The 66,112-nt window shown below is 38.1% G+C and overlaps 4 protein-coding genes and 1 long non-coding RNA gene across 7 annotated transcripts in view; 1 reads left to right on the top strand and 4 right to left on the bottom strand.

Annotated features, from left to right (window-relative positions):
* Positions 1-5,588: 5,588 nt before the first annotated feature.
* Positions 5,589-24,814, bottom strand: vstm4b (V-set and transmembrane domain containing 4b). The gene is made up of 8 exons (XM_065253475.1): positions 24,685-24,814; positions 22,707-23,105; positions 8,911-8,964; positions 8,164-8,271; positions 7,630-7,663; positions 7,310-7,431; positions 7,073-7,137; positions 5,589-6,898 (listed from the first exon to the last, which is right to left on the bottom strand). The coding sequence occupies exons 1-8, from the start codon at positions 24,734-24,736 to the stop codon at positions 6,773-6,775; spliced, it is 960 nt and encodes a 319-aa protein (XP_065109547.1). The 5' UTR covers positions 24,737-24,814; the 3' UTR covers positions 5,589-6,772.
* On the bottom strand, positions 14,264-18,252 carry LOC135734618 (uncharacterized). Its single transcript, XM_065253474.1, has 2 exons — positions 14,651-18,252; positions 14,264-14,382 (listed from the first exon to the last, which is right to left on the bottom strand). The coding sequence occupies exon 1, from the start codon at positions 18,199-18,201 to the stop codon at positions 14,899-14,901; it is 3,303 nt and encodes a 1,100-aa protein (XP_065109546.1). The 5' UTR covers positions 18,202-18,252; the 3' UTR covers positions 14,264-14,382; positions 14,651-14,898.
* A 2,614-nt stretch (positions 24,815-27,428) lies between the features above and the next one.
* LOC135734490 (uncharacterized) lies at positions 27,429-34,836 on the bottom strand. 2 transcript variants are annotated; one of them, XR_010527362.1, is made up of 5 exons: positions 34,471-34,836; positions 33,463-33,516; positions 29,926-30,036; positions 27,671-27,707; positions 27,429-27,567 (listed from the first exon to the last, which is right to left on the bottom strand). It is a non-coding gene; the product is annotated as an uncharacterized lncRNA (long non-coding RNA). The 2 variants fall into 2 exon arrangements; XR_010527363.1 differs by having other exon boundaries at positions 27,671-27,704.
* A 16,371-nt stretch (positions 34,837-51,207) lies between these two features.
* LOC135734621 (uncharacterized) lies at positions 51,208-59,381 on the top strand. 2 transcript variants are annotated; one of them, XM_065253477.2, is made up of 3 exons: positions 51,208-51,868; positions 53,050-53,127; positions 53,240-59,381. In XM_065253477.2, the coding sequence occupies exon 3, from the start codon at positions 53,341-53,343 to the stop codon at positions 58,882-58,884; it is 5,544 nt and encodes a 1,847-aa protein (XP_065109549.1). In that variant the 5' UTR covers positions 51,208-51,868; positions 53,050-53,127; positions 53,240-53,340; the 3' UTR covers positions 58,885-59,381. The 2 variants fall into 2 exon arrangements, with proteins under 2 accessions (XP_065109549.1, XP_065109548.1); XM_065253476.2 differs by lacking the exon at positions 53,050-53,127.
* A 1,550-nt stretch (positions 59,382-60,931) lies between these two features.
* The window catches only part of LOC135739239 (bone morphogenetic protein 2-B-like), a 9,236-nt gene continuing 4,055 nt past the window's right edge, over positions 60,932-66,112 (bottom strand). The window contains exons 2-6 of the mRNA XM_073814764.1: positions 62,306-62,412; positions 62,097-62,224; positions 61,713-61,829; positions 61,441-61,627; positions 60,932-61,335 (exon numbers count right to left, since the gene is read on the bottom strand). Of these exons, the coding sequence (XP_073670865.1) occupies positions 60,932-61,335; positions 61,441-61,627; positions 61,713-61,829; positions 62,097-62,224; positions 62,306-62,412 (943 nt within the window). The remainder of the gene's footprint in view (positions 61,336-61,440; positions 61,628-61,712; positions 61,830-62,096; positions 62,225-62,305; positions 62,413-66,112) is intronic.

Genomic DNA, 66,112 nt, shown 5'->3' with positions numbered 1-66,112 from the left:
TATCAATTTAAACTCTCAGCCATTTTTGTAATGATAGAGGTTAGCTTTGATTTCTAGTTGAATTATAACTCTGTGTAAAAACCAGACATAACAATTCCTCCACTCATTAAAGTATAGGCAGTGTTTTGGCAAAGCATGTTATCTAAAGTCACTTTTAAGCAGAGCTGGAAATTGGAATGAGTCCATGGAGTGAATATCAAGGAGGCTGAATTCCAGTACTACATTTAGATGGCTTCAGGCCTGGATTGGCCATCAGGAGGACCAGGAAAATTGGTTGGCAGGTCAGTTTTTTTTGCCACAAAGGCCGGTGTTGTCATGCCACTTGAGGGTTGCTGTCCCTACTGCTGTCAGCACTCACAGCAGCCCCACTCGCGTAATTTGCAGGTAGGAGATTTTCAGCTGTAGTTGTGTGCTATATAAACAAACAAACAAACAAACAAACAAACAAACAAACAATTTGATTGCATCCCGAGTTCCGACCACTTATTAGAAGAATTATTCCATTAGGGTCTATTAACATCTAAAACGCATGGAAAACGCAGAACGCACCTGGTGGTACCCGTTAACAGCAGTCTACATTTAACACTGGTGATTTTGCTGTGTAGAATAGTCACCCTGGCATTATTTAATAGGTTGTGCTTATCATTTGCTCCATTTTAGTCTGTAGTTGAATAGGGACTTATTTCTTAAATGATTTAAGGTTATCATATTTCTTTTTTTTATGATTACCAATCTGGAATTTCTTTAGATAATGTCTCTTTGTTTATTCATTTTTGTTCATTAACATACTTTCTTTAATGCCCAGCTTTTTCCAGAATTTGAAGCAACAGCTGTGTTTCTATAATTGCTTAAAAGTTTTTGGTAACGCTTTACAATAAGGTTAATTAGTTAACTACATTAGTTAACATGAACTAATGATGAACTGCACTTATACAGCATTTATTAATCTTTGTTAATTTTAATTTGAACAATTACTAATCCTTTATTAAAATCTTGTTAACGTTAGTTAATGCACTGTGACCTAACATGAACAAACAATTAAACGCTGTATTTCTATTAACTAGCATTAAAAAAGATTCATAAATGCGGTAACAAATGTATTGTTCATGGTTTGTTCAGTTTAGTTAATACATTAACTAATCTAAACTAATGTACCTTATTGTAAAGTGTTACCAATTTTTCTATTGTCTCCAAGACATTATCAAATGTCTTAAGTAGGCAAAGTGATCCCAAAGCCCCCTGGAGAGGACTTCAGGGGCCTGCAGCATGAAGATACTGTATGTTTAACATGTTTAACTCAGGGTTACACGATTAGCTTTAAGTTGAAAAACACAATAGTATTTTCATTGCAAACATGTGGTAACATAAATAGTAATCAATCCATCAAAACATGCTTACTACACCTTCACCTATTGTTTATTATCCTGAGGTTTGGTGCATAAATGTACACCGAATTAGAAAGAATAAAGCATTGCAACACAAACTGTGGATTAGTTGCGTAACTCACGTGTCACTTTGCTCACAGCTGACTGGTCACATTTCAGTGTGATCTCTGATCCAGAACTTGCCCCGGAACTAGCTCTGTAGCATAAGTTACTATGGTGACAAACACTGCTTAAAGTGGAGCTAGGTTCATGGTACTTACTGTAAAGCCCAGGGTTGGCATAAACTAATCCTACTTACCTGGCTAGCCAACTTAACTGGCTTTACGGTACAGGAATTTCAGAATTTCGTCACTAAGTCACAGACTTATGCAAGGATCTAATTTCTGGTTTTGAGAAGCACAACCAAAAAAAACCATGTTCCATTTTAAGAGAACATACCACTGCGTCAAAAGCTGTGTCCCAATTCAGAGGCTAGATTGGTAAATGGTAAATGGACTGCATTTATATAGCGCTTTTAACAGACCTATGGCCATCCAAAGCGCTTTACAATTAGCCTCACATTCACCCATTCACTCCCACATTCATACACCGACGGCGGTGTCAGCCATGCAAGGCGCCAGCCAGCTCGTCGGGAGCAGCTGGGGTTATGTGTCTTGCTCAAGGACACCTCGACACTTGGTCCGGTGGAGCCGGGGATTGAACCACCAACCTTCCGGTTTGTAGACAACCTACATGAACCACTAGGCCACTGCCGCCCAGATTCTATGAAGGCAGGTGTGGTGGGCGTTCTGGCGCAATATGGCTGCCGTCGCATCATCCAGGTGGGTGCTGCACATTGGTGGTGGTTGAGGAGAATCCCCCTTCATATGTAAAGCGCTTTGAGTGCTGCAGAAAAGCGCCATATAAATGTACCAAATTATTTTTAATTATTATTATTATTCCAAGACCAAATGCATAACAATGGCATGTGCCCCAGTATAAATCTTAAGTTACATTTTTAACAACTTACTATAATTGTCGGTTGGGATTGTAACCTATTTTCCCTGAGATAGAGAATAAGAAGCTGCACCATAAAAATGACACTTTGATAATGCCACCAGCATTCACACATCTGAATAATTAATAAAAATAGTCTGTCTTATAGGCGATGAGAGATGACATCACGAGTGCGATACATACTGGAAAAAACTGGAGCGAGCGCTACAGGCACAAGTAGTTATGGCAATGAGATGCAGCATCTCATTCTCTATCTCAAGGAACAGCAGAGGTTACAGTACATTTGTAATTCGTAACCAAAACATTCCCTTATGAGGGAACTCAACGCTGTGTCATGAAATTACACTCTGGAAATGAAATGCCCAATATGTCATAGGGATTGTGTTTGTCCTGTTGTGAAGGTGTTATGCACAGATCAGGACATAAGAACCTAGTTTTCAGGATAAGAGGTCCAAACTGTAGTACATCATAAACATATGCAGAGTGGATTACCCAGCAGGATCACAGGATTGCAAGGAGACCCCAAACAGAAGAGCCTGAGAAGATGCCATACTCCTAGTAGAATGTATATTACCAGCAGTAAATCAATTACAACCTAACTATAGTTATTGTATTTACTAGCTTCTGACCTCATATTTTTTTACCTCCCAAAGTTCACGAAACAATTCTATAAATGTTTCTTATGTATAAAAAACTTTTTATTTTATTAACTTTTTGTTAGTGCACTGAAATTGTAAAGGTGTTCCTTCAATTAAAAACAACTAATTTAGTATTTATATTCCCTTGTCCTTTTCTGAACTATACTAGAATCCCCCACCTCAGCTCGCTGTAAAAAAATTACTTTTACTCTGAGTAAAGTTAAAATTACCTACTTTTTTACTTTTACTTAAGTAGATTTTAAGTAACTTTACTTTCACTTACTGTAAGTAAAATATTTTTAAAGTAACTGTACTTGAGTAGAATATTTTATTACTTTCCACCTCTGCACATGTGTTGGCACATGTGTTCAATCTGTCTGTCTGTTATTCTTTTTATTACACGGCTCTCTGGAATGCTTGATTCTGATTGGTCAGTTGAGACATTTGCAGGTTCGTTCTTTTCAAATAATAACCGCTCCAAAGTAATAATGCATAGCCGGTACTACTTGTACGAGTAAAATCGCTCCGCGCCAATAAAGATCAATAAAGATTACTGTTTGGCGCCATCTTGTGACAAACACTGGACAACCACGACAAGACACAGAGAGCTTACTGAGACTGAACTTGACAAAATAGAGCATGACAGCTACGAAGCCAACACACAAAAAATACAGAATGGGCATTAAAACTTCTCAAAGACTGGTTAAAAGAGAAAAAATGGAGACAGACAAGTATGAAGCAGAGGATCTTAATAAGGTATTACGATCATTTTATGCATCTGTGCAAAGTTTCGCGGAAGGATAAAAATGTTAATTTAAAACAAATATGCCAATAAAATGTTTCAAATTCATATTCTTGTCCGTTTTTTTTCTTATGTGACAAGTAGCCGTGTAATAAGCGGGATAATGTAGAGGCAGCCGGTAGTTATCGGGAAATAAGCCCCTTCAGTGTGATACAAGACCCTCCGCTTCGCATCGGGTCCTGATCACACTGTCGGGGCTTATTTCCCGATAACTACCGGCTGCCTCTACATTATCCCTTACTTATTACACAACATTCTAAAGTGCTTGTTATTCCGAGTTATACCATGGGCCTGTTGAATGCTGTATTCTGATTGGCTGAGAAATGTTCCATGGGTGTTGATTATTTTTCAGTAAATGCACACCTAACCTAACCTTCGCATTGAAAGGTCCTAAAATGTATCATTTAGTGACAGATTTGTAGCAGTGTGGTGCAGTACCAATATGCACTCTACGTGTACTTTTTTAAAGGGCACTGCCGCAGTCACCGCCTTTGCATCTTTTTCTAAAAGTGTACAGCTAGTAAATAGCATTAGATGTTTTATTATGTTATGGATTTGATGCTGTTTTGTTTTCTTTTAATCCCAAAAATAGGAAAGTGTGTAAGTATGAGTTAAAGGCTGTTAGACAATCTGGAAAACTGGTGAATGGACAGTTTGTTTAATAAGGCAAGGATGTGGTTTTTGTTCAGTTTATTTAGTACGTCGCAGGCAAGACATGTGAAAGCAAGCCTCAGCTGACCTACTTTATAAATGTTTACCTGGATGTCATTCAAAGAATTTTGTCTGCGACTCAACCGATGGTCAGAAAAAATGAAAACCCTTCTTAAATGTGCACACCCATATGTCTATTTTTAGTACGCTCTTTCCCTGGCCTTGGCGTGTCTTCTCAGAACTTATTTTTAGTCTGATTTAGGGCATTTTAAATGCAATGCAAGTAATTTTCTTCATTTGATGAAATATTTAAGACAGAAGCCATGATAGATCTTTAGTCATTTTTTCCAGATTGAATCAAGCTCTTATTAGTCATGGTTAATTAGTGTTTAGTGTAAATCTAGTTGAGAACAAATTATATGTCATGCTATTGGGGTTTCCATAATACTAGGATGGCTTGGACAGATCCATGAATCTCTTTTGTTAGGTGTGTTACGGTTTAGTATCTGGTGAAAACATTTTCTCAGTCATAACTTGCCTGTACCTTTAGCTACTTATTAGCTACCCTGTTATCTAGCCAGCTGTGTGCCCAGCCTACGCGGGAACCCCTTCAGTACAGTTTAAAACACATCCCTGCATGCACATCATGATGACTGTTTCAGAGAATGTGAAAAAAAGGTGGAACCTTGGCAAAGGATAAAAAAATAACATACAGGTATTCAATAGTTTTAGTCCATTTCTGGTCACATACATAATTCCTATACTTCTATATGAGCAGTGGAATCACTTTGATCCTTTTAGCAATTCAAAATAGCAGAAAATTGTAATAACAAATGGCTGGTAGTGTACATAACATATGATAATTACAGCAATTTAAGCTTTTAGTGACTTATAAATGTTTCCATAAACCCTCTCTTTAGCTTTTACTAGTACAAGGTAGATAACAAGGTAGATATCATCCTACTGTACCTTTCAGCATGGTAATTTCCCATGCACTGAGCATTTAAAACACAAACACATGTGAAACTTTGCTTTGTACCATCCCACAATCTGCAGCTCAAATAACCACAGACAAAATCCTTTAAGATTAAGAATTTGAGTTACTGATGCAAACAGTGAAATATTCAGTACTTTATTAAGAAATGTTTAATTTACAGTACATTTACAAAATAAAATGACAGAGAAAAGAAAAACCTTGCAGTGATTTTGCTTGTGTTGAGCATGGGGTCTCTGTACTAAATTCACAGATGGTTCTTGTTAGTGGTAAAGGCAGCGGCCCTGGTTGTGCTCGATGTGGTTTAAGGGGCCTTTTTCATTTCACAGTAAGATAACTTTCTTGCACGTTGGAAGTTTGTGATAAAGTCACAGCAGCTCTATGAATTCAATGATTTTGGTGGAAATGTATAGGGTTTTTCTGGGTTAAATGCAAGATAAACTGCAGCTTATTTGGGAAAACTTTACATCTCAAATAATGCAGAATTTTATAAAACATGTAGGCACTTTAGCAAAGCTATGTTTCACCCACTTTTAAAAAATTGTTGCATTATTTAAAGCACAATTTTTGTTTGTTATTGAAAGCTAAGTTAAAATGAATTTGTGGTTATTGACAGCATGCTTCAGATGCCGTCAATGCGGAACTTGTACTAATCCCAAAACCATAGGGAATGCAAAAGTTGGTTGCTATGTTTTAAAGCCACAATATGTACGACTTTAGTTCAAAAACCACTTTCACAGTGTAATATATCTCATGTAGTTGTGTACTTACATTATCCCAAGGATTTTTAAATGCAAAGAACATTTACAAGCTTGTGCATTGGCAGCTGTTGTGTCTTGCAGCTAATCCAATACAATTGCATACTTTAACTTTAACGAATAAGTTAAACAATTTCAATTTGTTTTTATAAAGTGAAAACCTAAAATAGTAAGTAAAATTGACTTGCATAACCAAGTTGTTTTAACTTCATGGTGCATTTCTTTTACAGTGTATAGTTTTTATACATTTTGGGTAGGGAGCTGATTCTTGTATACAAATCAGAAGTGTTTTCCTCAATTATAAGCCCTTAGTCTGTTGTGGAGGTGCTCAGAGTGCTGTTTTGCATGTGGCCTATATTAAATATTAAACATTTTGTAAAAAACAGATAACAAATAAACATAGATAAAAAGAATGCATATACAATATGTACAATTCCTCTTAGGTAGTGTGTGAAAATAAACAATGTTTAAGCAGAAGAGAAAAACAATGCTATCCTAAATCAGTATTACTATATGTTGTTATAAATAATAAAGTAAATGGTTTTAGTCTACACCGGCTTATCCTCAAAGAGTATCTGAGCATACACAGTTCCTGTCTTGGCAGTTTGGGCATCAGGCAATGGCTTCATTAGTTCAAGTACAGCATATGTCAGACTCTCCTCAGCAATTTTGGGCTGTTGAGTCAGAAACACAGTGGAGGACGGATACATCAGAAGTCGCATAATGTTAATATTATATGGTGAAATATATATTTATATAATGATAAAATAAGATTGAATAGATGTATTGGTAGTTCTATACATAAAACCCAAATGTCTATGTGCTACATTTTATACAAGGTAACTTACCAAAACCACTTTTCTGGTTTGAGGTTTTAAAAGCTTTGGCTTCCGCATTTTGTCTGCAATAGGGGCTGAGATTGAATATTTTCATTATTATGATTTTAAAGCGACAACAAAACAATGATATACTTCTCTGAAACCGTTATTAATCTTTATTGAAGAGTTAATAAATAAATTTTTGAGATTATAATGACCTGGCTTATAGTTTTAGAGGAAGTATAGAAATAATTTTGGAAATGTTACCTTTAGCCGGTATCTCTGGTGGCACATCTGGCTGCTCCACACTTTTCTTTTTCTTGTACTTCCTTTCTTTTTTGGGAAGAGCAGGAGACAGACTGACTACACTGGTGACCGTCTCGCCTGAGCTGCACACACAAAGACAAATAAACAATTTCAAATTTAGGACAGCAGCCCCTCTATTCACTTGTTAAGTTTGATGTCATGCACCGCTTCTGGGTCTAACCAATCTCAAATGCCATAGGGACCTTTATATACTCACATGTGCACACATGCACGCACGCATGAACACACTAATGCACACACATACGTATATGTTTTCTCACCTGTTCTGTGGGCTCTTGACCAAATGATAGTTTTCTGATGAAAAACAGCAAAGCATTGTATTACAATATATCACTTTAGTAAATCAATGTTACAGCGAGGGTTGTAAAACAGTCAAGTTTGGCATCATGTCAAATGTGTGCACATAAGTGATATCACAATATCAGATTTCACTAAACAATTTTGGGGGCAAAGTAATGCACAATAAATATTGCACACAATATATAAATAAATAAAATAAATGCATAAATAAACATTGCTGTGAGTCAAATTCATCAATTTCCCTTAAAAGTGTAGAAAGAGCCTTTGTAACCACAGTGGCTCTTAAGGCAAACATTTGAAAGAGAGCAAAACATTTCATCATTTGTGTAATTTTAACACAATATCAATAATCACTGTTATTATTATCATGGTTGATTTCAGTACTATTGTGACAATATATATTGTAACACCCCAATGTACATATCAATATGCATGCTATCGGTGCTTTATAACTTATAGGAAATTGATTATTTAACTTTATGAAAGGTTCATACCTTTTAAACGTCTCTTCCTCTGCAGATACTGACAACTCACTGCTACAGTAAACATACACATGCACAAAAGTCCAACACAACAAACCAGCACAGCACACAAATATACATCTGAAACACAAACACACGTACAAGAAAAACAACATTAAAGTTGAGCCACATTTTTGTATTGATCCATTAATATCCTTGCAAAAAAGAGCAACTTTCAAAAGAATAAACCAGTTATAGAAATAAATCCCCCTTAAATGCACTAACCCACTGTTATGTCTTTCCCATCCTGTAAGGATTTATCTGTTGATCAGTAAAGGGGAATTTTGAAGGACTCTTCCGGAGACCCTTAACTATAAAATTTAATTGAACAGACACAGATATTGTCAATTTTTAGTTATGTTATTCAGCGTAATTCAAAGAATTTACAGCAAGTGTCTGTTCCTCGTGCAACCAAATCCGAATATAGTGCCAAGGTATAATCCTGAATAATTTTATGATATGTTTTTGCAAATTTTAACTGCCCCAATCCCCATTCACTTTCATTATAAAGGAGCAGCTCAGGATGATCTTTATTTTGACCTTTTAGTTGTGATTCACATGACAAACAGGACAGGCTTTTGACATAAGGAAACAAATTTTGCATTGACTATTCCTTTAAGAAATACGTCCCTCCCATTCTGTAGAGTATTTACTGGTTTTGAAACAACATGTATGTGTTTTGTCCTAGACAAAATGGGTCAACACAGTTTTGTGGTTTACCTTCAAACAGACTCCACAGCTCGTCCTTTGGTCTCTCAGCTGGGAGAACATGGACTATGGAAGGAAGAGAGAATTGCACACTCATCACTTTAGATCAAGACCCTCATAATTACACAGCGCATCAAGTTAATTGCAGTATGTGATGTAGGATGTCAACAGCTAGACTTTTCCTCTTTTGAATATATTCCTTCTCTGTCCATGGCTTGTGGTGGCTACAGCTAACACCCACTATGACGCCCTGAAAAACCCTGAACCACAGGCAGCAGCTGATAGCAGTAAGGCTAGCTGCTTTTACAAACATATTGCCTGGCTGCTGAGGAAGCTTAACCAGCTATTTGGGTGTGCACCAGACCACTAAATAGTAAAAATTTATACTCTACCTTGTATTCGTTGTTTCCCAGGTCAACAAAGCAGAATATTTTTGTTCACATTATCTGGATTGATGTTTGGTAAAAACTTGCAAAGATGTATGGTAGCTGAAGATGTATTTAAAATAATATACAGTATGTCACAAAAGTGATTATATTTCAGCAAATATTTAAATATATCTTCTCAAGGAACAATACTGTAGAAATGAAATTTGGATATATTTTAGAGTAGTCAATATAGCAGTATACATTTACTTTCCTCTGAAAATAACTTAACAAACTGCCATTATTGTCAAAATATCTGGCAACAAAAGTAAGTACACCCTAAGTGACAAATGAAGTATATCGTGCAAAGCCACATGTCCTATTCATCATCTTCATATTACAAATTTGTGTTAAAGCAGTTAAAATTTGGTGCTTTGAGCATGTTGAACATGGCACCTCATGGCTCATGGATTTGAGAAGAATTGTTGCCGACCACAAAGATGAAATGTGAGGGGTGTACTCACGTTTGTGACATACTGTATATTAAAGGAGCTGTGAATCAAATACTAAATTTTAACTTGATAATTTGTTATATAAGAGGTCATCATACTTAAATGAACATCCTGCAAGTTTCAGAACTGAAAACGTCCGTGCTACTGAAATATAACAGTTTTTGGCACCAAGCCAGTATTACGACCGAGTGAGGAATTTAGAGAAATATAACGGCAAAGTAGAATTGAACCCAAATACAAAAAACACTTTTGCAGCCCCGCCCACAGCTTCGCGTGACACACGTGTTTTTCAACAGCAGTAAACATGTCTTTAAAGATTGCCAAATGTAACCAAAATGACTTTTAAATACATTTTATTTAAAATAGACTTTTATTTTGACGCGGTGATCTGTTATGATAGAGTAACCATGGTAATGGAGTTTTCGGTTGTGGAAGAACCGTCTCTGGGTAACGGAGAACACAGACGCTGGATAACGGAGGCTCAGAACATAACATTAGGAATGTGTGGATAAAGTTTGTTTTTTAAGCAGTTCCAGCTCGCGTGGGGAGTGTTTGTTTACTTTGTGTACTGCGGATTTATTTGTAAAGAAGTCGATGCTGGATTTGCAGAGAGACTGTGATTAAAAGCACCACTAATATTGGATATGACAAAAATGACACAGCAGTATACACAGTGAGTAAAATATTTTACTTTATTTAAGTTACTGCGTTTCACTATTGCTTTGTTAGAAGAGATCGCTTGTGTGTATATGTCCTGTTGTAACATCCGTGTCTAAACACGTATGTTTGACTGTTTAACTTACTAAAAACATTAAACGATTAATAAAGGTACAACACTTAACAATACGATTGTAATTAAACGGTAGAAATATACAAAGTTAGTGATAAGGAAGGACTTATACCAGTTGCAATTTAGATTCTGATGCCCGCTTACTGTGTTTAATACGGTAATTTAGGCAAGTTGCGTTTGAACGGTCAAACACTCAACAAAGCTTTTTTATCATATAACTGTGGTATGTAACGTTATGTGTATCTAAGAGCAACCTCACAAGCACAATATAAATATACAAAGTTATTGATAAGAGCTTATCAGCCGCAGTTTAGATTCTGATGCACGCTTACTGTGTTGTATACGGTAATTTAGTCACGTCGAGTTTAAAGTTTTGTTTATACTTTACAATACGTATTGTCATTTATGTGTATAATCTTTAGCACCCAGAATCTTTTGTGGCTCAAACATATATGTGTTCGGCTGCTATTTTTACACATTAATGTTTTTAAAACATTTCCCCACATGTAATGACGGGGAATGTAGCTGTCTAATCATAGCAGTGGGTGTTTACGAACCATTTCTCCAGACTGACACTAATCCATGTTACAAAATAGCGTATTACTTATTGCTTTTGATGTTTTTGAATGTAAAACCCACGCGAACATCATAAGTAGACATCAGACAACAGTATAAAACAATAAAATCGACAAATTCACCCCCCTTTAAATATAGTTTTGCATGTGCAAAGTGTGCGTAATATATAGGGGGAACTTACGAAATATATAACAAATTTCTTGCATAAACACTTTGTTATGTGACACATCAGGAACAGGAACAGGAACCAACCATTTAAAAGTAGGCAGCATGACACTCAAAGGCATGCTTCTCATTTCGTATTTGCTCATCATTGTTTCCTTTACTCATCTTACCTCCACCCCCTTAGGATGTGAGACAGGGATGCAAAATGGGACGTGATGTTGAGGAATTGAAACAAGTTAAATGGCATATACTCACTATATTTCTACTCACTATAAAGTTCATTTTCTATTGTCAATTATCAGGACCATACATGTACATACTTAAGTTAATAGCCCCACTTCATTAAAATAGATAGTCAAATCTATGTTATAATGTACATCAGTGGTTTTCAATCTTGTCCTAGGGGACCCACTGCCCTGCACAAAGTGCACGTCTCCCTTATCTAACACACCTGATTCAGATCATCAGCTCATTAAGGGAGAGATCCATGAACTGAACTGGGTGTGTCAGTTAAGGGAGACATACAAAATATGCAGAGCTGTGGGTCCCATACGACAAGATTGAAAACCACTGATGTACATCAATATGTGACTCTAACGGACACTGAAATGTACTGAATTATTCATTAAAATATTCACTAGAAAGTGTAACAAAACATCTTCCTCGGTTGTACATCTGGTTTCTATGAAAAAGGACAAAAAATGTCTAAATATAAAGCTTTCTATAGACAAAGTGTTTTCAAATGTGTGTCACATTTCAAATGTCAAAGTTAAAAATAACTATATTGTAATGTAAAGGCTTTTCTTGTCCAGGAAATATTTTGCAATATGCCTTTGGTGGCATTGACTTTATCGTTGGTTTTTGCGGCCATTTTTATAATATAATGGTTTCTCAACATGTTAGTATTGGCTAAATTGGGGTGTGTTTCGACAATAGAAAAAAACATAAAAAAAGAAACCAATACAGGAAGAACTGGCGTATCATATGCACGCAAAATTGGAATTTGGCGTATTGCATGACTTTTAACACTGCGTGCTATATTTATATGCAAATCATGAAAACGAGCTGCTATTTCTCTATTTGTGGATCCCACAGTGCTTATGTTCAAAGTCCTTTCTCTTGCATGACAGACGCGGGTAGGGACAGAAGCTCTTTTGAGTCATATTCGGACAACAAGAGCCAGACACAAAATCCTCAGTGGTTACTAAAGGCTTGTGTCGATGTACTTGATGCCATCTGCCAAAAGTCATTCGAAAAACGCCTGAGGAATATGTATGAATGGATTCATCAATAGAGCAGCTGCATAATTTGACATTCAACAGCCACGACACATTCAGCTATGAAAAGAAATGCTAAATATATGAAAGTGTATTGAAAGTAGTGAATATTAAAGTGAATATTTAGTGAATATAACTAAAACCTTTCAGGCCTTTCTTTTATATGACTTGCCATTTTGCAATGGAAATATATGTTTTCATATAGACGTCCTTCATTGAAAGCTTTATTAATGTCTCTCATGGACAAAAAAATCTTCCTACAGTGCAGCAAAATCCACAAACAGGGCCAGTATTCCCTTCTTTTTCTGTGCTACTGTGTATTTAAATCTGTACCACATCCTCTCAAACAGGGCAGAAGCTTTATAGCTCTCAGTGTTCCTCCTTGCAAACATCCTCAGTGGAAACTATGATCATTTTAAGGGGAACAGATAGTTTTGAACTTAGTGCTATATGGTCTAGTTTTAGGACAGCTTTATATATTTACTTGAATGACCTAAAATACCTTTTTCTTTTGTTTTCATTGCAAATTCTGACCTAATGTAGACAAAGTAAAATGGGATGTCTTTCATGTAAATCTAATACATATCAAGACATCTCGCTAGTCTTTTGTACGCCTGAAATAATTACATATCATCACTTTACTGTACCACTGCAAAAACAGCAAATAATGATGGCATGCTGCACCTAAGACTTTTGCACAGCAATGTAAATATGTGCGTGAATAAAACACAGAATGAAATTGGGCTTAGAGAAAATGTAGTTTAGCAGAAAATAATGGAGTTTAAGTAATGAAATTTGCTGCAGTGTTTATTTGTTATTTGCTAAATGCTTATATTGTCAAATTAACTCATTCCCCACCATTGACAAGTTATCACGTCAATTAAAAGAAAACATTTACATGAAAAAAATGTGTTGAGTGAGTTTTTAGGGTAATTTGTAACACCGCGATTATACACTAGATCAGGGGTCACCAAACTTTTTTCTCTGGGGGCCACATTATCGTTCCTGACTGTGATGGGGGGCTGGGTCAGCTATATAGAATTGTATGACCCAGACCAATTGTATGACCACCAGCAGTAGATATTACTGGCCTGGCACAGCCAAAGTCCCCATCAGTAAACGGCTTTCAATGGGTAGCTAGTAGGTGAGCTACCTTATAGCTAGCTCGGACAGCAGCCTGGTTTACCTGAGTTTGGTGAAGGAATACATTCTTTTGTGCGGCCAGTACGCCTTTCATCCTCCAAATCCTTTCTTCTCTTGCTTACCCTCGCTAGCTAGCATCCTCTTTGTGGCGGGTTTCATGATGACGATACAGATTATATTCTTTGAAAACTGCCACACTTTCTTTACATATAATACAAACTGCACGTTCCTTACACTGAACAAAAAAAATAATCGTTGGTCAGCTGTTCTTTGAAAACTCTCTTATCAACTTTTTCGTTTAACGCCAGCTATTTTGCCATCCTGAACACTTCCAGTTCTGTGACAGTTATCTGCACGTGCGTTGTCTGTCACCGCTTGATCACGAGCATATAGTTAATTTTATAACTAAATATCATTTTTCAACTTAAAAAAATCAACAAAATACCAGATGCGAACATGTTAATACTTTCCAAAAAAACAATTACAAAAATAAAATAGCCTCATAGGGCCGGTTCAAGTAGTGGGGGGCAGAGGGTATTCTGCCACCCTAATACGCCTTGCATCAGTTGACAGACAGACAACTCCTCTACCAATCACCACATTGAAGCAGACATCAAATTCACTTTGTTTAATGGCTGACTGGAAGTAGGGTAAAACTAAAAAAAAGAATAACAATAAATTTTAGCTAATGGAAATAGTTTACATCACATGAGAATCAAATATGCATTTATGAATTAAACATGTATCACACAACTAACATTTAAGTCCTTTAAGTTCCAAGGTGTACATTTTAAAGCAATATATATTCAACACATGTTATCTGTACTGTAAATATTTTAGATTTCAATTTTACATGAACTCTTAAAACAAAACTTAAAATGCTGACTAATATAGTTAGATAACATTTAACTTGACTCAACATACCAACAATGCCTTCGAAAGGACATGAAATGTAGCAGATGAATTAAGATTAGCAGAGCTACCATGAGGGCTTGATGGCTTCCTATAAACAACTAACTAGAACTAGTCTGACACTGATGACATCATCATTAAGTGACAGTCTCTTAAAGGAGCCAGCACACATTATTTCTATCACATATCAACACACTCCCCGCCTGGTATCCCTAGATACCACGACTCATTGTAAACAAAACACTGAACCAGTCACTGAACTAATTGAAAGGAATGAGCATTACCACTTCAGTTATAGGTCTGACAAAAACCTTTGGTTCTCCCTTATTGACAATTTTGATTTCGACCTTTCGTACCCTTCCATCTCCACTAGGCAACACTTTAGTGATGCGTCCCAAAGGCCACTGGTTGCGTTTAGACTGACTGTCTTTCATTAGGACAACACTACCCGTTGTGATGTCTTGATTTTTGAATTGCCACTTTTTCCTGGGTTGCAGTGTGGAGAGATACTGCTTCCGCCACCTGTCCCAGAAGGTAGATGCTAGGTTTTGGACTCGTTTCCACTGTCGTCTGTAGAGGTCAGTATGATCAAGCTCGACATTTGGACAAGAACCATACTTCTGAGTAAGTAATGTTGCAGGAGTAAGTATAAGGGGGTCCTCGGGATCCACAGATACAGGAATCAGCGGTCTGGAGTTTATTATCGCTGTCACCTCTGCCAAGAATGTTGTAAGAACTTCATGAGTAATTTTAGACGGACCCAGCTGAAGCATCATGGAGTCTAAGATCTTACGGGTTATACCTATCATGCGCTCCCACGCTCCGCCCATGTGCGAAGCGTGGGGTGGATTGAAGATCCAAGAACACCCTTGTTCGGCAAGAAACCTTGACACCTTTGCCTCATCCAAGTTAGAAGGAATGCCCAGTTCTCTGCATGCCCCTACAAAATTGGTCCCTCGATCAGATCGCATCTGCTTGATGGGACCACGAATGGCAATGAAGCGTCTCATGGCATTTATGAAACAAGATGTGTCCATAGACTCCACTACTTCGATATGGACAGCTCTGATGGCTAAACAGGTGAACAGCACCGCCCATCTTTTGCTGTTCACATGTCCACCTCTTGTGCGGCGGGCTGAGATGGTCCAAGGCCCAAATACATCAGTGCCTACATAGGTAAAGGGGGGCTCGGTACTGACCCTGTCCACTGGTAAATCAGCCATCTTTTGTACTTCACTCTTTCCTCGTAGTCTTCGGCAAACTACACATCCAAAGATAAGAGAAGATATGCTCCTTTTGGCTCCCAAAATCCAAAAACCTGCCATACGTATAGCACCTTCAGTAATGTGCCTACCCTGATGTTGTGATTGTTCATGGTAAAACCTCATTATCAAAGTTGCAATGTGGTGCCGCTTTGGGATTATGATGGGATTGCTTTCATCATAGTCGATGTTAGCTTGTGAGAGCCGTCCTCCAACTCTCATAAGACCATCTTTGTCTATGATGGGGTTCAATGTGAAGAGGGGACTGTCCTTTGAAATGTTCTTACCATCTTTGATGCATCGGAGTTCCTCAACGAATGCTTCCTGCTGTGCAGCATGAATGACAGTGACTTTGGCTTGGTTCAACTCGTTTACACTGTACGACATCCTGCAACAATGCCAACCTTTGCAATTTTCCGCATTCTTGGTTGAATTCCCTTTGAAGGTCTGTACAACATGTATTAGACATGCGACAGCCCGAAGAAGTATCTTCCAACTAGAGAAACGCTCAAAGCGCTTTGTACCAAGCTGGCTGTCTTTGGTATGGGTAGTGAGCACTGTTGCCTCAGGCCGCACTTCAACATCACTGGTTGGCTCCACAAGATCAAATTGATTTGAAGTGTTATATTCTTGATTAGAGCATGACAAGAATAGTGGACCAGTAAGCCATGTTGTATCTTTTAGACGATCTGCAGGCACAGACCTTGTCGCATGGTCAGCTGGATTCTGGTCACTTGGAACGTAATGCCATTGCTGAGGGTGTGAACTGCATCTTATTCTTTGGACTCGATTATTCACAAAGACATAGAATCTTCGTTTTTCATTATAGATGTAACCGAGGACCACTTTGCTGTCTGTGAAAAAGGTTACTCTATCAAATTCAATGTCCATCTCTGACATTATGATGTCAGCCACCTCTACAGCCAACACTGCACTACAGAGCTCGAGGCGAGGGATTGTCAACTCTTGGCGAGGCGCTAGCCTGGCTTTCCCTAAGATGAAACTTGTTTCACTCTTTCCCTCTGTGTCCAGAATTTTGAGATAAGCTACTGCAGCTATAGCCATAACTGAAGCATCTGAGAAGACACAGAGCTCTCTATGTGAAGCTTCTGATGGAGAAATTTTGGTGTAAGGTCTAGGGATTTGGAGCTGTTGAAGCTCTTGAAGGGAGTCCCTCCATTTTTGCCAGGATTCCCTTTTCTCCAGGGGTAAGGGTGAGTCCCAGTCCTGTGAGTCACTTGTGAGGTCTCTAATCAGAACTTTGCCTTGAATAACAACCGGAGCTGCAAACCCAAATGGGTCATATAACCCATTCACAGTAGAGAGAACGCCACGGCGTGTAAATGGTTTCACATCATTGGACAGCTGAAATGTAAATGTGTCGGTTTTGAGATTCCAGCTGACTCCTAAAGTACGCTGGACTGGCGATGTGTCTTTGTCGAGGTCCATATCCTTTGAATCTCGGCAGTCACCTTCAGATGTAAACACATTCATGACTTCCTCATTGTTTGATGCAATTTTATGCAACTTTAGATTGGAGCGAGCAAGTGCTTCTTGTGTCCTTTTAAGGAGATCAATGGCGGCTGTTGCAGAGGGTAGAGATTTTAAGCCATCATCCACATAGAAATCTCTTTCTATGAACTTTAGGACGTCTGTTCCGAACTCTGTCTCAGTTTCCTTCGCTGCCTGTCTAAGGCCATAGATTGCGACGGCTGGTGAAGGACTGTTACCGAAGATATGGACTTTCATCCTGAACTCCATAATGTTTTGCTCTGGATCATTATTTCCATACCAGAAGAACCTGAGAAAGTTTCTATCCTCTGGCCTAACAAGAAAACAATGAAACATTTGTTGTATATCTGTGGTGATGGCTACTGCCTCCTTTCTGAAGCGCAAAAGTACACCAAGCAGTCCATTATTCAGGTCAGGGCCCTTCAGAAGCACGTCGTTAAGCGAGACACCATCATACTGACAGCTTGAATCGAAGACGACTCTGATCTGGTTTGGCTTCTTTGAATGGTACACACCAAAGAGAGGCAAGTACCAACATTCTTCTTGGTGGTTGAGTGGTGGTGCTACTTCTGCATGACCTCTTTCCAGTATCTTCTCCATAAATGTAAAGAAGTGCTCTTTCATGATTGGCTTCTTAGCAAAAGAACGCTGTAGAGATTTGAAACGATCTAGAACTTGTGACCTGTTGTTTGGTAATCGCCGCCTCTGAAGTTTGAACGGAAGGGGAGCTACCCAGCTTTGCTTCTCATCTTTGTATAAGCCCTCCTCCATAATATGAAGGAAAGTCATATCTTCAACCGAAAGAGCCAATCTTTCATCATCCTTTGTTCTCTTGAAGATGTCCTGATCTACTTGATCATCCCTTTTCCATACAGGCTTCTTCAATGGAGTAGCAGTACTAGAACTTGAGGGCTTTACATCACAAACATTTTCCTTGATATGAAAGACGTTAGGACATGGCTTAAACAGTGACTGACGACCACTATCCAAGGTGCAGGTGAAGAGAGTGTTAACACTTTCTGGCTTGTGAACTCTGCCCAGGCACACAACACCAACTATGACCCAGCCAAGGTCCAGCTTCAAAGCATATGGAGCTTCAGGGGGGCCATTAATGTATCTCCTCACCTTATGTACCTCTATGAGATCTCTACCTAACAACATCATAATTGGAACTTCTGAGTCAACCTCTGGAATCTGTGCTGCAATGCTTTTTAGATGGGGATGATGAAGAGCGATTTGTGGTGAGGGTATCTCAGAGCGATTATCTGGGATGTTATCACATTCTATCAAGGTTGGTAGAGTATGAACGACCTGACCATCGATAGATGCCACCTGGAATCCATGTGCTCTTCTACCACTTGTTTGGATCATTCCTGTACACGTTTTGAGATAGTAGGAGGATCTGTTGCCGTCCAAGCCAAAGACACTGAAGAATTTCGATCTCACCAAAGATCGGTTGCTTTGATCGTCGATGATGGCGTACACCTTTATTGATTTCTCCTGCTGACCACTTGGAAAGACTGTCACAAGGCAAATCTTTGAACATGTCTTGCCACTAAGATTACTACCACAGACTCCTGTACACTTAGTCGACACTTCATCTTCTGAGGGTTCCTTCTCCCCGCCATGATCTTTGGTCTGGATGTGGGTTTTAACGGTCTGAGAGATGGATTTTGGGTGTAAAGCAGAATGATGTGTTTCGCTGCCACATTCAGAACACTTGATGAGCTTTCCGCAGTTCCTTGCAAAATGTGTGGTGGATGCTACACACTTAAAACAAATACCTTTCTGCTTCAAAAAGGCCTTCCTATCTTCAAGTGATTTCTCCTTAAACCCACGGCATCTGTTCAAAGGGTGTGGTTTTTTATGTATAGGACAGAATTTAGCCACATCTATATCAACATTTTGGGTTTCACCAGTTACAGTTGTCTCTGGAAAGACATCTGTCTTGTGAACTGAGATTGAAGCTTTGTTGATATTCTTAAAACTTCCTGGCTTTGGATTATCAGCATGAAGAGGAAGGACAAAACTGGGATCATTACGCATTTTTGCTTGTTCTGTGACAAAGTTAACAAGTACATAAAACGGGGGGAAGGGGACTTTGTGCTGTTGTTTAAATGCATAGCCTAGAGCCATCCATCTCTCTTGCAGACTGAAAGGTAGCTTTTGCACTATACCGGCTATGCCCCGTGCAGTGTCCAGACAAGCAAGACCTAATAGCACTCCCTCAGATTTTGCCACTAAGAGTTCCATGAGGAGGTCTCCTAAGTCTCTAAGTTTGTTTGTTTCTTTATTTGAAATCTTTGGGAAATCATCTAGTCTCCTGAGTAATGAACTTTCAATGACCTCAGGTGCTCCAAAACAATCATCCAACCGTTCCCAGATCATCTGAAGACCTCTGTCTAGATTTTTGACATGTACTGCTCTTATACGTTTTGCCTGTTCTCTAGAATCTGCACCTAACCATTTGACCAATAGATCCATCTCTTCTTTAGCTGTGAGGTTAAGATCTCTGATGGCAGTTAAGAATGATGCCTTCCATGCGCTGTAGTTTTCAGGGCAATCATCAAATGCTAGTAGGCTTGTTGAGACAATCTCTCGCCGTGCCATGAATCTGACGAGATCGGAAACACTCTGATTTACATCAGGGGTACTAGCTCGAAATTGGACATGTTGGGATGGAGTTGCAGCATATGATTTAACTTGTGGATAACTGTGGGCATTTGGAACTCTTCCTGATGACTGCATGATAGAATGTGAATAGGTGGGCATGTGGTATGTCTCATCAGACGGCCTTATATTACATAGGTAAGGATCGTGTTCTTCCTTGGTGGCAGGAGAGGATTTTACATATGGAGGTTGAGTAGAGTAATACCCATCAGGATAGAGAGCGTAACCAGCAGAAGTGTTTGAATGAGCACCAGGGGGATGCGACTCAGCTTCAAGAATGACTTTAGAGGTATCATAACATCTGTAGTCTTTGTGTGTGTCCAAACCCTCAATTTCATATGATGGCCGTTCTGTCAAATTCTCTTGAAATAATTCTGCTGGTGGCGGCGGTGGCCATGCATCCTCGAACATCTCAGATTGACCTAACTGGGCGTCGGCTTGCAGTCTAGCTTGTTCTTGAACATACTCTTGCGTTCTTCGAATAGAATCATGAGAGCCAGATCTGTGTTCAATGTCAGATTTATGACTTGATTCTTTATCACAACTTAAAGCTGCAGTTAGTGCTTCAGCCTTAGCTACCGCAGCAGCAGCTTTCCTTTCAACATCTAAGACAAATAATTTTGCCTCTAAACGGGCCTTTTCTGCATCCAAGTGTGCACTTTGCATCTTTATATGCATTTCCTTCTCTGCATATTTTACTTTAACTTTGGCTTCTTCAGCTTCAGCAAGGGCTAAGGCAACAGCAGAGCTGACAGAAGAGCCTTTTGATTGTTTGGATGTCGTGGACCGATTAGACCAAGTCACCAAAGTGCTATGAGCTGGGGTCTTTGAATCTTCCATGATCCAATTTTGTGTCATATAATTGCTTTTCTGTCTTTCGCCACAAGGAGGCACTCTGACCTTTTCTGCTGTAGATCAGTCTGCGTGAAGGTGTTGTTTTACTATTCTGCCACCCTAATACGCCTTGCATCAGTTGACAGACAGACAACTCCTCTACCAATCACCACATTGAAGCAGACATCAAATTCACTTTGTTTAATGGCTGACTGGAAGTAGGGTAAAACTAAAAAAAAGAATAACAATAAATTTTAGCTAATGGAAATAGTTTACATCACATGAGAATCAAATATGCATTTATGAATTAAACATGTATCACACAACTAACATTTAAGTCCTTTAAGTTCCAAGGTGTACATTTTAAAGCAATATATATTCAACACATGTTATCTGTACTGTAAATATTTTAGATTTCAATTTTACATGAACTCTTAAAACAAAACTTAAAATGCTGACTAATATAGTTAGATAACATTTAACTTGACTCAACATACCAACAATGCCTTCGAAAGGACATGAAATGTAGCAGATGAATTAAGATTAGCAGAGCTACCATGAGGGCTTGATGGCTTCCTATAAACAACTAACTAGAACTAGTCTGACACTGATGACATCATCATTAAGTGACAGTCTCTTAAAGGAGCCAGCACACATTATTTCTATCACATATCAACACAGAGGGGCTGGGGGGCCGGTCAAAGGGGGGTGGCGGGCCTGATTCAGCCTGCGGGCCTAAGTTTGGTAACTCATGTACTAGATCCACTTACCCAATTTATAAAATAACTTAAGCAAAACATCATTTATTAATTTTACACTGGGTTTATGTTTACTGAATCTGATAAATTTTACACTGGTTTATTTATTCTGAATCTGATCTCTGAACAAATTTCCTACAGAAAAATGCAATTATTTCAGCTTTTTGCTCAAAATTTTGTTAATTTAAAAGCAAAAAAAAAAAATCAAGATAGGACGAAAGTTTTTTTTCCCCCATTTTGTTTGTTTATTGTTTGTTTGAAAGCAGAGGGTTTCTTCTTCTATTTGATATATTTGTATGTTTATATATTTTCAGAAGAAAACTTTCCTGAAAGGCATTTTTTGAAACTTTTGTGAAAATCATAAAAAATGCTGGCGGGAAACTTAAAAAAAGGCTGGCGGAGAATGAGTTAAGATTCCATTAACAGAAATGAGCAGATGGCCTCAAAATGTAATGTACGTGGACTAAAAGCCACAGAAGTTTAATGTTAATTTCATGCGGTCTTAAAGTATTTCTGCCGACGGCCACCCACCGTGATCTCTGGCACCCATTTTTGGGCCCAGGGCACCCCAGGCTGAGAATCAGTGATTTAATTTGCAGTCAAGTTCTTGTCTTTATCTCTGACTCTCATGCTGTATTCAATATATGCATTCAGTATATGCGCCTGAGCTTATTTTGTCTATGATCCAGGGGCCTCTGTACTGTTCGCGTGTCTGTCTGTCTGTCTGGTGACTTAGTAAAGGAAAACTCCATTCTGTAGCCAGTGTCAATAGTTTTTAGCTGTCACTACGCCAGGGTTGACTTTGTTGTCTCCCTGTGGCACATTCAAACTCAACTCTTGACTGCCAAAAGACAGATATATAGCGCATAAATATTAGCTCACATTTCCACATGTTTTAAATGGAAAATCAAACACATTTAGCGCTGAAGTTCCTGCTGAGATGCCCCAAAACTTGGAAACACTTTAAGAGTTTAGGTGAAGAGAAAAGCATTTTTCGAAACAGCATATGGATAAGTTAGATGAACCTCTCACCTCTAACATGTGTGGACGCTGAGCTGTTGGTTAAAGCTTTCCAACGTTCCTGGTGCCATTTAAACTCTTGGACCCTACAGCTGTAAATACCTCTGTCTTGTTTAGTGATGTTCATGATGAGGAGGTTATATATCTTCCCCTGTTTTACCACTGTCAGTTTCATTTTGGGCCCATGGAAGCTCTTGGTGTAGTTCCCGTAAAACTTTTCTTTCCGCATGTTTACTTTCACCACCAGCAGCTCTTCTATTCCCCATTCGGGCTGGAACATCCAGCGCACCACGGGCATGCTCGCTGACCTGCGCCGCTGGCTCACCTGACAGGACAAGGTGATGTTGGCCCCCTCGGCCACAAGTGTGAATGGAGATGGAGTGACTGTGGCATTGATAGCTGTGCAAACATCTGGAATAAAAGTATGAATTTGCAAAATCATTTTCAACGTACTTAGCTACTGTCTTTTACCAAAAGATTTATTCTGTCCATGAAATACAAATTGTCAAATAAATGTCTTCAAAATGATTTCATTTCAAAAGTTTTAAGAGTCTATTCTGGGTAAAATGTAAAGTAAATGTCATTTGTGGTCTAGAGTTCATCACAGTCCATCAACAAAACAATGACCACGGAAAACTTTTTCATTAAATGGGACATTTCACAAGACTTTTTTAAGATGTGTCCCCAGAGTACATAAATATTTGTCGTTTTTGGGTGTGTCCTTTTAAATGCAAATGAGCTGAACAAATGCAAACACTGATCACCATAATGATGGTTTATTGAAATTGAAACTCAACTATACTGTCAATTATTCTCTCTCTCTCTTTCTCTCTCTGCACGAAATGGCAGTGCCGTGGTTGGAAAGTGCAGATTAAGAGGCAGTATTATTATTATAAGATCCCCTTCTGACATCACAAGGGGACACTCATTTTAATTACCTATTTTTTCACATGCTTGCACAGAATGGTTTACCAAAACTAAGTTACCGGGTTGTTCAATTTCATTTTTCTTGGTTGAAAGAAGCACTTGGGGACCCAATTATAGCACTTATGGAAAAGATTTTTATGATATGTCCCCTTTAAAAAATTGTATTATCTCATGGCTACATACAGAAAGTTAAACCTGATACTCTTCCTAAAGAAGTTCAATTTTCCAAACCCTACAGTCCTTGCCTTGTCAGACCTAAATTTACATTGACATTGCTGTACATGGGCTAGATAAATTCTTTGATAGTTCCAGTTTCTACTAATGGCTAGCTTATAGTTACCTGATCATATTAAGATTGTATATGAATATTTTAACAAGCTTTCAGGAAAAGTGTGAAGCAACCCCTGCTTTTAATGATCCTTAGCCTCTGTTTAATGAGCCCTTTTTGACTGCCCATCTGAGGAGCAGTGGATCTCCACAAAGATACATAGACAGACAGACAGACATATATATATATATATATATATATATATATATATATATATATAGAGAGAGAGAGAGAGAGAGAGAGAGAGAGAGAGAGAGAGAGAGAGAGAGAGAGAGAGAGAGAGAGAGCTAAGCTATTTATGGACTTAAAATGACCACATACATATAAATATACATGCATGTATGACCTGATTTGCAAAAAAAGAGAATGTGTGTGTGTGTGTGTGCGCGTGCATATGAGGAAGCAAAAACCACAAAATGATTTTAGGCTGAGAGAAAAAGGAGCAATGGAGTAAAGCAATGGAGATGAAGTGCTTTTGTCTTTGAAAATTCCTCCATCTTCACTTAAATAATGTGGATATTACTCAGGTCACATCTAGTCTACCTCCTGTGTGGTAAACTACATTTATACTGTATGCAAACTTTACATACTGTTGTCTAAAACTATAAAGACATCAATAGGTGAAAATATAATAGAAAAACATTCATTAGGTATAACAGTCAGTAGTCAGATATGTCACATTCTTAACTATACTGAATAGCATCAAATTTTTGTAGACATAGAAATTGCACTTACTTCCAAAGAAGACATTAGTCAGGAGAACTATGACCACAGCAGAGATCTTCATTCTCCAGTCTGATGGGCTCCATGCAGTTAAATGTTTCCCAAAATCTGCCTGTGGATTCCTCTGCACTTTTTTCCAACCTTTTTCTCTGTGTAACCCGAGACAGGGCACGCTCTGTTTTTACTTAGTGTATACACCCTTTTCTCCACCCCCTTTGTATAGCTCAACACTCAGTTAGGGAGCTGTCATTTTTGGTTAAAATGGCCATAATCCACGTAGTTGTCTTCCAGGGTAACACTTGATTTTGATAGTACACTTTAGACATTTTACTAGTTATAATTTATAAGTAACTCTGCAACTAACCCCAACCCCATTCATAGCAGTCTACTAATACTCTACTGAGAGATAGTTGACATGTACTTGCAATGTTATTTATAGTTAGTATAATGTATCAAATGGACATCAAAATTAAATGTAACCTCATCAGGTATAGTAAGAGTACAGTATTTGTTATTAATGAAATTTAATCCAAATAAAATGGTGCACATAATCTTTATTAAATTATCACCCGATGATTAAATTAATAAAAAATATGTATACAGTTGGGCATTATACAGGAGCCTATTTATCAAATGACTGTCTAGTGCTAAACTAGATTTGTGTTTATTTCACTTGCTGCTTGGCCAAGATTTTATTTAAGATCTTTTACAACTTAATGGTTGTTAATATGTGATATACAATCATGTAGGTCTCAAAAATGAATTTATTTAGTGTGTTTTGTGGAGTTGGATGCTGGTCAGCAGCAGTAAATGCCTGTTTGTTTTTAAAACCATTCTTGATCTACTTACTATTCGGTGACATTTTTCAGCTGATAGTGGAAACATACACCATGTGAGCAGCAAGAAAGAACAGACTGCCCTACTGTGGATAAAGTTTGACACTGCAGCATTCATATAGAGGAAGTTTACCCCAAAATGAAAATTGTGTCAATTCCTAAGAACAAACATTTACTTTAAAATAACCAATATGTCTTGTACACTATTTGTCCATGACTTTTAAACCTATACAGTTTCTTGGTGTGAAGACTGAGCAAAAAAAGATAGATTTTTTTTTGGGGGGGGGGGTTAGTGAGCTACTCATTTAAGTCGATCAACACCTTTTGGGACACTGGTTTAAGATTAGTAACATACATTCTAAAAAAAATACTGGGTTATTTTTAACCCAGCGCTGAGTCCCAAAAGGGACAAAGCCATCCAGCAAGGTTTTAAATGACCCTGGGTTGGTTCAACACAAAATGCTGGGTTAAATATAAAAATGTTCTGTCTTAATTTAACCCAGCTGCTGGGTTTGTCCCTTTTTCACCCAATGTTTGTTACTGCTGAGTCGCATTTTATTTGCATTTGTATATCCACTAGTGAAAATTTTCATACAAATACAAGACTGTAAGTGAAGAGCAAAGTGAATGAGTCAATTTTGACCATTTTATTCAAGCAGCGGGAAGTATTGCTGTATATAAAGTGCATTTAAAAAGTATTTAGATTATAAGAAATATCACATTTACATATGTATCCAGACCCTTTACAACACTAAAAAATGTAGTTCAGGTTGATTGGAGTCCACCTGTGATCAATTAAATTGACTAGACATGATTTTGGTAAGCCACACACCTCTCTATAAAAGGCCTCATGGCTGACAAAGCACACTCTGAGAAATAATTTTTTATGTTATGCTATTACCACATTATGTGTTAATTTGTGTTGATTTTGTGTTAAAAAACACAAAATGTTTTGTTTCAATAAAAACACAGCGATGTGTGTATAACACTGATTGTGTTGTTTTTAACACATCCTTTCTAAGAGTGCATATCACATCAAAAATCAAAACATGAGGTCAAAAGAACTGCCTGCAGGATTGCTGCAAGTCACAGATCAAAGAAAGACAAATTCTGCTGCACAGAAGAGTGCAGTGGCCCCCAAAATTCTTAAATTCTCAGCCAAACTGAGCAATTGGAAGAGAAGGCCCTTAGTGAAAGAAGTGACTAGGAACAAAATGTTCACTCTGACTGAACTCCAGAGATCGCTGGATGGAGATTGGACAAAGTTCCAGAAGGATAACCATCACTCCAGTTCTCCACCGATCTGGACATCTCCTCTCATTAGTTCAAAATGCACGAAAGCCCGCTTGGAATTTGCAAAAAAGCACCTGAAGGACTTTCTGACTGTGAGGGTGCTCTGGTCTAATGAAAACAAGATGGAGCTGCTTGGCTTCAATTCTTAATGTTATCACTAATAAAAACTGAATTATTTTTTTGTAAGACTCCACCATGAAAAAAATCAAAAAAAGAAACAAAAAAACAAATAGAACGAAGGGGTGTGAATACTTTCTGAATGCATTGTATATCTGAAAGCAAAAATTAGTGTTATACATGCTTATTTATTCTAATCAGTAGCACTTGGAAGAAGCATACTGTAGGCCTTACAGTATTTAACAATCTCTTGAAAGAGTTAATTATTTATGATTTATAAATTATTCATTTGTTTTCACAATAAAAGCAAACAGAAACGGAAAGAGTAAAATGGAAACCATTTGATCCAAGGTCCCATTCTGATTTCAAATTTGGATAGTTTTCTAATTAATAAAAATACAGGCTGGCTACATTTCACACAAAATAATTCATTTATTTTACAGAACACTTACAAAAACTATGTCATTTCCAACCATCATGACCTAAAGAGCCACAACAATGGTTTAATTTTCAGGTCTAATTTGACAATTGTTTTTTTTTTGTGGTAAAAAGTCAGTTGTCTGTCAGTTGTTCTCTTCGCTTTTAGGTATATCATCATATTTGTTTGTCCTCCGAAGATAGTCTTCAGTCTTTTCTGCTGTCAACATTCCTAAAAAACAGAAGTTGCACTTTTAGACTAATACTGTTGTTATTGTGTAGATATGATGTAGGAAAATATTGGAATAGATTTGTAAGCGGCATATAAAGACAACCTTTCCGTAGATGCCCTTCATGATGCTGCTGGTGCTGCTTTAAAAATGTAAAAAATATATATTACATAAAATACAAAAATGCAATTGCATAAGGTTTTTTGTTCCCTTTCGAAGAACTTCATGCTGCGTCAGAGAGCTGGCACTATGGGGAACGTCTACAATGTGACGGAGTCGGAGTATACAGTAGTGTCAAAAGTATTCATATTCATTACTCAGGTAGAAGTATAGCTACTAGGGTTTAAAAAACTTTAAGTTGAAGTTCAACTCAAGATTTTTACTCAAGTAAAAGTGTAAAAGTACTGGTTTCAAAACTACTTAAAGTAAAAAAGTAATGAAAGGAAAAAATGCCATTGTGGAAAAAAGCCTAGGCCACGCCACAGTGTGCACTACCCTATCTCCTCAAAAAAAAAAAAAAAAAAATCTATAGGCCATAATAACTATAGTGTTATATTAAAATATTAATGTTAAAAAATTGAGATGCACTAGGCCAAGGTTAGCCAACGTCAGTCCTGGAGTGCTGATGTCCTGCAGATTTCAGCTCCAACCCTTATAAAACCTTAGCTACCTGTAGTTTCAGATGACTTTTTAGACCTTGATTAGCTTGTTCACGTGTGCTTCATTAGAGCTGCAGCAAATCTTACATTAAGGTTAAAAATGAACACATTTTAGTACAATGCAAACAACAGCAACACTGCAACAGAAACACAAACTACAATTATACAAATATGCAATTATATATTATAGTCTATATTTCTGCATCTGAACTTGTGTAATTTAGCTAATGGACTTTAGCCTAATCTAATGTGACAAAGCTAATCCATGTCAGTATAGATCCAAGCAATTTTTGAGAATTACTAAATGTATTTCTTGTAAGTAAATTAAAAGTCAGCTTTAAGAAAACAGCAGATGTCTATTAACAAAAGCAACAGTGGGTATAGTTATGTTGTCAATAATACAGGTGTTTGATTGACTTAACACTCAAGCATTCAGCTAAGCAGGTTTTGTTCATGCAAATAATAAATAAGTGTAGTTATTAGCATATACAAAACAACGAATGTTTTTAGCATAGATATCTTTACCATGCTTCAAAACGCAACGCAACACAATGTCATTTTAACAACTGAAGTTACATGATATAAATTGGAACATTTTCATACTATTTAAATCACGCAGATGAGTTGGTCTGGTCAGCAGCCAGCTATACATTTTCACAAGCTTGTGAAAGTGAACTGACCTGAAGGTGATGCATGAGTTTTATTTCGTACTTTTCTTTTCCATTTGAAGACAGAATGCTGCGTCTTCTCGAGTATACAGTAAGTGTCCATCAATTTTGATGTGTGTAAATGAACAAATGGATGGCGAATGATATCAAAGCATTGCGAGAGCAAACTGCTCCTCATGCTTTCTAATCGCTCTCACTGTACTTTTATGTTTATCTGCGCAGCGCTATTGAACAAACTTTTGATCATGTGCAGTCAGATGGGGGCACGGGGATCGCGTACAAACCAATAGGGTGTCGGAATGGTCTATGTTTATGCTTCTCATCCAACCACAATCGCATTCATCTGGATGACACAATTTATCTAGATAGGTTTTTCTTTTAACAATGACAAGCCGGAATGAAAAAAAGCCAAAATGAAATAGGATTAACAAGGTTATTTTTTAAATGTAAGGAGTAGAGGTAAAAAGTCGTCTGAAAAATAATTACTCCAGTAAAGTATAGATACCCCAAATTTCTACTTAAGTAAATTAACAAAGTATTTGTAGTTCGTTACTTGACATCTCTGCGCTGTAGGCATTCCCCATAGCGTCAGCTCTCTGACGTAGCGTCTCATTCCCTTTAAAGGGAACAAAGGTTACATATACCAGAGACATATTCTTTGTTCTTTTGTTTATTGTTTAAATCATCTTACACCAGAGGTGGGCAAACATGATTGACCCAAGGGCCATAGTTTGTGCATGATGACTAAAGCCTTTTATTTTTTTCAAATCAACACTCAATCTACTATACTGTTTGAATAGACATGTAGCCACTGGACTTGTACCATCTCTACCCTGTTTTTCTGAACAGAATTTGTTATTTTGTATAAAATAGATTATCTATAGTAAAAGTGTAGCAACCATGCTTTTTGCAGATTGATTCCCAAACCTCAGATTTTGATTGTGTTTTTCTCCAACTTGTTATACAATGATAATGAATATATTTTAAAAACTACCTGTACCTCTGGCTTAAAAAATGCCAACACAGTTCTTACCTAATTGGTCATTCTCATGCATTTGTCTTCTGATAATGTATATTTTTACTGCTAGAAAACAGATGGAGAAGAAAATCCCAATCCCCACTCCAATCACAGCATATTTTATTTCTGAGGCTCAGAGAAAAGAAAGAATTAGGACAGCTATATATCAGCCTAGATTTTCAAATGTTGTATGGCATAGCGCATAGTATGTCAAAGTGAGTAGGGGTGAGCGGGGCACAAAGTAACGCAGGGTTTATTGTAACACAGCTACTTATTAATACAGGTCTAAGCAATCTGTGCTTTTGGTCTTTCTCTCTTACTGTCAGAAGATGATCACCTGTGAATTTGTAAGAAGTGTTGATGTATTTTGGTTAAGATATTGAAAAAAGGATTGATTTGGGGGCATGGAAGTAAATTTCTTTATTTTCAGAGTTGGGTATAACGCGTTACTATGTAACGCATTACTGTACTCTAATTACTTTTCCTGATAACGCAGTAACGTAACGCTTTACATTTTAAATGTATGTAATTTGATTACAGTTATCAATGACAACAAAATTACATTACTAGCGTTACAAATTAAGTGTTGAAAAATTATTTAAAATGTATTTTAAAATGACGTTTTGCCGTTGCTCAGCAACGTATGTTAACGAGCATGCTCGCAGAGTCTGTTAACAAGCATGCGCGCAGCGTCATTTAACGAGCATGTGCATAATCACTCATCGGAGACGCAAGCAAATGGATGCTGTGTGAGCAGTGGTTGATCATTCAAGTGGAATACAGACAATACATGTCCAAAAAAGTGGGGTTTGCGCGATGACATCTGGTCTGCCAGAAACGATTGTACAGGTGTGTTTTTAAATTACTAATGTACAATAAGGTTTTCTTTTTTAACATTATTTAACTATGTTATTTAATCATGAGCTCAATGCGTGCACTTGCATTAATTAATCATATGTTTATTTAAACAATTACCAAAACAACTTTTGATTGTTATATTTAACGAACTAACATGAATATTAACATTCTTTAACTTGACCAAAAAGCCCTCGCGAATGCGATACGTGTTAAAACTCTAGTTTCTGTCTCCGCGACCGCGAATGAATGTGCATAGATAGATAGATAGATAGATGTTAATAAATGTAGAATGTTTAATGAGAAATGTTAAACATGTGTAACTTATTATAAAAGCTACAAATATTTCTGCATCATGATGGCCAGCAATTTTAGGAGAGTGCAAAACACACCAAAATAGCTTTACGCATTCAAATATGACCTTCGGTGTCTCGTCTCTTGTCTCCGCCCCCTTTTTCTCCCTGTTAATAAATTAGTTCATTACCCTCACTTGTTTTCAAACTTGTTTTGTACTGTTACTATGTGATTCTGTCTAGTGTTAGAATCATAGTCAAGTCTAGTTTAAGTCATCTGTCAGTATTCCGTGTTTGTTCTGCCCCCACGTGGGCTCTTGTTTTGTCTGTGTTATAATAAAGTGTTTTCTGTTCACCCCCGTCATCGCCTGCGTTTGGGTTCATCCGTCCTTGCTTCTGACAGTTTTACTTTGTAGCTCTTTTACATTTGATGTTGTCAAAGCAGGGCCGGTGTCATGAGCAATTCGGTCCCCCCGAGCAATTCGGACTCCCCTAGGACCCCGCGAGATTCCATTGGCTGGAAAAACTCCTCATGGGTAGTTTTCTTAGCGCCTTATTACAATTCCTACAAAATCGCGTTATGATTTATGTAGTTAGAACGTTGTTAAAATTACAATTGATGTCTTTTAAATGATGTTTCATATAGTAGTATATAAATGAGGCTATAGGTGGGAGATCTACACATTGCTTGTGTCATATTATTTAGATATTATATTCTGTACCATTTCCACTTTTTACTGTCGACTACTTCTACAATTACTTACTCATTAATTACTTATACAAAACATGATTACTACATAATTGAATCACACATTTAAATTATAATTTATAAGCCATGATTACTACACTTTTACTATTGAAAAAATATATTCCGTAAGGTATGTAAATTTTTAATTTGTAAAAATAAAAGTATGGTTTTTGTAAAGCAGATGATGACACAAAAGTACTGATGTGTCTGCAACATGAATATTAGTTTATTATATAATTTTTTGGTTAACTTTTATCTTAAAAAATTTTTATGCTTCTATTTTGTACCACGTAATTAGCTTGCTAGACCGCTTACGCAGACGAGATATCGCAATCACACATTTTTGAGCAGGCATTAGTGCTAGGTACCAATCGGGGTCCAAGGGGAGTCCGAATTGCCCGGGGGGACCGAATTGCTCATGACACCGGCGCTAGCTATAGGCAGAGTAGGCAAATGCCTAGGGCCTCAAGCTTGGAAGGGGGGCCTCTATAACTGCTAAATCCATGTGCGCTGGTTCGAAAATCACTACTGACAGCATTAAATAAAGTTTTAAGGTGAGTTCAACTTTATGCGGCGCCGCCACTGCAAGAATCAAGTTTGTATTTAAAAAAGTTTGTATTTAAAGTCGAACAGCAAACAAAACTGGCGTTACCTAAAGTAAACTGTCTGTATTTCTTGAAAGTCCTCTACACTTTATTTTAGTTTTCAAATCATGAAAGTAGTTTGTCTGTTTAACTTCCAGTGGCAGCTGATTTGTATGGATATTTAAGGTAGTTTATAAAAAGGTATTGCAATAGTCTGATAGATAACTTTATACTGTATATTGGTTATGTAAGAGGGAAATTCTTCTTTATACCAAGTTAAAATAAAAAACAATAAAAGTTTTCTAGGAGGTGTTCACCTATAATTTTTTTAAGGTTAGGGTTTTTGCAATGTATTGTTGTCTTTTTAATTTTACTCTTTGGAGAAAGCAAAACTGTTATCCTGTGTTATCCCAAAAAGGTGGTGTTTTTAATAAATGTGACTGCCTTTAAATTTTTAACACATGTGGTTTTGCATAATTTCTAATTACATTTTAGCATAAAGTTAATCAATTTGTTGATAAAACTTAATAAAAAGTAAAAGTAATGGGGAAAAACATGTTTATTAGTAGTGCTCATCTGATTTCTTACGCAGTAGAAAAACACGTTCTCACATTATTCTGAAAAATAGAGGTGTGTGAGTGGCCTCCAACATAAATTTTGCCTAGGGCCTCCAAATATCTAGAACCTAGAAGTAACTTAAAAGTAAAGTAATTAGAAATTAGATTACTTTTTGCATGTAGAAATCAGTAATGTAATCAAATTACAATTTTAAAGTAGTAATTAGTAATTTGTAGTACTTTTTTTAAGTAACTTACCCAACACTGTTTATTTTATGGTTTTGTTTTTTACAATTAACCCCACCTATGGGGTAACGTGTGCAGTCCTTCACTTTTAGTGTAATTGTATGTAAACGTTAGGTGCCACAAACAAACTTTAAATGTTCATTTGTAGCAGAGATGTGTGTGTTGATTATTAATGCTCAATCCAACTTTTGAATGATAGAGCCAAAGCCAAAAAGCGTTAGTTTGTGCCCTGCTCTTCCATATTGTGGTTGAATATTGTAGACTATTACCTGGTTCATTAGTAGGGGAGTTTTGCCCTTTTACACATGTAAACACCAACCAGTCTGTAAAATTTTAAGTATATTTATTCACTTTATTTTTTATTTATTGTGATACTTTTAGTAATTCAGCACATAATGTCATTTCTATTGAATCATTATATTTGTTTTGATGTATCTCCCTGAAATGAGTTTTAGCAGGATGGGATGTCTCAAATAGAGAAGAACAGAGTGTCTGTTTCTGATAAGATGCTTTCCATTAAGATGTGTTGACTTCTGAAGGGTAATTTGACCTATATGAAATCAACATGAAACTGAGAAGATTAACTTCAGTTCATTTAGAGGACGCTTTTATCTAAATCAACTCAAATGAGAATAATGTAAGCTATTGATCTGCTTGTATTACAATATGTGTCATTTTCAGACTGCTATACAATGACCTATTTCGCTTACAAAGCTTACGTGGGCTTCCAGGAAACACTTACACACAAGACCTGCACAAAGGAAATGAGATTACATCTCCTTATGAATCATTACAAAGACGCACATAAATAATACAATGAAAATTAATAAAACTCATAATAGAATAAGCTCATGAGCAGCAGCACTGTACATGTAACTGTTTTATTTCATGCCATTATCTATTTTCATGTTACAAGGTGGTGACATTATTCAGTATACCCGTTTACATGTTAACTCCACACTCTGGGCCGAATTGTATTTCTGAGGTCAACACACTCATAGATTTGAAATCTTATTAAAACATAGACATTCTGTTCTTCTTTCTTTACAATACAATTCAGCACAATGCGTAAAATAAACAATACTGCAATACAAATGACTTCATGTGCTGAATAACTTCAAGTAAACATTACAATAATAGACAATGTACATATTTACGTCATAGATTTTACATATAAATTAAGATATATCAATGAAACAAATAATCATGTTAAAATTTGAAAATTTGGGAGCATTCCAAGCTTTACTATTAAAAACTGAATGATTTTTATTACTTACCAATGGTGAAGATTAAAATAGCTGAGTAGTACCTTACAGGGTCAAACATTCTTGAGTCTTTTCATGTCTGTCTCTGACATTTAGTCTTTTGTACTAATGTGATGATGTTTTGCTTTGAAGATTCGATTTCCTGCATGCTCACCAAACTGATTAGTAGATTAGATGTACAGATGACTGTTTGCCTGCAGCTCTTTAATGCTTTCCATTAAGTGTACTGTAAATAGTCGCTAAAAGGCAGTTTGTTGTAAAGCGTTATATACACCCGGGAATACAGTATATTTTATCTGAAAACCCCAGTACTGATTTTAAACAGTGTTTACGATGTATAGCTTCATGCTGCAAGTTAGATAATGGATCAGTGTATCAATTGCTACTTAAGTTTTATGTTGTTGTCCCACAATACCAAGCAGTCAAACTGCAAGCATATTGCACACATTTGTTTTGAAACCAACGCTCAAGATACCTGATATATCATTTTTGCTATTGCATGCACTGCGAGACCACTGATTTATCATAGGTCAAAGGTAACAAAGTGTTTTGCTGGAAAGAATGCAGACTGGCCAGCAGTGCCCTTCTGCTCCAGACAAGCGCTAACAGGTTGGCATAATAAACATTGCAGCCAAAGCATGCCACATCACGCCAGTGCCAGCATTTTGTTTCAGTTTGATTTAATAAGCTACATGAAAATAATTAAGGGATAGTCCACCTAAAAATAAAAATGTCTGTCAATATTTACTCACCATCATGTAGTTATAAATCTGTAGGAGTTTCTTTATTCTGCAAAAAATAAGATATTTTGATAAATGATGTTATCAACACAGTTGACGGTACTCACTGACTTTCATAGTAGTAAAAACAAATACTATGGAAGTCAATGGTTACCGTCAGGGGCGGAGTGGCAATCGGGAAAGTCTGGACTTTTCCCGGTGGGCCGGTAGTGTTTTAAGGCCGCGAAGGCCGGTCTGATAATAGCCGTGCTTTCAGTCTTTAGTGGTGCACTCCGGCCACACTAAAAACTATTTATCATATATTTAATATGCTTCAGCGCTCAAAATGTATCTGGCCGCACCGCTCTCTCTATCAAGCCCGTCTCCCCTGGAGTTCTATCAGCCAATCAAAAAATAAAGAAAGAGGCTACACAATAGCCAATCAGAAAATAGGACTGTTGTATCTGGGTAAGATTTAACGCAACAACCAATAAAAAGCATAGCCTCGCACACCACAGAGGAATGGAGCTCCGCGCATCACTTTGAGCAGCACAGAGTAGCCTAAGTCTGATCTCCTGTTTTAATGTTACAACAAATGCACAACTTTGACACAAACAATGACAAATTGACTGCTGTTAGAGAATGTTTCCCAGATAATCAGCATCAGTTTTTCACGAGTGTATGTAACTTAGCCAACAGTTTACAGCCTGTTCACTGACAACACCTGCTCAGAACATGTAAGTTGCGTTATATTTTCGTTATCACACGATGACTGACATTTTGCCACATAAAACATCTCTCTCCAAACAGGCTTAATAATTTTATAAGCAACTGTTTTGCAACCATAGTAAGCTTAATCTTACCTAAAACTAGGGAACTGTTGTTGACTTTAAGATCTTTTAAATAGACTTGGTATTCATGTTGTTGTGCAGTCATTTTATTGTAATTTTAGATTTCAGCATTTGCTTATTTTTTTTTGACCATGGAGGGCTGGTGGTCTTTGAAAATTTCCCGGTAGATTTTTGGGTCCCACTCCGCCCCTGGTTACCGTTAACTGTTGTCTTCATTTACTAAAATATCTTCTTTTGTGTTTAGAATAATGAAACTTATACAGATTTATAACAACATAAGTTTTCACTGATCCTAGAAAATTATTTAGCATGTCCTAACAGTGGGATACAGAGAAAGTGACATCAGTAACACGTTAGGGTTTACAATCAAAGTACTGTAACTTATTTGTGAGCCAAGTTTGTAAATGTAATAAAAAACTGCATACTGCAAGCATTAATCTTGTTTTAAAATGGCTTAGCACTGGTGTTACAGGAGCAATGTGTTTAGCAGATGATTATTACATAACTGCTATTCATATCAGACTCATGAGAACTTTACAGCTTGATGGGTTTTATAAACAGACAGTCCGTGAGTGTCAGAGAAAGTGCATTGCTATGTTTAAAGAGCACCTACAGTATTGTCAGATTCACATTTAAATTTCCTTTGATGTGTAAGTGTGTATAGACTCCTTCACATGCTGCGCGCGCAACCAACCTAGGCGTTTGATGTTTGCAAACATTGAAGGGGTCTATTTGTACATGTTAACAATATGCAAAATGTTCAAACCCCAAGGTAAATGATAACGCAAGTTATTTTTTACTTTAGGGTATGTACCTTTTACCTCCAACATAAATCTGTTTTCTTGGACTACAACAAACACACGGATGGTAGGCAACAGTTTACTTCCTGGGATTGGTGATGTAGACAAGATCAACATTATCATAATTCCTCCCGCTTCAGAATTACAGCCTGTAATGGTGCTTTTCCATTGCATAGTACCCCATGGTTTGGGTCGGGTCGCCTTACTTTTGGGGACTTTCCACTGGGTGCGGTATGTAGTACCTGATACTTTTTTAGTATCACCTTGGTTGGGGTTCCAAGCGAACCGAGCTGATACCAAAACGTGACACAAAAACACTGTAGATCACTGATTGGTCTAAGAGAATCATCACTACCAGCGCCATCGCTATAATGTAAAAGATTAGCTTTACCTTCGAGCTAGCTTGCACTCGTGTAAACCTGTTGTCATCTGTGCTTTGCTTTAAGTTCCCAGACTCCCTTTAAGTGATAAAAACCACTGTACGAGTGTTTGTACAAAACTGTTATGTGAGACAGAGGTAGTGATAAACGCAATGTGCAAACATCTATTTGTGGTGGTGAATTTTAATTTTGACTGAGAAATAAATGAATGTATGGGAATGCAAAGCATTCCAACAATGTTAACTTGTATGATGTCACAGCAGTAGGCAGCACAAATATAACAACATGCCTATAATCCCTCCCACTCCGAAGTGTAACTAAACTTGATGACAAAGCTAACCAAGCCAAAGTGAGGTGATCGACCTGACCTGAACTAAACCGTGGGGTACTATGCAATAGAAAAGCGCCATAAGTTAACTGCTGTTAGCAACCAAATCTTTCAAACATGATAAGGAGTGTCACGTTTCTGGCTGACATCAGAGGTGTTCAGGCCAATCACAACGTACAGATTAGCTGGCCAATCAGAGACACAGAGCTACAAAAATGTGTAAAAAGAATGTGTTTTTAACCATAAATCACGCAAACACATTGTATTATACCAAATACACAAAATAACATTTTTTAGCAATGAAATATGTGCTCTTTAATCCCACTCAAGGTTTAAATTATCAAAATGTATTGTCATTTTTCAGATTTAATAAAAAAGCCATCATTCATTTATCTACCTGCTAATATTATTTAGCAATAGCATGTAAACAGTTTGGACCTTCTTTGCATTCACTGCCATTGCCTCAAACATTTTTACTATCTACGCAAGAGCATGCTCACTTTCAATACGGTTCACTTCGCATTGCGTCAGTTAGCTGACGCTATGGGGGAAACTCCTGTTTACTCCGTGACTGAAGCCTATTGGTTAACGTCTGTACAAAGTACAGACCAATGACGTTTGAACCCGCGCGCGGGATGCACACGTCCTTAAATAAGCGCGGTTCAATCGTCAGGAGCTCATTATTTTCTCCTTCAGCGCGAACCTCTCGCTGCTCCGAAGAAAAGAAGAAGCCTTACCTCGCCGTTGACAAAAGCCCTGCAGCGGAGTCGAGGCCTAGCGTCTTCCCCTGCCGTTTTCCGGCTGAGAACCGAAGATAGCAGAGTCCAGGTCTAGCGTCTTCCCCTGCCGCTTTCTGGCCGAGAACCGAAGATAGCCTTCGCTTGCCGTGGTACGAGCCCTGTGCAGCGGACACATGCCTGACGAGGTCTCCCCTGCGGCCGCCCGGTAAGATCAATATTTTTAATATAAAGCTATAAGCTAAAAGAGCAGGCGCTGTTGTAATAGCGTCCAGCACAGCGGCTCGGTGAACCTCTCTGCTATGAATTTCCTCCGGGCGCGTTACCGGTCTGGCACCTCCCACGCCGGGACCGCACTTATGCTTTGGTTGTCTTATCCATGTTTCGTGCTCCCCCTGCGGTTCCTCTCTCGCCGGGATGAACACACGGCGAGCCATGAGACTAGATGGATGCATAGACAAGCACACACGGACTAACCCCCCCTGTGTTCTGTCACACCGCAACCGTTCATGCTTACAGAGTCCCTTCGCTCCTCTTACATTCAGTGGCAAGATCTCTGGCACATATATTAATCCCCCGAGTGCATCGGGTGATACCGTTCATACGACGCATGGCTGTTCTGTCTGTGTTGCTGCTCCCCTCTGCCGTTCCTCTCTTGTTGAGATGAACAAGCGGGTAACCGTAGAACTGGATAGATGCATACGACAAGCAAACACGGGCGGTCTGCCCCTGTTCTCTGTCATAGCACAGCCACTCGTGCTCCACGTTTGCCTCTAAATGCAGCTGTCTAGTGTTCAACGATTACAGAGCTTCATGCCCCTCCCCTCTTGGAGCGGCGCAATCTCATTCGTCTGCTCGATAGGGCGGATTCGCCGCGATTGGAGCACCAAGAACACTCATTATAAGAGATCTTCATGCCCCTCCCCTCCTGGAGCGGCACGATCTCATTCGTCTGCTCGATAAAGCGGACACGCCTCTATTGGAGCGCTAAAACACTTATTATAGAGCTTTACTGGCCTGAGCCTGTCTCACTTCGGATAGCTTACTGTTCGTCTGCCCGGTCATTTCTCTCTGGTTTAGACGGAATCAGAGGCAGAACGAATTTGTTTATAATATACTGAGGCCCGAATACCTCCCTTTATTCAGTCCCGTCCTATATCAGTGCGCTGAATATTGGTACATTCTTATATACCCTGTTTTTCTGCCCTTTTAATAAACGGCAAAACCGCGGCCTCACGGCAGACTTCCTCTCTGCGATGGGTTCAGTCTGACATTAAACCACCTAGACATACTGCTCTGCTCCGTGAGCCGTTCGGTCACCGTCACTACTGAGGCTTGTGCACCTGAACGGCTGAGCTCTGGTCTCCGCAGCACAGCTGCATCAACAGAGAACGAAACTGTCTGGAAGAAAGGGTTAAGTCGCGCCTCGGCTGGACTGCCCTGAAATGTTTTCTGTGTGCTGTTTATCCAAACATACTGTGTAATACTGTCGGTTATGCGACCTCACTATAGTGGCGAACGGTATTTAATTCCTCTAAAAAGAGTAATTTCCGTGCCTACTATACTGTGTATTGACACCCACGGTTGTACGGTGTCTCTAAACACTTTATCGCCTTACTGACAAGCAATCAGTAATACGCACACACGGCCCGCTGTCCATAATTCTATCGACGCTTGCCGAAAAAAACCCGGTTTGGCCATATACTGTGTATTGACACCCCACGACTGTACGGTGTCTCTAACACCACTCTGCCAAATTCGCTCGCAGCCCACCTCAGTTTCTCCGCTACGATGCTGATGGCGCAAACGAGCATGGTCTTACGGATGTTATTCTCTCTTCCTAGAGGAAGGACAGCCTCAGACTTTTGCATGGCTCCAAGCGTTTGAATCGCGCCCTCTCCGGACGGCCACTCAAAGGCTTACAGCCAAGCGGTTTATGACGTTTTTCGGCCATATAGCTGATTTATATTAGCGGATCCGAAGACGCTCACACCTCCGCTCCAATACTCGGAGATATTAAGGGTAATATCAACCTCAAGTGAGCTTGCTACCCGCCACAATAAGTTTCAAAGCTCAAAGTACCCCTCTAACGAGCCTCAGAAAGCTGAATATCGTGGCATTCTGTTCATAAGTCCACTTCAGTTTGACTAAGCAAAGGTCCCGCCCCGAGCTGACGGCCGGGACGCTTATGCTTAAGTTACACACGGCTGCATGAAGTGCTGTCATTACGAGCTAGCCCAGCATCTGCTGTGGGTTGAACACGCTTTACGACGGCAATCAGCCTTCGGCGCGTGAACGCCGTTTGTCTGATATCAATCACCTTGTACTGCGAATACCGTACATTAAGGGGATGATTTAGCACTGCAGCACTGTCGACCGTGTTATTGTGATAAAGCGGTCGGGCAAACTACGGTGGTTTCATTATTTACCGAACCAGACTGAGATCTCGCCCCCTGAACAAGCTGACGAGTCATCTCCTTTATAAACTCATTGCATCGCTTTATAAGCTATGTTCAATCAGAGTGATACGCATCTCATGCTTAAACTATCAAGATTCAAAATATTAACCCATAACAATGGGTGTGCGGAGATGGCATCCGTGGGACACGACCTACATTACGTGCCTTATGACACATTGACGCAAGCTGCTAGGACCCCTTTCACGAGGCGTCCTTATGCAAAGTCTGATTCATTCTGTCTAGTGACATTGAAAGTCTAAACCCCCCGCGAATCGTGGGTGGAACACTTTTCTCCTCACTACAGAGGCACGGCGGCTCTCTCCCCTACCTATATCTATGTGGCCGTGATAACAGCGAACCACGCTTTTACGACCGACCATTCATTTAATTCACAAGCCTGTCATCTCTCAGATGCGGACGGCGGCGGTAACAGCGAACCATGCTTTTACGGCTGGCCATTCACTTTATTCATAAGCCTGTCATTTCTCAGATGCGGACGGTGCCCGAGGCACAGCGCTCTGGAACTGTCCAAGGTCCTGTATGACAGATACGTTTGACGTACATCAGACAATCAGCTGTTCATCTGCGTCACAGATCACTCCCTAGAGCACCTGTCAATACAGGTTATTTATGGATCGTTGACGTTATCACCTCCCGTGACAATTATGCTCACTTGTCTTAGAGCATGGGCATGGTCTTAGAGGTTTCTCATTTGACAATTGTGACACGGCCGGCTGGTCCCCGCCACCACGTTGTCAGTTTACAGCTTCGACATCCCTGCTTCGCGCACTCAGGGGCGCCGCTAGCAATTTTGGGCCCTATAAAAAATAGGGGGTCAGGCCCCCCCATACCCATTTCGTACCAAACATACAATCCAACCTACTGTAGCTATTCAAAATCTTTGTCTGTAATTTAATAATACAGAACTATTTATTTTGCTATTGTTTTGACCACAGTTATCAGTATTTATAGATACCTAAAATGTCTGCAGCTAAGATAATTTATTGTGCAATGCAAATTTAATTGAAAAATGCAGTACATTAAATCAAATATTCAGAGAAAATGCAACATTCTTACATTCTCTGTATACTTGAGCTGTTACACACACGACATTGTAACATTTAAAAATGGCGAACAACAACAATGCATCTTTTCTATGTACATTCTGCCTGAAATAAGACTGGGTCAGCAATGCTTGACCAAAGCGGCGTGGTGAGCTTGAACCTGCTTACATCACGAGGCATTTTTTGGACCCAACATTCAATAGGAAAATTCAACTGCAGTAGCCACCGTTCAACCTGAAGAGGGCAGCACTCAGACGTTTTTACACCAGTATTGAAACACTTTATATCCAAATGTCAAAAAAACTTACTAAAATCAATGAACAGCACTAATAAAACCCCATTCTTACAGATCATTAACTAAAAAAAGTTGGTTTAGGGTTTAGTTACTCTTTAAGAAAACAGCTATACTGTTATTAAATGATTCTTCAGACTGTTTTTTAATCAACGGGGCTCTAAAATGAATGACAACTATAGCAGATTACGACATAGATTTCCATTGATTTCTTAACCCTGTTGCAAGTTGAGAAGCTTTAATATACATAATTTGACTAGTTTAGCCTTAGTTGCATTTCAGTTTTATCACAACCAACTCGATTTACGACTGCATAAAAATCCTTCCTTGGCATATTGCGTTACAAAACAAAACAGTGTGTAACCGATCGCATTTCTAGTTTATGTTAATTAGCTTATACTGGCTACGTTAATTTAAACAGCTTATAAGGGCTGACTTCGCGTTAGAACATAAAACAGGGAACGTAAATCACCTTGTGTTTTTTTAAACTTGGGTGAACAGAGCGAAGACTTTACAGTGGAAAGAAAACTGCATTGTATTGCTCCAGCGTCACATTGTGTAAACTGCATTTATAGTAAGGAAGTGCGCATATGCAGATATAGGAAATAGCAGTAAATACACACACCTTGCTCTCTTCTGAAGTTCACGCGCACTGTGAGACCGTGGATTGAAGACGGCGCTAAAATGCAGAGTAAAGACGGGGCGGAGCTAAGAGGGCTCAGCTTAAGGGGGTTGCGTGTGCGGCACAGTCCTTGGCTGGGGCCCTCAAAAGTTCATGGGCCCTTAGAATCGTCCTAACTTCCCCCCCTTACGGCGCCCCTGCGCGCACTACTGAGGTTTGTTGCATTAAAGGTGCGCCCATTAGCTCACCTGTATGCACGATATGGTTTTTAATTATATGCGTCCACCGTGCGCTTAGAGAAGCTCACATGTACACGCTATAACATTTTGGTATACAATAAGATGCGCTTGGAAAAGCTCACCTGTATACACAGCTGTGTTATGCTTTGTGACACATACATTGTTGTTCATCTGTGTACGTTCACGGTGCGTTGGGTGCCCACCGTTACGTTCATCAATCATATATCTGTACACATTCACGGCGCGTTCTGTGCACTGATTTATCTATACGCATTCACGGTGCACTGAAGAGTTCACCCGTGTGCGCACAATTTCTTATCAGAACACATGACGGTGCGCTCGAGAATCTTTCCGGCCTGTGCATTATAACACTCTGATTCATCTATATGCATTCTTGATGTATTCAAGTGTTCACCTGTGCCCGTGCAATTTATAGTCAATACACATTTACGGTGCGCTTGGAAAGCTCACCGATCTGTGCACTAGCTATAATACTACCTATATGCATCCCGATGCGCTCGAGGGCGCACCTGGGTTCACACTATTGTGGTATCTGTATAATCCCATGCTACGAACCGTTCTGCCGCATATTATAGTCAGATCGGCCGTTCGTGAGCTTCGCAGATCACTCACTACACGTATGTCTGTTGCTAACAGTGGTTATTTAGATGGATCGTTGAAACCATCGCACTGGCTCACGCCCCTCTATGAGCTATGTCCTATATAGAGCCCACTCTGTGTGAGTTTGGCTTCTTCATGAACTTGGTCTACAGGGGTATCTATATTTGATATCTGCTACACGGCCGGCTGGTCTTCGCCGTCTACGTTGTCAGATTGTACAGCTTAGACGTCCCTGCCCTACGAGCGCAGGTTCTCTCGGCTCAATCATGCACGCTCATGCGTTTTATGTGTACACCACGGTGCGCTCAGCGAGCTCACCAACGTGACTCTGAATTTACTTATCTTGCACAGCCGCGGCGCGCTCGGTACCTCGCTGTCTTGTGCTATGTTATGTGCCCCCGGTGCGTTTTAAACCCCACCGTGTGCACGTCAACAATTTATATGGTGCTTACACATTTGCTTTAAAGCGGTGAATATGCCGGGTATAGGGCCACACGCAGTGTCTCTCCGTTAAGGCACTTCAGTATGTTGTGTATGCACGGCGTGATGGGATTACGTTCCCCCATAGCGTCAGCTAACTGACGCAATGCGAAGTGAACCGTATTGAAAGGGAACGCTTAGGTTACTCACGTAACCCCGGTTCCCTGAAATAATGGGAACGAAGCATTGCGTCTCTTGCCTTGCTACAAACGTCTACGCAGCGAGTGTTATTCGGCTGCGCGCTTCAGTCGAATAATAATGAGCTCCTGACGATTGAACCGCGCTTATATAAGGACGTGTGCATCCCGCGCGCGGGTTCAAACGTCATTGGTCTGTACTTTGTACAGACGTTAACCAATAGGCTTTAGTCACGGAGTAAACAGGAGTTTCCCCCATAGCGTCAGCTAACTGACGCAATGCTTCGTTCCCGTTATTTCAGGGAACTGGGGTTACGTGAGTAACCTAAGCGTTTTTAGTATATTTTAGTATGTTAGTATGCTTATTCTTTTTTGAGGACAATTAACAAAATTGCCAAATTTAATTGCTGCAATTGCTTAATTCCATATGCGATACTTGGAGACTTGCTGTAATAACCATTAAATAGACGAGAAAAAATAAATGTCGTGTTTTTAAAAGCATGATTAATAATATGCATGTTCTTGCAAAGTTTGCTATGAAATTAAAATTTAGTTTTTTTTATGTAGTTCTATGTGGTTTAAAGATGCATATTTAAATGCAGTATGACTTTTTGGGGCATTGTCCTGGACAAGGCTTATCCTAGTCTCAGACTAAAATGCATGTTTGAGCCGCCATTATTTAAAAACTATTGATTCTTAACATATGTCCTATAGATGTTTTGTCTCAAGACAGCAGTATTGTTTTATGTAAGGTAAGTTTGTAAAAACTACTTAAACTAAGACCTAAACTAAGGTAAAAATATAACTAAGGCCTGGATTAAACTAAACCCTGTCCGGGAAACTGCCCCATAGTATTGCAAAACAAACACATGAATTTCAAAACGCATTGCACCCTGATGTTGGTACAGTATCACATGTTGAACTGTGTAATGCAGGAACCCCTCCCAAACTTTGTTTGCAAGGATGCTTAACATTTTTTTGAAACATCAACAAGCTGGGGTGTTACAATGTCATTGCACTTTGTATGCCTGTTTATGCGTAAAGGTTTGCATTACATGCAAATTTCTTCCAACAGGGGGGCCTCAACAGATTTCCAAGGAGCCTTAAAGGAGCATTTCACCCGTAGAAACATTAATCTTTATTGAAAGTGTGTCATATTTGTAGTCGAAATGTAACATACATTTAGAATTTGATGCCTATTTGACAGAGAAAAGGGGTGTTTGTAGTCTCACTCCCTCAACAAAGACATTGCACTTCCTTCTTTCAATGATGCAAAATGATGATTTTTACATCATTGAAAGAAGGAAGTGCAACACTGAAATCTGTATTTCTCCTCTCTCAGCGGTAACTGAGGAAATGATGCATGACCATTCAAAAACATGACTGGGGTTCTAACTATACAAAGCTTAATGCAAATGGGTGAAGTGTCCCTTTAAGATGACTTAAAATTATTCAAAATAAGACAAAACAAGCATTAATGATAAGCTAAAGCATGCAAAAATATTTGTAGATATTTCTTATTACTTGGTTATTTTTCTAGCTAAAATGCATCTGCCATGCCAAGCTCTAATATATATTATTTGGTAAAAATTTAATTCAGCCTTCAAATATTGTTGTGGGCAATAGGCGGGCCTTGAAGTTAAAGAAGTTGAGAACCACTCATCTACACTATAAAAATGCTGGGTTATTTCCAACCCAGCATTTGGTCAAAAAATATCAAACCTAACTGTTGGGTTTAATTAACACAGCATTTTGTGTTAGCATAGGTTACAACCAAGCGTGCTGCACAAGCCCTGAAAAGTGAAGCCAAAACGTCTCGATTGCCCCCCAGTAACTGGTCCCAGTATGGTTCATAAAGCCCCCCTCCCCATGTTATTCAATGGGACTTGAGACCAACAAAAAAAAAAAATTACACTTCAATTATCTTTTTTTTTTCAATTATCTAGTTTTTATCACGCTGATGTAAATTCAAATGTTTGTTTTTAAAATAAGTTTGTGTTTAGTAAGTTATTTAATGATATAAAAACAGTGGTGTCACGTCATGATTGACAGCTGTGATATCTTGTGATATGCGCATTTTGAGAGGGCGGGGTCTTGTTTTGCGGCTTTACTTCCTGCTCACTACTGCGCAGGACTGGTCCCGAAATCGCTACTTCGCAGACTCAAGACCCAAGATGTCAGCGCCATATCGGGACACTGGCGGCTTCACTTTTCACCAATGGAAGAAAGCAAACATGCGTCGTCCATCTTTTATTACAGTCTATGGTTACAACTCAGCAGGCTATGATAGTCAATTTTTGGGCCAACTAATTTTTATTTTAGTTTAACATACATATAGCACAAAATAGGCAAAGAGAGTCTAAAAATGACATTGCTTATGCTTGATGAAATCTTTATTAATAGACAAATCAGCATCATCACATGTCTAACAGGTCTTCTGACATCCCAGTATTAGGAAACTTAAGAGTTACATCACAGAACTGTGTTTATAGAGATCACATGATGGTTTGTTTTCCTTCATAACTGTTGATACCACTTTGGTGGCATGTATTTGTGTCTGTGTTGCCAACATACCAGCATTATGGGCTTTGACCACTGGCATTGCAACAGACCCAGTTATTATAGCTAGAGTCGGTGTTGCAATTTCTATGACTTAGTTTAGTCAATGAATATTAAGAAATAGATATAATTTGATATAGGGGATACATCCAATTTCGAATGTAGCAAAGTATTACAGATACAATCTAACAACTGTCCTCACTTCATATCGTGACATATCAGCCTTATACCATGGTCATACACTAGACTTTCAGCATGGCTTTTCAGGAAATTTTTAAGCAGACCCCTACGTATATGGGCAGTCACTGGATATGATGTCACGCGCTAAAGTGTTGCCTTATTCACAGGTCCGCTTCACATATATTATTATACAAAACAGGATTGTACAATACTGTTATTTTCAGTGTTTCATGCTGTGGCATGCAGATCATTTATTAGTCTTCAGGTGATAAAAATTTGCAGGTCATCAAACTTGTAATGTGTTGAAATGCAACATTTAATGGAAAAATGTCTTCTTTATAGTTTTCTTTCCACCCTTGTATACAACATGGTGGTCAATACATAACAGTAACCTGAACTTCTGATGCACCAGCTGAGCCCTCACCCATGGCAGCCAGGGCATTTTGTGGGCATCGGGTGCATGTCGGGGCCAGTGAATCAGACGTACTAATATTTTTGGCTGCCATGACAGTCATGCATTCTCCATTCCAGAGCAATAAACGATAGGGAGCGTGGCTGCTTTACTGCCAGTCCATGTGTGGACGTCCATCATCTCAAATAGACCACGCTCCTCTCAACCACCGCCCTGACCTCCCCCTGAGAGGTAAAGGCTCTGCCGCTCCAGTTGTCCTATTATAGCCTTGGCTGCTCAGTTGAAATAAGAGGTTGAGTGGACATGAGAGCCTTTTGGAAAGAGTGAGACTGCGTTGCTAAGGATAGGGAACTTTCTGCTCTTTCCTTGTGACCTTCCTACTTTTGAGGTTACCATTAGCAGATATTGAAAAGTAAATGCAGTCTAGTTCTTCCAGCCAGAGAGTCTTACACCTAAAAATACAGATTTAGGGAGGGACTTTCCCATATGATCTCATGGATCAAGATACAGGAATAACATACAGGGACAACACATGGATTGTGTCTGAAACTACTTCACTATTCCCTATTTATAGAATGACATTTGAGTCCACTATATGGTGAACAAGTAAACAAAAATTTGTTACACTGATATAAATACAACGCGTCATAAACCCTTACAACTGTGGCTTTATGGATTGTACTGTGAAATGGTAAAGCTTACTTTCTTAGGGTTTGTGCACACCAAAACTTTTAAAAGCTGCTGAAAACGCCCAGAAGACGCAGAATGTCAGCTGTTTCTTCAGCTGAGCGCTTTGGTAGCTGTGATACTTCAGCTGTGAGCCGGTTGGTTGATGTGGTAATGTTCTGCCCTTCCTCCACTGTGATTGGACAGCCGTGTGAGAACTGACATTGACGAGTGGAGATTTTCACCCAAAAATGAATATTTTTCAACTCTCGGCGCTCAGCGTTGAGCGCGAAAAAATCGCAAAGCGGCGGTTTTCAGCGCAAAAGAAAACCGCTAGCTGCTGGCTTTTTTTGTGCACACCCCCTTACTATTTGGGACGGTTTACCTGGTTTTATGATGCAATTTCTTCAATCGAATCTCAAGTGGACAAGAAAGACACATTTTATTTTACACCTGGTTTTTTAATCCGTATTTTAATTCCACCTAGGGGGTGGTCTGTGGAGACTGTGGGCGAGTCCCTTTGCTTTCGTTTAAATGCAAGCAGGAGAAATGATGGGTTTAAATTGATGTGAACTATTATTATGTCAGAGTCCGCTACTTGTGTTGTTAGTAAACATGCTGCACTGTGTTTTGTACATGTATATACAAGAGCTTTCTCTGATATTTCAGGGCAATTAATTAAAAAAGCTTGCGCAACTTTCACATGCTTGCAAAATGAAACAAAGATGAAACAGCCACTTCAGTTATATCAATAAAAATTGTGCTTGGTACTTCAGATATTTTAAATGTATTTTTAAAAAGTCAAAAATAACTTACAACAAGAACTAACAAAAGTGTATAGAGCCTTTCATCCAATGCACGCGATTTGTTGCATCTGGATGGAATTTTACATCTATGTTTTCTCAATATTGGCTAAACTGAACTCTGGAACAAATACCGAAAATAACAAATGTTTTGGTTTCTTAGAGATGAGGGGAGACAGTGATCATGGATCAGCGCTATGCGGAGGGAGGTTTGGCAGCCGATCTGTAGTTGCCATTATATACATTATTTGACAGTTTTTGATACGCTTTAGCTATTATATGAACTAAGGTAATCTACTTGTTATGTATTTTGCTCGTTATCATAAATAAACTACTCTTAAAGTACTTTATTGTTATTGATTCTTTGTAGAAGTTTAGCGGAAGTTACGTTTGTTCCATGAAAGCCGCTTGTTTATGTTGTTACTGCTGAAATCATCTATAAACGTAAATTTGTGGTGTTTACTGTCAGTATCTAATTCCAGTTACGTGTTCGTCTCCTGTTGCATCATGAGAAATGATGAGTGAGCGAGTGTACATCGAATGTACAGTACTCTCCAAGTCACAGTGCATTGTGGGTAAAAAGCAGTGAACGAATGTAGGAAATGAATTTCTTAACTCAGGTTTCAGATATCACTACAAAATGGCAGACGCCAAATATAGTGCACTATATAGGAGATAGAGAGCGGTTTCAGACACAGCCATGGTACGTTGTGAACAAAATGTAAGCGACTTTATGTGTCTGAGGTAGGACTCATTTTTATTTTGTTTATAGTTTAGGGGCCTTTGCTTAAACTCTACAAAGAATCAATAACAATAAAGTACTTTTAGAGTCGTTTATTTCTGATAACAAGCAAAATAAACAACAAGTAGATTACCTTAGTTCAAATCATACCCTGAAAAAAATATTCATTAAATTTACTCAATTTTTTAAGTTAAGTGGTTGTAATCCATTTATTTAAGCTACACAATTTTGTTTTGTTTTGTATTTCTAATTTTTTTGTTTTGTTTAAATGTAGCTTAAATAAATTGATTGCGACCCCTTACCTTAAAAAATTGAGTAAATTGAATGAATCATTTTTTTCAGTGTAGCTAAAGTGTATAAAAATACATATAATATTGAATACATATTTAATATATATACACATGGTAAGCACATTTGTAATAAACTTATTCATGCACATCATTTTCTGGCCTTTGGGAGTACTGGAAGTGCCCACTCTTGAAGCAAACAAGAGGACAATACATTTTACAGTTGATCTTAAAAGCTTTTAAAAATTTAGCTCTTACTGAACATGCATGTTGTTTTTTGTCTTTACTTTGATGTGTTACTGCTAAAATTATAAGCTATTGTTTTGAAAAGCACTATCAAGTCTTCTCGAGAGTCTGGCCTAGTACAGTGGTTAAACAGGTGACATGTGACAGATAAGCTGTGATATTAAAGGTGTGACAGGAAGAAAGGCAGACTATTATTTATGAAACACAAGTTGCTTTAAATAGAGTGACTTTTATAACCCGAAGTTCAGTACACACTATAAAATGCAGGGTTATTTTCAACACAGTGTTGGGTCAGAAAAGAAGGGACAAATACAACTCATTGCTTTGTAATTAAACCTGTGCTGATTTCTCAAATCTGAAAATTTTCTGGGGTTAAATTAACCCAACAACTGAGTTTGTCCATTTTTCTCCTAGCGCTGAGTTGAAAATAACCCAACGTTTTTTAGATTGTACTCTCTGGGTTATTTTCAACCCATCGTTGGGATGAACCTAGCCAGTCAAGTTGTCATTTAACATGTGCTGGGTTGTTTCAAGCCAAAATGTTGGGTTGTTTTAACACATTGTTGGGTCAAATGTAAACTTTTTAAAATTAATTTAACCCAGCGGGCTGAGTTCATCCCTTTATGACCCAGCAGTGGGCTGAAAATAACCCAACCTTTTTTTGAGTGTACATTAGAAAACAAGCAAAATAAAAACATATTTTTTCACTTTAATCCAAAGCAACTTTCAGTCACTCACAGTACATTGGTTTGTGTGTTTCCTGGAAACTGAACCCACAACCTTGATATCACAAGCACTGCACGCTACCATTTGAGCAACAGTACAGGAAGACAAAGTATATAATACAGGAAAATAGTAGACAGACCTAGGCCTACAAACGGGTGCAATAGACAAATTATTGTTTATGATCAACTAGGAGGAGCACCATAAGTTCATAGGTGCATTGGTTTATCATTTACTTGTCAAAATCTGATTCCCATCAAATGTTAAGGCAAGGTGAGATACCAACTTAAATGTGTTGCATCCCGCTCACTAGCATTAATAACTTCCTGTCCCACCTCTATTTTCTCTGTCAATGTGTTGAAAAGTCCAAACAAATCTGCTTTCCTCATTGAGTTGAGCAGCTGCAGGCACAGATGTACTAGAAAGAGAATCTGCTTCACAACTGTGGCAGCGTGAGTGATAAGTTGGTCAAGTCTCTCATGGTAATCAGATTCCATTAACCACTCATACTGCGCTTTAGGTTTGGTGACACTCTTGTTGGGTGATGCAAGCGCTATTTTTGCCTCAATGTTTGTGAGAGGCGAATGCCTTGTTTTCTCTTCCCAGCTCCCATACAACAACGTCCCGTGTGTCCGACGGAGTGAAACCCCTGCAGTGTTGATGTGAAATGTTGTAGTCTCTGTAGGATCCAAGGAGGTATAGAGAGCGATGGTATTCATGCTACCAGTACCAAAATAGCAGATGACCATTTCTATTTCATCCGTTGACACCAAAGAGTTGCTTGTCCTCGCTATCTCCTTCCTGTGTTACAACTCTGGCCTTACCGGCAACTATTTTGGTCGGGTACGTGTGCTTAGATCTGTAAGCGCTTTTTTAAACATGGATTTGTACCATGGACTACTGCCGTTTTTCAAGTCAAGTATTGTCTTCTGTGTTTTTCTATGGAAGTCTTCACTAGAAGGCTTGTGAGAAATGTACTGTGATGTACAGTAACTTTCTTTTCAATTCTGACGGATACTCTTTTTAATGGATTTGTTTTAGGATTAAATACAGAACTTAAAAGGTAAGGAATACCATTTAACTCTGCTTCAATAAAACATTTTAACAAATGCGCTTGTTTTTTTTGGAAACAGAAGTGGTGTTTGAGATTTTGTTTTTAATAATAATAATGATGATAATAATAATAATATACAATATAATAATAATAATAATAAATGTTTTTAGGCACAGCTTCTATTTAACGTTTACATCCTTTTATAGTATTTTGAAAATGTTCATTGAGGTCAGCTTTTGTAGATCTAGTATCAGATTTGGGGAAATACCCTGACTGCAAGTTGATATTAAATAATGTGAAGTGGAAACATGTTGTGCTATACAAATCTTCCTGGACACACATGCATCTAAATGCTCATAAATGTTGTCCTTGGTCACCATTTTAGCTATTTTAAGATGAGATGACAAATTACACAAAAATGCCTAATATAGACACATTCCTAAACACGTAGTCTTGAATCTGCACTTTAGGACAACTCTTTATTCTATTTCAGTTAAGAGCTGTGATGGGTGGTGGTTAATGGATTCAGAGGATAAATTTGGGGAAATGAGTTATTCCTGATTCACCCATGCAACGCAGCAGCTGCTATGAAATGAATCATTAACGATTATTATGTTCTCCAAATATGTTCCGGTAGCCCAACTGGTAATGCATTATGTTGGTATGGGTTCAATTCCTAGGGTACATACAAAAATTGTACCGACTGAATGAACTGTAGACCCTATAAATGCACAGTTGCACAAATATAAATGTATAGCTCCAATGAGCCTATTTTAGTAGTGTAAATTAATGCAGAAAGAAACACAAGTGATGAAAATGTCCCTTTAATCCTACTGATTTAAAATACATATCGGCTTAACTGATCCTTTGTATATTTTAAATATGCATTTATCTTGCCTTAAGGGTTATGCAGGTGGCTTGTGTATGTGAAAGGGCAGAGCGACATCAGTCTTCCTCTAAAAATAGTTTATGTTTGGCATGGTGTAGATCTCTTTTTACTGTACATAGTCACATGCTGACATACAGTACCTCCCACATTCGAAGTCAAAACAATGTTTTCTTTGTATAGGTATATCTTAAATACTTTGCTCTATTCTCATCTTAATGTGTAGACAAAGTATTTACACAGTATTAACACTGTGGCTCTGCAAAAATTACAATGCATTGCTTTGTCTGTGTATCCTGACCAGCATAATACAACAACACTGGTTCACCAAATGGCTTGAGTTTGGGGAGGTTTATCTCCTACCCTGACCGATAGCACACAGGTGAAAAAAAAAACATTTATTGACTGCAATATTTGGTGTTGCTAACTAATGATTTAGAGCAAAATGTGATGATGTTGGGCAATGCTGACACAATATGTTTTTCTTTTTATAGGAATTACACAATGTAACAAGCATTATATGATGAATATGCACGAAGTGTCAAACAAAGGTAACTCTGCCTTAGACTGAAGAAATTGGGCATACACATTCATTATGAGCATCCAGGAGAAGCGCCATACAAGCTCCAAAACAACCACGCTGCACCTCCGCTATCTTGCCAGTTTTATGGATGAAATAGATCGGGAGGTAGTGAGCCTGACGGATCGAGCTTTCAAGAGTCTTTGCATTGGAGATGAAGCAATCTACAATGACTCAGAGTTCTCTCCTTGCCATGTCAGCTGCCACAAACCACGGGTTGAGGAAGTCTCAAAAACTGAGAGCTTATTTTCTGCTGTCAAAAAACTTGATTCTTACCCCCTCAATGGAGTAAATAATGCACTGGGAAGATCAAATAAGAACTCATTAAAAGACACATCACATTTTGCAATGTTGACGCATCCTGCCAACAAAAGCAATGAGGGAACCAAAATGACAAATGGTGATTCATGGGATAAGTCTGCTCTCCTCAGTATCCAAAGGGAGCTCTCCGAGTTTTCATCAGATTATCACAGTTTATCGATGGAACAGCTTTCCCCGGTCAAGAATAATTTTTATTCAGATGAGAAGGGATCTGCCAAGAAATCAAGCAAAGACTCGTTAATTCCCTCAGGAAAATCTCCTAAGTGTAAACATAACAAAAACAACAAACTGAAAAAACTAAATTACATAAACTTTTTCCTTCACAGTGAATTCAGCCCATTCCTGTCATGGAGGGATTTAAATACATTTTCCATTGGACAAGATCACATTTCAGAGATTATGATGAGCAACAGACAATCCGAATGGTATGATTCACCTCTTTACAAGGAATTAACAGCAGCACATGAACACTATAAATCACAAGCTCATCCGTCAGAGGAAAAAGAAGCTGAAAAGTGCCCAATACAAACAGAGACTCAACAGGTTAAAGTGCAACCTAAATCTATACAATCCACATCACACAGTGTAGCTCCAAAACCAAAGAAAGAGGTAGAGTGCGTTCAACATGATATAATCACTAAGGCTCCTATGCTTGCCAATGAACAAAGATGTAACTTAGAAAAAGTGGAACCTTATGCTCCCTGGCGCACAAACAAAAGCAGAGCAAGGAGTGCCAATCCTGTGGGACATTCTTTCATTACCTTACCAGAGAGGACAAAAGCTGGAGAATGGGGTGCAATTGAAAAAGAGGTGAAGACAATAGAGGACAAGACCTCCACTAGTTCAACCCCTTTCAGTATTTCTCAGCTGTTGACGCCAGTGATACCTTCCAGACATGGTACAGGAACCTCAGAGATACTCCAAGCTGTGCTCTCCCCCTCTGCTCTGGAAGTTCCACTGCTTACAGAGAGAGATATGCATCCATCACCTGAGATTAAACGAGAGGGGTACAAGTCTATAGCATCAAGCTTGTTGTTTAATCTCAAGGACAACAGAAAGCGAGTTAAGGCCATGTATAGCCCACCCAAATTTAAAGGTTTGGATGTGGCTGGTCAAAGCAAAGAATCTCCCCAACCAGAAATGTCAGGTTCAAAAGATGCACTTGGAATTCCAGAGATTTCCGGAGCTAAAACAATTTCACCAGCTCGTCAAAAGGCCACAATCTCTCCTATGAGTCCCCTTTTGGAAACTGAAGACCCTCACAATTGTTCTCCACAGGGATTCACAAATGAACGTATGCCTGATGACTTTTTGGCATTAGGTCTTCTGCAGTCTACTGGGTCAGCAAATAGGCCTTTAAAATCACACAGAAGCCCTTTGACGAACAAAGTTGCTTACCCTTCATTACAGATGTATCGAAAGGCTACTCCTGAGGAAACTCTTTTCAGAGCAAATAGTCAAACTGTGGTTGACACCAGCTCACAGGTTTTCAAAGATAAAGCCAGCAATCCAGAGCACATCAAAGATCAGGACACTCAGGGTAAATTATTTAAAGAGCTGCAAGGGAAAACATCAAATATAAATACAGAAAGGATTCCTGAAAACAACTCTGTAAAAAGCCTGTATGCAAGTTCAACAACATCTGATGAACAGATTACCAGTGCACCAGAACAAATTAGTAATGGTACAGATCAAAATAAGTTAAAAACAAAAGAAACAGTCAGCACACAGAAAAGCCCTGTCAAAGAAAAAGAATCCAATAAAAAGGAAGAAGGCTCAAAGCACTTATTTTCAGCAAGACAGCACAACTACATTAAAAGTCAGAGATTTGTAAATTCTGAGGATGATGATGATGACCATGATAATGGTTCAAATGCAGACAAGGTGCTGCTGTCTATAAATGACACAACTTGCAATGATGAATTGTCTTGGCATCCCAAAAATACAAAAACAAAAGAGATAAGGCAGGAGGAACATAACACAGGGTTTCATCAAGATAAAGTGGTTGGTTCACAACTATTGAATGAAAGTGTTGATGTAAAAGAAGAGACTACAACAGCAAAGACACAGAGCAGTATCCTATCAGAAGCGCAAGAAGTAAAAAATGAGGCCATCTTCATGAAAGGAAACACTTCTGCAAAAAGAGCAGTTTTTGCATCAAAGGAACAGGTGCCAAATAAGACAACCTTACCCCAGAAGAAAGTTAACACTACTGTTATGGATAAGTATGACTTGGCTAAATTGGCTTTAGAGGAAGTAATTGCTGAAAGAGAGCAAAGAAAATTGAAAAGTAATGTGGTCTCAAGTGCAGAAGGTTTACTCATAGATAGAATAAAACTTGATTGTGAAAAACCACAATGTGGTAACAAGTTACCTAACAATAGAGAGGACCAACAGATTAGTATGTTCATGCCGAGTAAGACAAAAGATGGGGAAGGTCAGAATAATGTATCTGCATTAAAAACAATCAGGCAGACAAATAATGTTCAAATAATGTCAGAGGATGTGGGGCGCAAACATGGTGAAAGTCATGTGTCTGAAAAATTAGGCATTGAGAAAAAGGGTAGTACCTATAAACCTGAGATACCCCAGAGAAGAGGAAGAAGTGATTTTGAAAATAATGCTGAATTAGTTGATAAGCCAATAAGAAATAAAGAGTTAAGAAAAGAAGATGACACATCAGTCAAAGCTGAGAAAAGGGAAAGTAGGGAAGTCAGCAAAGCTCGGCGAAGCCAGTCAAAGAATCGGGGCCCAGTAAGAGGCAATGTATCTGCTTTAAAAGAGAAATATGACAAAGAAAGTGGGGTGCAGAAATGTCAGTCTGCTGAAGGTACAAATTTGAAAAAATCTAAAGAGAGACCCAATGAGCAGCCTCCACAAGGCAAAATGAAACAACCCACTATACCAAAACTCACAGTCAGTCCTCCTGAAATTGAGACTTATTCTATTATCCATAAGGATATTGATTCTGGGAATAAAACAACTTGTGATAGCCCTTCCAAAGCCTCTGAAAAAGCTTGGGATGAATGTGGATCACAGAGAAAACACAACGACACACAAGACTTCCAAAAGACTATCAAGGATCTCACAAACAACAGACAAGAAATGAAAGACTGTAAAGTAAATGGGACAGAGAACAAGGAAGAAAGTTCTGTAAAATTAAAGTCAGGAGAGAGCCATAGCAAATCCAAAGGTCCTTGCAAAAGCCATGTAAAAGAGTTTTTAAATGGACTTTTTGGACTTTCAAGTACAGAAAAAGGCAAAGCTGTGGATGAACATGGGGAAGAACTTACTGAAGTGGCTTTGAATCCCTTTGAATTTATCAAAGCAGATCAAAGTAGAAAAGACAGCATTACAATACATGACATTCTTGGACAAGCTCACTCATTATCCTCATTAAATAGTAAACAAACATCTGACAGCTGTCAATCTTCAAACACAAATGAATTCTTGCAAGAATCAGAACATGGGACACTTCTAGAACATCTGTCAAATGAAGCAAATTCAAAAGGAAAAGGAAATCGAGAGTGTACGGAGGATTTCTCAAAATCGAAAATGGATTCCTATCCTTGCAGCAACCATGATAGGGTGGTTTCACCACCAGATAATGTGGAGAAAAAAGGATGGGTGCACTGCCTAATTGAGTCCGCTCGAAATCTAACACAAATATCACAGAATCACATCTCCTCCAAGGATCTACTTGAGACGGCTCAACCACTGCTTCAGAGGGAGAGCTTAAATAGATCTGAAAATGGCGAAGAAGATCTGAACCTTTTTAAGGAATGTACAGCAGTTACCATGCCTGCTATACCAGACAAGAGCCCTCAGTCAAACCAACAGGCGATGCATTTCTTGTCCCCTCTATCCCCTCAACACACCGCAGTCAAGGAGGAAAAGCTGTCGGTTGGAAGTTTCTCTGTGTCTGAAGAGGAGGAGCAACGTTCTGCAGTGAGCACTTTGTCTGAGGAGATGGACAGTTATGAAGCAAGCAGAGGAGATACATTTGAGGAGAACATTTCTAGCACTGCACTGACAGATGCAGAGGGGTCCAAGGCACCCAGTGAAAGATCTGGTTCAGTCTGCAGCGGAGTTGACGGTCACGGTCAGAATAAACCACCTGCTGTTCCTCCAAAAACTGAGAAGGCTCTGCGCCGTGCCATGAAGCTAAACACCAGAAGGATACAAAAAGCTGAAGCTAAAAGCAAATCTGAGCATAAAGGAAGGAGCAGTGACAAAAGTGTCTGTCACAAACCTGAGAGAAGGCATCATAGCACTGATAAAATACAAACTGACAAATCAGAACAAAGGTCACTTAGCAGTGACAGACACAGAAGTGATCATCTCAATGAGACACCTGAGGCCAGAACGCAAAGAAGTGAGAAACATTCTAGAAGCCACAGTAATCACAAGAGCCAAAATGTAGAGGAAAGTGATCATTGTAAACAATCACAACGTTCCAAAAGCCAAGACAGACAAACCAACAAAGATGTTGATTCAAAAAGTCACAGCATTGAGAAGCGACAACACCAAAAATCTAACCACATAGATCATTTAGAGAACAGAATTGGAAATAACGACACAGACCGACTGAGTCGAACCAATGAGAAATCTGGACCTAGAAAACTGGAACGCAGGACTCAAAGTTTGGATAGATTTTTAAGGAAAAACCCTGAAAGCAAGTCTATCAATGTTGAAAAAAGTGGACCGTTATCAGTAGAAAAAATGCATTGCTCTACTTCAAAGGCATTGCCTTTGCAACAAAACAGCAATGAACATACTTATCCACCAGCTAGCAATGTTGTAACACAGTCCTTCCCAATCACCCAGCGCAAGCTTTTACAGGACCCTGATTCAGGACAGTACTTTTTGGTGGATATGCCTGTACAGGTCAAAACTAAAACTTTCTTTGACCCGGAAACTAAAAGTTATGTGCAACTGCCAGTACAGTCTCCAGAGGGTGCTGTTCGACAAGCACCATCATTAGAGGTTATAAATACACCACCACTTGTGCTATATCATGGCTTTGTTCCTGTGCCTGTCTCATCCGTACCATCACAGAAATCCATCATCAGGACTTCAGGATCTATATTTACTCCAGATGACCTGGATGACTTTGAAACTGGCAAGAAACAAATGCAAGGTGACTTTTATCAGAAAAAAGAGATGCATTCTTACATTGAGCCGGTTTATGTATCACAAGAAGATACAGCTGAGGATGAAATTGATAGTGTGAGATAAAAACACTATGGGCCAGATGGTCCAGAGATGAAATGTGACTGGATTCAGGGATTTGCATTAAATTCAGAATAATCTTTTTACTATTATTAAAATTTGCAGTCTCGTGAGAAATAGTGAATTGTTTTGTATGAATGCTGTTTATTGTTTATATAAGAAAGAAATGCAGATTGTAAATTGTTTTATTTCTATTGAAGTAAGGCAATAACTTAGCTTTCTTACTGTTTAAGCACTTGTCTAATTTGTTGAAATGGGAGATTTATTTTTGTTTTGGAAGTCGTCACTTAACAGGCTATTATGATCTTGTATTTAAGGATTTCGACATCCATGCTTATATTATTTTTCACAGCTGAGCAAGTACTGGAAAATTAAGACCTATAGTAGGTGTTTATAGTATATTTGGCAGATGTTGTTTGCATCACTTTAAAAGATGCAGTTTTGGAATGATTTAATATGAAAGAACCATTCCAATAAAGAAAAACAATAAACAAGCTAGTGTTTATTTTTGTTAATTTATTTGTCATGCTACCTCAATTATTTTATCCCATGAATCACTTGCAGCTAAGGATGTTACAACGATATTATAGCGCCGCCAAATGGTAATGGTAGGATTAGACCAGTTTGGTTGAAAAGTAATTCAACAACTAAAGTCAGTCACTGTACGTCAGTTTGTCTTATTTTTATCTTTAAAATTAAAAACAAGAAATTTATAAAAAAAATAATATGGTTATTGTCATGACATATGCTGTTTAGAAGTTAAGTTTTAGTTAGTAGTTAAGTTTTCTACCTGACCTGATAACGTGTACAAAATTCTATAAAACTACAAAAATGTATGTCACATTGTCACTGAAGACAATTAAAAATGCAGTGAGACATTTTAACTAGTATAACAAAAGATGGTAAAAAATAAAAGAGAACTTTCCATAAGTTTATTTAATCATTTAATGAATATTATAAGAATAAATCATTTCACAACATTGTTTTATTAACGTTTCAGTCTTGATGTAAAAGTTGGGAGTCGGGATATCACTTTATGGTGTTTAGCTAACTTTTGACATTTCCGGTCCTGACATCATATCGCGGTTTGGCGCTTTGAAAGTAATTGGCAACCATTTTTAATTGGCTTTTTACGCCAATAAATTACAGTTTTTTTCGATTGCTAAACGCCAGTGGGCACAACTGGAGTCACATGTGCAAAACTCTAACTACAGTCTGCACAGCAGCAGTTCATGTGGACCAAACTCTAGTTCGTTTTTCATTGTTTGAACACAGTTTTCAAAACTTTACACACTTATTCCATGACTTTAATCACAACTTGCACAACACTGTGGATTTACAGCACTTTGTTCAAATGCTAACACACTGCTGTCAAAACTGTGAATCACACATTCAAAACACAATTGATTTCAGCCTTGTGCCTTTCAAACACTGCTGATTGCAATTTCATATAAATATAAATTCCAATTTCATATATATATTTAATTTATATATAATATTACCTTTCATGTACTTTAAGTTTCTACCTTTTTTCTCATTACTGTAATTCCGTAAATTACTACAGACAACTGAAGCAAACTGCTAATTTTCATTTACCCTAAAAAATTATGATGTTCTAAAAAAAATATTGTGATAAATCAATAAATAAATCATTCTTTAAAGAAAACATTACTTGGTGTGACATCACTGAAATTGTTAAAACTGTAAAGATATAAAGTTAGTATTTTGTGTATTGGTGTTTGATGTTAGTGTTTTTCCTCTCAGTGTGTTGTGAGTGACAGTGTGTGTTATCTCAGTGAGGGTTGTGTTTAGTGTTTGGCTGCACGGAGCTGTTTTGAGCCATATGTTAAGAGTTGTGCTCAGGTGACTTTTGGTAGTGCAGACTGTAGTTGGAGTTTTGCACATGTAGCTCCAGTTGTGCCCACTGTCGTTTAGCAATCGAAAAAAACTGTAATATTTGAATACATAGTTTTTATAAGATGAACATTTGCACATATATTATATATATACAAATATTTTTTTAATTAAACAAATAACTTAACATGTAAATATCTTAATGACACCCACAACTGCCCGCAACCATATCGTCATATTGTTTTAGTACAACATTTTCCTCGTCATCAAAGTACAGAAGGCTGATGGGGTAAAGCACATCAGGTACACAGCACGGTTTACCCGCCTCCTGCGACAGTTTCAATGCATTCATAATTGACCTTACTGTAGCGTGGTTTGTAGCCCGTAGACCTTCGCCCAGAGGAAAAGGACATGAGCCAACGCAACTGTATGCGTTATAACCTCTTGGAGATATTATCCATCCCGACCAGCCAATTTTAGTGAAGTCCACGAAGAGGTTTCTCCTCTGGCACGTAGATGTTAAGGAGCGCACACTTCTGCGTCTGCGCTCTGTTGACGTAACAAAACTTTCTATAGATTCGTGGAATGGGTGGCTATTAAGTGCTTAAAGAGAATTTACATCAATAATGTCTTTACAAAAACAAAAATATTTACATTTATACTGTATGTTTAAAATAATAGTCTGGTGAATTGAAATAAGTATATTACTACCTTTGTAGAAAGGTGGATTTTGGAATTGTTTTCGTCCATCATCTGAATATATCACCAAATATGCGTTTTTCTTATCTGACTGTCCGTCCACCTGAGTGTTGGCCTCCAACCAGTTACCGGATGGTAAAGCAGTTACAATAAGAATGCCGTTATTTGTGCCGCTGTCAAGAATCCATTTAGTGACCTGCATTATGATCAATCAGTTGGGTGTTAACTGTAGCACAAACAAACATTTTACACCAATTTGCAAACGTGTAAATGCGTTTTACCATTTGTGTGATGTTGAATACTTCCCATCCATTGGTGTAGACTGGCACCAGCCTTGAGCATAAAAAATTCCCTCTCCACGGTTTTGCCCTGTTGTCCAGCACTTCATATAGGTCAACCTAAAAATGTTATAAAATATTACCAAATGTTTTCATTGTAATAATAAAAGAGTAATAATTAAAACTCATAAAAATAATATTAATAATTATATATTTTTATAATAATTAAATAGTAATTACGACTATAAGTCATCAAATATATAGCCTAATATAAATAATGTATAGCCAATTAAAATACAAATAAGTAGGCCTATAATAATTTAAATAACTAATAGGTATAGTTAAAATAAGAGACACTTTCAACATAGGTTTCTTAACTTAGCCTACTTTGTAAAAATGATGACGTCCCACAAATGGTTGCATGTGTCTAAACCATCGGAATTCTGCTTTGATCACCCGCTCGTCCTGTCCGAATGATGTTAGATTAAAGAAGTGATATGACCCACTAGATTGTCCTAGCGTAGGAAAACAAAACAAAACAACAGTGATAAACTTTCGTTACTCTCATCATATACATTAATGAACAATTTACTCACCTTGAAAACTTCTAACAATATTTCCCTCCAGCGCTTTTGTGATTTTTTCCGTACCGTTTGATTCCGCAACTTCATCGTATAATTCCATCATAAACTGCGGCGCTTTCCTATAAGACGGATGATTGCGTTTCAAATCCCTTAACTGGAATATTTCGTTCAATTTGCGTGTTTTAATCGCGTTTGTAACCTGTTGCGGATTTAGATCTGCTGAGGTGTAAATGACATCGGATAAAACAAAGAGCAAAAACCAAGCAAAAAAAGCAAAAAGAGAACTGATAAATAATTTCATTGCTGTCACGAAAAATTGTCGGACAAATTCCCGAAATGAATTTGCACCTACTGCTGGGATGCACCTGAGATGGACTGGTTTAACAGTGCATTCAAACGAACTATAAATTTGCACCACAGTTTACACAAGGGTTTGTATGCTCACCCTGCATAGATAACGTTGAACAGGCAGCCTTTTAAAGTCAAACACCATGACTAAAGTTAAATAAACTGTCTGCCTCATATTAATTAATCAGTCCTGCTTCATTTAGGTCGCCACATTTTTTGTTACATTGTTACTTTTATTTTGAATAGATAACACTTGTGCAATTAAGGCATAGCCTAATACTAATAAATGTGCTTTTTGCTCATACTGGCTTTTTATAAAAAAATAAGTAAAGAGTATAAATCACAGGCGGTCATTAAGCAAGGACGTCAATGGATTACAAAGAGATAAATGTAAGAAATTGCTGCAAGTCCGTGTTGTTTCAGCAGATTGTTGTCTGTTATCTGTGCATAGCCAGGTCCCATCATGGTGACAGAGGTAAACGCAGTGACATCACTATGACGCAAATGGAAATGAGGATTAACTTCTGCGGCTTCCCTGAGAGCACATATGCCTTTCATTTAAGTCTTTAGAAAAAAACTACAAAATTTTCTGAATTTACATTAAATTATCAGCCAGGGGCGAAAATCTCATCTAAATGTTGGGGGGGACAATAAACATAAAATTTTTCAAGAACAATTTTTGAAGGGGACACCAATAATACAGGCAAAATTGTACTTGCAAGGAAATGGGTACAGATAGAAAACGTTTCTCTTTCTCTATGAACGGACGCAAATTTAATTTTAATACATATGAATGCAGAGGTGAAAAGAGTAATACAATTTTCTACTTAAGTAATAGTAAAGTTACTTTAATAATATGTTACTTAAGTAAAAGTAAAGTTACTTTAATAATATTTTACTTAAGTAAAAGTAAAGTTACTGGTCTAAAAATCTACTCAAGTAAAAAGTCATTTCAATTTTAAGAGTTACTTTTTTACAGCGGGGAGAGGTTTCTAGTATAGTTCACAAAGGAAGGATATATACATCTCAAACTATGTTTTTAATTGTAAACATCTCTACAATTAAAGTGCAATAACAAATGTTAATAAAATAAAAAGCTTTTTATAACTAAGAAACATTTATGGAATTATTTAATGATTTTTACAGGTGAGTTATGCACTTTTGAAGCAAAAATAATATGAGGTCAGCAGCTAGTAAATACAATCATTATATGAAGGTTGTAATTGATGTATTGCTGGTAACATACATTGTTATTAAACTATATACATAAATGAACATATAATGAGATGAGTGCCATGGCTATACACTATACATCCTTTACACGTTTATTAGCTCCCAGACCTGTGTACCTGATGTCTTTCAATCTATCTCTCTCGCGCTCTCTCTCTCTCTCTGCAATGTCTAATGATCTGCGCATTCTCGAGGACGTTCTCAAGTTGTTTGACTTGACGCGAAGCTGCTAGACCTCGGAAGATAATGCGCATGTATTAAAAATGCATCGTGCAAATTAGCGGTTAAACACGGTCGGCAATTCTCAAACTCCGTACTCAAGAGCATGAACCCTACCTGAATGAAACAATCGCTTTGCGTCAATGGCCAGGGGTTTCTTTCGTAAGAATTGAATTGAGGGTCTGCATTAGCCTGCGCCTGTCTCGTCCCTCTCCATGGTTCTTTTTGCGCGTTCCCCCGCCCATCAATCAATCATCCGACCGTGGCGCGTCTTTATCACCTTACTTTTTTATTTATTTTTACTCAGTAACGGATATGATTTAACATGTAGCGAAGTAACCAACAATACTTTAAACATACTTAAGTAAAAGTAAAGTACAGATTTTAAAAACTACTCAAAGTAAAAGTACACAAAAAACTCAGTTACAGCAAGGTGAGTAAATGTAATTTGTTACTTTCAGCTCTGCCTCACCTCTGCATGAATGCATAAAAATGTTTTCTTGATCGTTTATCTGCTTCTGTTCTCAGAAAACGAAATAATGTTTATATGTCAAAATAGTCCAGTTTTAAAACATATGAGGATAAACTGATAAGTGATGGGAAACGTTGTATTGTATATAGCTTATTAACGCGTCGGCTCCGTACACTTCTCTACCACCGGAATGTGTGGTGGTGAGGTAAAAGGGGCGTGGGCAGTGGACCAAACCACTGTGAGGCAAGGGAGGGGGAATCCAAATATTTAAAACGTTTTTTTGTTGTTGCTCCGTTTGCATTTGTATTGTTTCACTTCTTACACAACTAGTTTAAGTATTATAAATCATTAAATTATTTTCAATACACATATTCTAATGATAATTTAGGGGGGACAACCCTCAGATAGGGGGGGTCCTGTCCCCCCCGACCCCCCCGGGATTTCCGCCCATGTTATCAGCATTACCTTGGAAGGCTTTGGGATGTAAACCCACACTGTCAGAAATAAAGGTACAAAAGCTGTATAATACTCTTTAAAAAGATCCTAATATGTACCATTTAGGTACAAATATATACAATTGATGTACCAATATGTATTTTAAAAGTACCAATATCTTTGAGGCACTAATATGCACCCTTTAGGTACAAAGGTGCACTTTTTGAAAGTGTACTGCCCCATTGAAAGCTTTTGTACATTTATTTCTGAGAGTGTTATAAAAATTGCAAGTCAATTCAACCTACTATTTTAAGTTTTGACCTGTGATAAGTTCACATAACTTAAAAAAACAAGTTGAAATTGAAATTAATGTAACAAAAATATATGGTGATTTGACAAAAATGCATCATTTTTTTTACAGTGCATGGTCACAGATTTATACAGAAGCTATGAACTTGTAGGTGGTCTGTGGGTTTTACCTTTAGGGTCAATGTGTTTTTTAAAGATTGCATTTGGGAGACACTTTTATCCAAAGCGACTTGCAGTGCATTAGAATGTGTACATTTTTATCAGCATGTGTGTTCTCTGGGTTTGAACCTACTGTATAATGCCATGGTTTACCATTGAGCCATACTGTACATGAGCACAATCCTTATCATCCAAATGTGATTAGGGATTAAAATTTTGAAAGGATGACTCTTTCTCCACTAGATGGCATCACTCACTAAAGAATCAACTTTAATTTCACAACCTTTGCAAATACTTCGAACTTGGCTGATGCTTAAAGCATAAAACTTATATTGTTTAATGTCCAGTGCTTCTTACAGACATGTCTGCAGATGCCTCAAAATTCAGTAGCTGCTGAGGTCATGGTTTGGATGCATTTAGGGGTATATAAAGACAATTTCCTTTTGAAAGAATATTCATTTTATAAACTAAAAAGCACCCTGCAATTATTTCCCACAAAATATGTAGTGCAATATTTGGATTTTCTAATCCTGGTATTATAGATAGAATGACATACTGTATAATTCATAGTTTTGACACAGATATGTGTTTTAGATACAGAGATACAGTAAATGTAAAGATGGATGAACTGTTTCAGGCCTTAAGAG

This window comes from Paramisgurnus dabryanus, chromosome 1, assembly GCF_030506205.2.
Source record: "Paramisgurnus dabryanus chromosome 1, PD_genome_1.1, whole genome shotgun sequence".
Classification (NCBI taxonomy): domain Eukaryota; kingdom Metazoa; phylum Chordata; class Actinopteri; order Cypriniformes; family Cobitidae; genus Paramisgurnus; species Paramisgurnus dabryanus.
Note: the sequence above shows the minus strand (reverse complement) of the source record. Positions and strands in the feature narration are given on the sequence as shown.

What these genes read in the sequence shown, in the direction of transcription:
- LOC135734618 (XM_065253474.1), bottom strand. Translation starts at nt 18,201, where the DNA reads ATGACTTTCCTTCATATTATGGAGGAGGGCTTATACAAAGATGAGAAG.
- vstm4b (XM_065253475.1), bottom strand. Translation starts at nt 24,736, where the DNA reads ATGAAGATCTCTGCTGTGGTCATAGTTCTCCTGACTAATGTCTTCTTT. An exon ending in AGCGTCCACACATGTTAGAG is followed by an intron (nt 8,965 to 22,706) that starts GTGAGAGGTTCA and finishes TTCCTTCCATAG; the next exon opens with TCCATGTTCTCCCAGCTGAG. An exon ending in ACCAGAGATACCGGCTAAAG is followed by an intron (nt 7,138 to 7,309) that starts GTAACATTTCCA and finishes ATTCAATCTCAG; the next exon opens with CCCCTATTGCAGACAAAATG.
- LOC135734621 (XM_065253476.2), top strand. Translation starts at nt 53,341, where the DNA reads ATGAGCATCCAGGAGAAGCGCCATACAAGCTCCAAAACAACCACGCTG.